Consider the following 72,089-nt stretch of genomic DNA (forward strand, 5'->3'; position numbering starts at 1 on the left):
AAACAGGGGGCTAGAGTGTTTAGCTACTTTCTAAATGCTTCAGATTCCTCTCCCTAAGGACTTATCTGTAAGCGATCATCCGGGACTTACAGTACAACTATGAGGGCTATATGGCTCTGGCTTTAGCTCAGTTTGAGGATCTTTTCTAGCTTGTTAGTGGTTACCTTTATAGCATAAGAGGGGCTTCGATGGGTATGATCTTGGCCTGCCAAGTGGGTGCACTTGTTAGTCACTCCTTGGAGGGGAGTTTATGCTTATTGATGGGGAAACCTTAGCGGCCCTAACTTGTTAGACGAACCTTTGAAATGCTTTATAGTGAACCCTACCGACCTTCCTTAGAAGTGGGTCAAGTGATTAGCTACCTCGGGCGAAAGGGTAAATCACGACTCACAGTGAAAGTGTACAACCTCTGCAGAGGGTAAAACTGTTATAACAGCCATGCTCACGAATATGAGCGGCCTTGGACCCTTATGGAATAGAGATGATCACTACTAGTTAATTGTACTAATAATTAATTGTTTATGATATTCATTATTCATATTTACCTGATCATGTCTTTATGGGAATGATAAATTCTTTGCCACTCAATTGCTTAAAAAGATGACATATTAAAGCTAATCGCAGTAAACCAGTGTTAGCCTTTTAAGCCTCATGAACCCCATGTTATGTTGCTGAGTACGAGATGTACTTACGCTTGCTTTACTTTTCTATACTTTGGATAAAAATCCTAGATGGTTACCAAATTGCTAGTCTAGAGGAGTTAGGCTTGTGGTCAACCAGTCAGTCGTCCCTGTGGATTTAGAGTCTTCGCCTGAAGCTCGGAGTTATCTTTCCGATGTCTATACTCTAAGGTTATGTTTCTTATATTGATACATTATGTAATAAGTATTGTCTTCTGATATTACCCTTATTTTGTAGCTATATGTGAGATTTGACTTTCTAGGCTCGCATATAGTGTGTATCTGGTTTTATCTTTAAAATCAGGTGCTATAAAGTGGTATCAGAGCAATGCTGACTGTAGGACGCAAGCTTAGTTAGAACTAGATGTCTTAGCATGCTTCCATCTTTGCTTAGTTATTGCTTTCTCTCTAACCTTGTTATTTTGTGAAAAGTTATGCTCACTTCTGCCTTTTTCTGTTATGAAAACCTTGTCTCTATTCTAAATCTTCTCTCTTGGTCTATTAGATGGAACGTAACGAGATAACGGCCAACACCAGAGAATAGGAGGACCAAGCTATGCCACCCTTGATTGCATTTGATAAGGAAAAGCTATTCACTATGCAACAACAAGTACTTGAAGGAATGACTGTGGGGGACATGACCCTGGATACCCATGGTAGACCACATGGGCTACACCCAGAGGGGTGGCCCAGCCCACAAGATGAAGCCTTGTGGGGCACGACTCTGCTCGGTGCCTCCCACAAGATATCTGGAAGATATCCTAAAGATACTACGAGATCTGTTAGGATATGTATGATTCTAAGATTCCTGTAATCAATTATTACTTTCTAGTTATCTCTCAGATCTAACTAACTTGTAACCTTGCTCCCCGGACTATATAAGGCAGGCAGGGACCCCCTCCAAACTCACGCAATATCATACGATAGCTAATACAAACCAACAGACCACAGGAGTAGGGTATTACGTCATACTGACGGCCTGAGCCTATCTAACTCGTGTGTCTCTGTTGCCTCCTTGTTCTTGATCTCACACTCCTCTGCCGATTAACCTACCTTCATGAAATACCCCTTGGAGGACTACCAATGATATTCTGTCGACAATGACTCAACATGGGAGTTCTCAATGGTGCTTATCCTAAGGTCAAACAAACATACCAAAGGGACTAGTGAAGTGACAAGTGACAAAAGCTTGGAAGAAGATGAAGTTCAAGGAGGGTGTTCAAAGCAAGACTCTTGGAAGTCAGGATCCATGTTAGTGTTATAAACATTATGGTTTTCCCTGTCTTCAGGACAAGTCTAATAAGAGGGAAGTTAAGGTGAACCCGAGTTGTGAAGCTAATGTGGATAAGAAGAGAAAGGAGGTCTCAACAGAGCAAGTATTGGGAAGCAATCAACATTTGGATTTGTCACATCTAGCTCTGATCCCTAGTCAGATGAATCTAAACTATAAAGAGTTAGAAGCTTCTCAAGCTAAAACTACTTCACATGAGGTATGCATAGATGGGTGGACTATCACCTACAAGGAGTTTCAACCTCGAAAGACCAAGCAAGCTAGAAACAAATCAGTCAAACCAAGATGAATCTTCAGAGTCAGAAAGCTGACAAAACACCAAGTAACAATTCCATAGAGTATGACATTACAAAAGACCCAGCTAAGAGAAGGTGTCATCATTGCTAGCAGGAAGGACATTATGTTAAATCTTGCCCACAAAAGAATCAACAAGTACACCACGAAAGTAGCCAGAATTAGATCACTACCGGACTGCCACCAGGAAGTGTTAGTGATACCCAACCCAAAAGAAGCATTTGGTGAAATTGATGAATGAAGAAGTCATGCTAGACTACCCAAGATCCTTAGTTAAGGAATAGGAGTTTGTGCCCCTTATGATCACAAGTTGAGTCAATGATTGAACTGTGCATCTTTATTGCTTATTAAATTGTCATTATGCTTATGATTGTTTTGAATCTTTGTAATGATTGCGATGATCTTGCTGGGAGTTCCCACAATTTCATTTAGTTTATAGGTCTAAGGTATAAGGATTAATGAAATAAATAGTTGGGATTTGGTTTCTTCTGTTCTCCCTATCCTATCTTTTTGGAGCAGTCTGTACTCTTCGACTTATATCTCTGATTTTGGATGATCATAAATCATGAGAAAATTTTGGACAACAATAGACTTCAATACCCTTCTACGACCGCAAGAATCGCTCTCATATCTATTTTGGTTATAAAGTTAAAAAAAATCACAAGACAATGCAAGCTATACGTTGGTGTCCCCTACTTTACCTTATCTTAAGGGGGGTAGCCAAGTTGAAGGGTTTACAAGATGAAGTTTTCTTGCATTCTAGTCTTTCATGTGGAAGAATTGGATATCTCGATGGTTGGGGTTTTCTTTAGTCTTTCATACTATCAATCCTATCTTATCATCTCTTGAAACTATAGTAAAAAAATGCTATGAATGACTCAATCCTAATGCATAAATGTTGGAAATAGATGGCCTCTACCAGGAGAAGTGCTTCACAAGATGTTGGACGGAATGTTCCCACTTCTAACCCATCGCCGTCAAGATCCCCAACAATAGAGCAAGCTTTGATGATGCAGACTCAGTTGATGGAAGAGAAGAAGAGAAAACGTGATCTTCAATGCCAGCTAAGGAACACTCATCCTCGGTTCGCTGCGCAACCAGAATATCAGTCACATCCTATGAATCTACTTGTGAATAAAGATCAGAATCAGTATTAGCAACCCAATGATGAAGTGCAATAGGCCAGCTCTCAAGAGCCATGTTTGTCATCTCCTACTATAACCTACATGAAGATAAATACACGTATTAGTAAGAAATATTATGATTGTGATGAGAACAATTATCTTGAGAAGTTTGTTGAAAACAATCAAGGCCAGAATCAACCGTAATAAGAACCAGAATAGAATGTCCATAAGAAGCAAGTGCATGGAAATAAGTTAAAGCAAAATTACATCCTTGGAAGTTTGAATAGTGTGGATATGATTACCACTCATGGAGCTAAGGAGGTCGTTTATGGATTGATTGCAGTAGGCCCAGCCACTGCTATGGTGATGTTTGACCCTAGTGCGTCACATTCATTTATCTTTAGTGCATACATAAAAGATCATAAGATAACTATACTTCCAATGAGGAAACTAGTGATAGTTAAGTCCCTAGGAGGAGAAATGAAGGCAAACCGCATATGCCCAAGAGTTAGTCTTGACATAAAGGGGGTAAAATTTGAAGCAGACCTTATTGTATTAGAGTTAGTGGAAATTGATGTTATTCTTGGGATGGGATGGATGTCTACATGTAAAGGAGTGATCAAGTATGCCCAGCATTCGGTGCTTCTAACCACACCGTCCGGAGAAAGAATTGAGTATGAGGGTATTCAATCTACACCTAAGGAATATGAGAATAGGAATGATCTAATAGAAGGTGTGAACACTGAGGATAGTAAAGTGGACTGTGAGTTTCTAGATGATGGTGTAGAGGAACAAACACCCTTAGAGGAGCTCCATCCGATAGATGATGATTATCTAGTTAGGATCTTAGAAAGAGCCTTGGGAACTCTTAAGGGAAGAGTGCTTAATGTGTGTAAAGTTCAATGGAATAACCAATCAGAGGAAGATGCAACTTGGGAAATGAGAATCAAATGAAGATAGATTTTCCTCATCTCTTTGAGGTGTAACACAATTAAGTCAGAAGTCAAGATGGGGTTGTCATATGAAGTTGGTTATGCCCTTGAGTCTAAGGTTTCTCTATTCAAGACAGTTGTATCCCTCAACTTAAGGGGGTAGTCCATGCAGCCAAATCTTTTTGTTCTTAAGCTTTGCATATGAGATAGATGTAACTTGTTAAGTTGGTTTACAATGCAAGTTGAAATGTTGGAATGTTTATCTGAGTTCTATTCCTAGTTCTGTCTCCCTTCCTTTTCCCTAGCCTTTTTTGAATCTTGGGACAAGATTCATCTTAAGGGGGGTAGAATTGAACACCCTAAAAATTGTCTCTTCTGAAATAGAGTTAAAATGATTTAAATTGGAATTTTTATGCACATGAAATATAGGAAAATAAATTTTTTTCATTAAATTAAAATTCATCATAAGGTAGCAACATGTTTGAGCATCCATGCCATTGCATCTGATTTATTCGGTTGAGTGGATTTGAGTGAAAATTCAAATTGGTTAAAATTACTTTTGCAAATGAAATTAAAAATGGCTTTGAAATAAAAGGAATTAGAAAATGAAAGAACTTAAAAAGTTACTTTCAAAAAACTTACCCAAAATTGGTTCATTTATGTTTGAATTAAAAAGTGTATTTTAAATCATATTTATACTTGATTCGGTTCATATTTGAATTTGTTTTGAATTAAGAAAAGAAAAAGAATTTGGAAATAGAAAAGGATTTTGAAAAACTCTCTTTCTTCATTTTCAGCCCAACCCTAGGAACCAGCCCGACCTTTCACTTCCTTTCCCTCCTCGGCTCTGGCCTGCTGGCGGCCCAGCAACCTTTCTCCCCTTTCTTCCTTCCTCCCACGCGCGGCCGATCCCGCGCTGGCTCGCTCCGTGCGGCCTGCTCTCGGCCCGCTTGGCCTTCACCGCGCGTTGCTCGGCCATTTCACATGCACCTGCCCACAAGTCGCTTCTCCCTCACTGTGCCGTGGGTCCCACCCATCAATGTTGTGCCCCCTTCCCTTTCCTTTCTTCCTTGCGTGCCTTCCTTTTTTGCCGCCTGGTAATGGCGCTGCCTAGTTGGTAAGCCGCCGCTGTCAAGCTTGTAGGGAAGGTGACCCAAATCACCATGCCCCGCTTCCCTACCATCTACGCAGCGCCGCCCAGCCTTTAAAGCCCAAGCCAAAACCCCCCTTCTTCTCCCTTTTCTCCGTCCGTGCTCAAGCACTCACCACTGCCGCTCGTAGCCCCGCTACTCCGGTGCCTAATCGTCGTCGCCTACGTATCCCGGAGCTCCGTCATGACCCGTCGGTGCCATAGGTACCTTTAATTCCTCGATTTGACCTTCAATTGCCCGGATTCATCTTCACCTGCCCCCTCTTTCTCTCTCTAGCCACCGCCATCGTCTGTAACACCTCTGGTGTTTTAAACCCTAAAACAGGCCATGTCATCATATGCATTGCACATCATTTTGGTGTTAGCAAAAACTTTGATAGGCATTCACTAAAACAAGTTTACTTTTATGTTATATGTGTTGACTTGTGTGGATGAATCAATTTCAAAACCCTTGTTTTGAATTGGAATTCCGAAAACCCTAATTTCCAGCATTTAAATTTTACCCTAGAAATCTACTTCAAAATCTAAACACATTTTGGGGTTGAGCTTAAAAGCAAAAGTGTAGAGCTTGTCAAGTTGTACAAAATTTGTTTTTGGAGTTTTCAAAGTTGTTATATAAAATTTCAAGTAATTTGAAAAGGCGATATGTTCTTAAAGTGTCCCCTTTTGATTTAAAACTTGCATTTCAAAATGTAGACATAATTTGGGTATGGTTATTAAAGTAAAGTTGTAGAACTTTGAATTTGGAACAACTTTTATTTTTGGAGATTTTTTAGTTACCATACAAATTTGGGAGTAATTTACGTTTTAAATCAAGTGGCAATTCGGTAATTACCTAGAACAGTGCCCGTAGGCGACACCTCACCGTCGGTGAGCTTTCGACGTCTTCTAGGCCTGCCTGTGGCCATCTCCAGCTTCGCGCTGGTAGAGGAAGGCTGTTGCGTGGCTTCTTCTTGCTTCTGAGCCGTGCTATAAGGCCTACGTCATCGCCGTTCTTCTCCGTTTTCTTCCTCTGCTTTTCTTGTCGAGCCGTCGTTGCTCTGTCGAGCTTGTGCCGTCGCCGTAGCGCCTTTCCAGTCGCAGCAAAGCCTGTCATAGCCTCGCCTGCTCCTTACGCACCTAGCTGACCAGTCCTTGAAGCCTGACTCCACCGAGAAACACTGCGCATTGCCTTTCTTACTCACGGCTAGCAGCATCGCCGTCGAGTGCGCGTCACCGTGGCCAGCATTCTACGGTGCGTCTTTGCTCTTGCTCTGTGTAGTTCTAGCTTTGCCATGTTGCTGTGATGCTTTGTGCCTTGTTGATTGATCCTTTCATCCACCGCAGCCACCGAAACACCATCATCGATGCAGCTTGCTCCGCTGTGTTTGCTCTGATTGCCGACCCGCTTCTCCGTTGCTCCTCCGGTTCAGCCATCAGCTTAAGCAAGTTTGGGGTGAGCCACTGTGTCTTTTCAAGCCTTTTGTTTGACCATTAACAGCTTTCCTTCACCAGCATAGTGCAGTTGCACCGTCGTGTCCGCCATGGCCGGCGTCGAGCTCGGGTTGTGTAGTAATTGGTGCAATTAGTGCCACCACTAGGTGCGCCTTATCGTAGGGATCACAATGGTGCCTTCGCCATCGCCGGAGACCTCACCGTCGGCGAGAAATCGCCGGTCAGCAAGCCTCGCCGCCGTGGTCAGTGCGGGAACACTGTGCCGACATGTGGGGTTACTCTGTCAGTGACTGTGTATTCAAAAATGAATTTTTCTTTTTGTAGAATTGATTAAATAGTGCTGTGTTTTGTTATTTTTGTGTAGAAATAAATAGAGCTCAAAAAATTATGAAAAGTTTTGTGTGACCTCTCTGAGATGTAAACTATTTAGGAAAAATATTAAATGTTATTTTTCAGTACATTTTGAATGTGATAAAAATTGCTCAAATTAATTAATAAATGGGTTTCCATGATTTTTCTAGGCTTAAATAATTATCCAAAAATTATGAAAATTGTTTTGCCACTTAGTTATCATATGATGAGTCTACGCAAAAATTTTGAGCTCATTTGGAAGAAGTTGATTTATTTCATAATTTTGAATTAAATAATTAATTCATAAAAGCAAACAGTAAACCTCAATGACTTAGGTTTTGTTTGAATTTTGGATTGAGTGATGGCCTTGGGTCATTAGTATAAAATAATTCTTGGTACATATAGTAAGTGTTTGAGTTTATGAAAATGTTTAGTTAGTTGTTGGTTTGCAATTGTACCGCAAAGGAAAGTTGTATTCCAGTTATTAACGTTTGCATCCATCGTCAAGCATCATGTTTTTATATCGCACATCATATTAAACATGTCATTGTTACTACATGTAGTGAACAAAAGTGAGAACGTGGTAGTTAACCATGTTGTTGAGGAAGTTAATCCACCTGTTGAGGTCGGGTTTGATATCTGTGGAACATCTCCGGAACCTGACATTTTCGTCAATCAAGGCAAGCCCCGGATGCATTTAAACCTACCTTGTGTTTTACAAATTTATATCGCTTTTGCTTTTCAATACTACATTAAGTGATTAGGAGTTGAGTGGAAACCTACTTGGTGCATTACTAACCTTGTTTTTCCATATCAACCTTGGTACCTGTTTCAATCCGAGAATGTCTAATTATGCTTAGCCATGCTTAGAATGATAAAAGTCAGGTGATTACCGGTCACCTACGAGATATAAATGGTTTCTTGGATACGATTGGTTATTTATGTTATCATGAGATATAAGCATGTGGAGTAATAAATCTAGACCGGGCGAACTCGGTATATGAGAGCCACAAGACATGGAGGTCTTGTGAGCGGGTTCTTTCCACCTGTGTCGATTAAGAACCGCTCATTGTTGAATTGCATGAGGTGAGACTTTGTAGTACTGATCACATACTCCAGTAAGCCTTAACTTAGCTATTCTATTACGAGAATGGCTACTCACGCACTAGGAGTGGAGAGATGGCGAGAGTAGCATGTACCCATGTGGCAATGGGCTGGATTGGTGGAGTACTGTATTCTCGGGTGGCGTGGACCCATTCTTGTTTTAGAGGATCTGAAGGTGGGTTGGTATATGTAGGTCAGGGACCTGCATATGTCGTGTGGTTGAGAATCCCTGGTTGGGTTTTAATCGGTTTGAATCGTCGTTGCTTCTCGGTTATGGAGACTCAACTCACTGTTCATCATCGTAGTTAATAAATGAAACTTGAGTTGGATTTGAGAAAGAGTCTGATATGAAGTTCATGATCTCATTACGGATCATGGCAGGTTCATATATGATCTTGATAAGGGTTACATGTGGAAAGAAAGAATCTTTTTAAACAGCTTTTACGCAAAAGAACCTTGTTTATTGCTAAAGCCTTACCTTGAATCCCTGAGCCTGCATTCCTGAGTCTTATCAGTTTTTATTTCGGTTAAGTCTTGTTGAGTACTTTTGTACTCAGGGTTCGTTAAACCCTTGTTGCAGGTGAGCCTCATGAGCAGGTCTATCTTGGACCGTGCAGCATGACTGTTGTTCAAATCGATGATGATAAGTAAATGTGTGACCCTTGGGCATGGTACTTTCTTTATGTGTTATGTTTATGTCACTAATGCCACTCCACTACTATGGTTTGTAATAATAATCATACTTAGTTTGTAAGGTATGAAACAACTGATTTGTAAACTAAGTTATTATAAGACTTCCGCTATTTCACTCTTATGTATATTTGAATAAATGTTGTAATACTGCAATGACTCTGTAATGGGATTCTGCTCGGAAAATCATGGATAATTTGGGGTTCCCCGAGGACACCCGACAGTCTTCTTAAGTTATCGGGAACATATGCATAGTCATCAGAGGTCATTGGATAGTGATAGGTGCATGTGGACCCTATAATTTAGGAGGTTCTGCCCCAGAATGGTATTAGAGCGACCATTACAAAGGTTTTTGCAGTATTGTTTTACAAAACTTCAAAATGATTTAGGACAAATAAATTTAACCTGTTAATTTGGTCCAAATTGCTTTCGACTTATCTTAATTCATTCTCGCCATGCCTTATTTGATTAAAAAGGCTGTTTGTGGTGGAGTAGTAATTTTATTATGCCCTTTTATAATAACAACTATTGTTTATGTACCATAGGAGCTTTGATGTTTAAGTTTCATATGGACGATTCATGCATCATGATTAATCCACTTGTTACTTACTTTCCCTCTTAGTTTGGGTTGAGTAGTGTAATCCATCCTTGCTGCTCTTTAGACTTTTGTCAGACCGTCTTACTGTTTTGAAATCTTGCTTTCTACAGTATGGCTTGTACCAAGATAACACCCCGTAAGTCTATTGGACCCAAAGGAGTTCCTCGTCACCAGCTTGCCCCTAGGAGTGATGGTGCTAGCAGTAGCAGCTTTAGGCCTGATCCCCAGGCTGAGATACAGAGGCTTTTAGTAGAATTAGCATAGGCTACTAGAGATAGGACCTTGGATGACATCTAGGTGGGCAAGTTAAAGGATCAATTGAGGTGTCTCACCACCACTCATAAGAACTGTGAGCGTATGTTAGTTCGTATGGTGGAAGGAAGAAATGAAGCTTGGCATAGAGAAGATGTAGCTAGAGCCCGAGCTCATGAGTTAGAGTTCTATGTAGAAGACTTAGAAGAATATTATACCAATCTGCATGAAGAAGTCCATAGGCTGAATAATCTCCTGAATCCAAATCATGAGCCTCAAGCTGATGCAATGGACCCAGGTGTCATCATAGCAGATGATGACGAACTAGAAGAGGAAGAAGAAGAAGATCCAGAAGAAGTAGTGATGGTCAACGAAAGTGATAATGAAGGTGGAAATGTTTCTGGAATGGATACCGATCATGAGGTTTGATGTGATCGAGGAGAAGAGTAGAGTTGTAATATAGCGAGTTCTAGTCTAGTTGGGTAGTCTTGCTTAAGTGCAGACTTATGTATAAATAAGTGAGCCCTATGTAATGTGTTTGTAGCAAGCTCTTTTAATAGTTCAATAAATGTTTGTGAGTAAAGTTTGGTTTGTCATGAATAGATGCGTCGTACTCAGGGTTTGACTGTTCCTGGTTCTTCACAAGATGAGGATGGTATTCCTAATCCACCACCAGTTCCACCAAATTTGGCTGATGCTATCACGGTGCTGGTCAATGTGACAGTAGATAATGCTCAGTTGCTTCGGGAGTTAGCTCAAAGCAATCAGAATATGATGCAAGGGAACCGTGGTCATAATTATCAAAGGCAAGAAGCTACATATGTTGACTTCATGGATACACAACCACCAGTATTTACCAAGGTTGATGAGCCACTTGAAGCTGATGATTAGCTTCGTACCATGGAGCAGAAGTTTGACCTCATTCCATGCACTGAGTTTCAAAAGCCTGTTTTTGTTGCCCAATAGCTTAGAGGTGCAGTAGGTGCTTGGTGGGTAAACCTTGTGGCTATGCAACCAGCCGGTATTCAGTTAACTTGGGCTGAGTTCCACATTACTTTCCATGCCCATTATATTTCGGAGGGAGTTATGGCCATGAAGCTTGATGAGTTTCTTGCTTTAAAGCAAGGTGATCAAACAGTCACACAGTATGTGGGCAAGTTCAATCACCTTTCACTGTATGCACCTGAGCATGTTAACACAGATGCCAAGAAGAAGAAGTGGTTCATGCGTGGCCTTAATACCAAACTTTAGGCCATGATGACTACCTGCACCAATGTCACGTATCATGAGGTGGTTAACATTGCCATTGCTTCAGAGGAGAAATATCGACAACATAAGGAAATAAAGAAGAAGAAAAGTGTGCCATCTGGGTCTTTCAGTGGCAATCAAAAGAGACAGAAGATAATCTATGATCCAGTGAATCACTATCGTCCTCCTTATTGCCCACCGTAGTTCCAAGCCGGTCAACAACCAAATGTCCATCCTGCCATGACTTATCCAAACTCACAACAGTCAAATGTTCCTGGTGTTCATGCTCCAACACCCCAAGGGCACAATTACCCATGTTTCAATTGTGGGAGGTCAGGTCATTTCTCGAGGGAACGTCTATATCCTAAGCAGTATAATCCAAATTTCTAGAAGGCTCCTAAAAATCAACAACAGGGTCAAGCTCAGGACAAGAACAACAACCAAAATGCTTAGAAGGGCAAAAATGAAAAGAAGACAGGGCGGGTTTTCTATATTCAAGCTAGGGAGATTCCAGAAGGGGAACCCATGATGCTGGGTATGTTTCCTATCGCCGATCATCCTATAGTTATGCTTTTTTATTCTGGTGCATCTCATACATTCATCAATAGAACCTTTGTCATAAAGCATGAAATTCCAATTGGAGAAACAAAGGAAAGTTTCTATATACAGTCGCCCGGGGGACGTTTGTGTACTAAGGAAATCGTGTACCAGGTACCTATAAACTCGGGTGGGCACATTTTTCCCACCACTATGATTATTCTAAAGGATCTAGATATAGATGTGATCTTGGGAATGAATTAGATGTATCAGCATAAAGCTATTGTAGATACTTTGAATAGGACAATAAGGGTGAGTTTGCCAAATAGTAATTCTTAGCTTCTTATCCAACTTCCAATCTTAAAGAGATCAGTGGAAAAAGTTTGTGCAACTTCCGTCAAGGAGATTAGAGATATCCCTGTAGTTTGTGAATTTCCAGAGGTTTTTCCTGAAGATTTACCCGGTCTACCACCTGATAGGGATGTTTAGTTTAACATAGATCTAAAACCTAGAATAGCTCCAATCTCTAGGAGAGCTTATAGGATGCCTCCCAAGGAATTAGCTGAGTTGAAGACTCTATTGCAAGAGTTGATTGATAGAGGGTTTATCCAACCTAGTTCATCACCTTGGGGATGTCCTATAATTTTTGTGAAAAAGAAAGATAAGACCCTGAGACTATGTGTTGACTATTGTCCATTGAATGAAGTGACAATTAAAAATAAATATCCCTTACCTCGGATAGATTTACTTTTTGATCAATTGGCTGGCACTAAGGTTTTCTCCAAGATTGATTTGAGGTCAGGTTACCATCAAATAAAAATTAAGCCTAAAGATATTCCCAAAACGGCATTTACCACCAGATATGGATTATATGAATACCTGGTAATGTCTTTTGGTTTGACGAATGCCCCAGCTCATTTCATGTATCTGATGAATTTAGTATTCATGCCTGAGCTAGACAAGTTTGTAGTGGTGTTTATTGATGACATCTTAGTATATTCTAAGAACAAGAAAGAACATGCGGAACATCTCAGAATTGTTCTGACCCGCCTAAGAGAACATCAGTTATATGCCAAGTTCAGTAAGTGTGACTTTTGGCTAAAGGAAGTATAGTTTTTAGGACATGTCTTGTCAGCTAAAGGAGTTGCAGTAGATCCAAGCAAAGTTAAGGATATACTAGATTGGAAACCACCAACCACTGTTCATCAGGTTCGGAGTTTTCTGGGAATGGCGGGTTATTACCGTCGTTTTATTCTAGATTTCTCTAGAATATCCGAGTCCATCATGAGATTGTTGAAGAACCAAGCCAAGTTTGTCTGGTCATCTGAATGTGAAGAAGCTTTCCAGACTTTAAAGAGATTATTAACCACCGTTAGCACAACCAGATATCGAGAAGCCATTTGACGTTTATTGTGATGCTTCGGGTATTGATATTGGGTGTGTATTGATGCAAGAAGGCCGAGTCATTGCCTATGCTTCTAGACAACTTAAGCAACATGAAGAACATTATCCAACTCATGATCTGGAGTTAGCAGCAATTGTCCATGCTTTAAAGATTAGGCGGCATTACCTGCTTGGTAATACTTGCCATATTTATACAAATCATAAGAGTTTAAAGCATATCTTTACTCAATCAGAATTGAACATGTGGCAAAGAAGATGGTTAGAATTGATTAAAGATTATGACTTGGAGGTACATTACCATTCGGGTAAGGCAAATGTGGTTACAGATGCACTTAGTCGTAAGAGTCATTGCAATTGCCTGACAGTAAAAACAATGGATCTGACTTTATGTCAAGAGATGGAGAAGTTGAATGTGGAGATAATTCAACAAGGAAGTTTGACCAATATAACTATTGAATCAACTATTCGAGGCCAAATTATTGCCGCTCAGAAAGAAAACAAGGGTATAGCCCATATCAAAGAAAGAGTCAAAAAGGGAAAAGCAGCATGCTTCAGAATAGATGATGTAGGTGTGCTATGGTTCAAGAATCGTTTAGTGGTACCAAAAGTTCCTGAGTTGCGACAGTCAATTCTTGAAAAGGCACATACAACCAGGTTATCTATTTATCCGGGAAGTAATAAGATGTACCATGACTTGAAATAGAGATTCTGGTGATACTTGTCAAAGAGTGAAAGCTATACATTTGAGGTCCGCTGGAGAGTTACAGCCATTGCCTATTCCAGCTTGGAAGTGGGAGGATATTAGTATAAACTTTATTGTCGGTCTACCCAAGACATCTAAAGGCTTTGACTCAATATGGGTTATTGTAGATCTACTAACTAAGTTAGCACATTTTCTTCCAGTCAAGAGTATATATCCCACTATCCAATATGTCAGGATGTATTTAGCGAGAATCGTGAGCTTACATGGTATACCAAAGACCATTGTGTCGGATAGAGGTACACAGTTTGTCTCCAACTTTTCGAAATAATTGCATGCGTCGTTAGGTACTAAACTTCTGTATAGTATAGCTTATCATCCATAGACTGATGGTTAGACTGAAAGAGTAAATCAAGTACATGAAGATTTGTTAAGGTGTTGTGTCCTTAACTATTCCAATAAGTGGGATGAATGTTTGCCTTTGGCTGAGTTCTCATACAACAATAGTTATCAAGAGAGCATTAAGATGGCTCCGTTTGAAGCACTCTATGGTCGTAGATGCATAACATCACTAAATTGGCCTGAACTCAGAGAGAGATGGTTCTTTAGAGTTGACCTTGTGAAAGAAACAAAAGAGAAGGTTATGCAGATACAAAGTAATTTGAAGATAGCTTAGTCCTGACAAAAGAGTTATGCAGATAAACGGCGTAGACCATTGGTGTTTAACAAGGGAGATTTTGTATATCTGAAGGTATCACCAATGAAGGGAGTTACCCATTTCGGTGTTAAAGGCAAGTTGGCACCTCGTTATATTGGACCATTTCAAATTTTGGAGAGGTATGGAAAGGTGGCATATCGCTTGAAGTTACCATAACATCTCTCAGCTGTACACGATGTGTTCCATGTTTCCCAATTTAAGAAATGTCTTCGAGTGCCTGATCAGAATGTTGAGGTTGAAGAAGTTGAACTTGAACCTGATTTGACCTATTCTGAATATTCTATCCGAGTTCTAGATCAGAAAGACCATGTCACATGAAGGAGAACAATCAAGTTCTACAAGATACAATGGAATCAACATTTCGAGGAAGAAGCTACTTGGGAATCCGAAGATTTCTTACTAGAACAGTTTCCGGAGTTTCTTGCGTCAATATAGACTAATGTTAGTTGTGCTCTGTCGTTGCAAATCAAGTTTGTAAAGGGACCTTAGCTGTTTTATGGATAGGTTTTGAATGTTTTTGCTTGACACATTTCCTTTTCCATTACTTATCCTCGGACTTTAAATCTCGGGACGAGATTTCTTTTAGGGGGAAAGATTGTAACACCTCTGGCGTTTTAAACCCTAAAACATGTCGTGTCATCATATGCATTGCACATCATTTTGGTGTTAGCAAAAACTTTAATAGGCATTCACTAAAACAAGTTTACTTTTATGTTATATGTGTTGACTTGTGTGGATGAATCAATTTCAAAACCCTTGTTTTGAATTGGAATTCTGAAAACCCTAATTTCCAGCATTTAAATTCTACCTTGGAAACCTACTTCAAAATCTAAACACATTTTAGGGTTGAGCTTAAAAGCAAAAGTATAGAGCTTGTCAAGTTGTACAAAGTTTGTTTTTGGAGTTTTCAAAGTTGTTATATAAAATTTGAAGTAATTTAAAAAGGCGATATGTTCTCAAAGTGTCCCCTTTTGATTTTAAACTTGCATTTCAAAATGTAGACATAATTTGGGTATGGTTATTAAAGCAAAGTAGTAGAACTTTGAATTTGGAACAACTTTTATTTTTGGAGATTTTTGAGTTGCCATACAAATTTGGGAGTAATTTGTGTTTTAAATCGAGTGGCAATTCGATAATTACCTGGAACAGTACCCGCAGGCGACACCTCACCGTCGGTGAGATTCCGACGTCTTCCAGGCATGCCTGTGGCCATCTCTAGCTTTGCACTAGTAGAGCAAGGCTACTGTGTGGCTTCTTCTTGCTTCTGGGCCGCGCTATAAGGCCTACGTCGTTGCCATTCTTCTGCGTTTTCTTCCTCTGCTTTTCCCGTTGAGCCGCCGTTGCTCCATCGAGCTCGTGCCATTGCTGTAGCGCCTCTCCAATCACAGCAAAGCCTATCACAGCTCTGCCTGCTCCTTACGCACCCAGCCAACTAGTCCTTGAAGCCTGACTCCACCGAGAAACGCTGCGCGTTGCCTTTCTCCATCGCCGTCGAGTGCGCGACACCGTGGCCAGCACTCTACGGTGCGTCTTTGCTCTTGCTCAGCGTAGTTCTAGCTTTGCCATGTTGCTATGATGCTTTGTGCCTTGTTGATTGATCCTTTCGTCCACCGCAGCCACCGGAACACCGTCGTCGACGCAGCTTGCTCCGCTGTGTTTGCTCTGATCGCCGACCCGCTTCTCCGTTGCTCCTCCGGTTCAGCCATTAGCTTAAGCAAGTTTGGGGTGAGCCACTTTGTCTTCCCGAGCCTTTTGTTTGACCATTAATAGCTTTCCTTCACCAGCGTAGCATAGCCGCACCACCATGTTCGCCATGGCCGGCGTCGAGCTCGGGTTGTGTAGTAATTGGTGCAATTAGTGCCACCACTAGGTGCGCCTTGTCGTAGGGATCACAATGGTGCCTTCGTCGTCGCCGGAGAGCTCGTCGTCGGCGATAAATCACCGGTCAGCAAGCCTCGCCGCCGTGGTCAGCACAGAAACACTGTGCCGACATGTGGGGTCACTCTGTCAGTGACTGTGTATTCAAAAATGAATTTTTCTTTTTTGCAGAATTGTTTAAATAGTGCTATATTTTGTTATTTTTGTGTAGAATAAAATAGAGCTCCAAAAATTATGAAAATTTTTGTGTGACCTCTATGAGATGTAAACTATTTAGAAAAAATATTAAATGTTATTTTTCAGTATATTTTGAATGTGATAAAAATTGCTCAAATTAATTAATAAATGGGTTTCCATGATTTTTCTAGGCTTAAATAATTATACAAAAAATTATGAAAATTGTTTTGCCACTTAGTTATCATATGATGAGTCTTCACAAAACTTTTGAGCTCATTTGGGAGAAGTTGATTTATTTCATAATTTTGAATTAAATAATTAATTCATAAAAGCAAATAGTAAACCATAATGACTTAGGTTTTGTTTGAATTTTGGATTGACTGATGACCTTGGGTCATTAGTATAAAATAATTCTTGGTACGTATAGTAAGTGTTTGAGTTTATGAAAATGTTTAGTTAGTTGTTGGTTTACAACTGTAGCACGAAGGAAAGTTGTATTCTAGTTATTAACTTTTGCATCCATCGTCAAGCATCATGTTTTATATCGCGCATCATATTAAACATGGCATTGTTACTACGTGTAGTGAATGAAAGTGAGAACGTGGCAGTTAACAAAGTTGTTGAGGAAGTTAATCCACCTATTGAGATCGGGTTTGATATCTGTGGAACATCTCCGGAACCTGACATTTCCATCAATCAAGGCAAGCCCCAGATGCATTTAAACCTACATTGTGTTTTACAAATTTATATCGCTTTTGCTTTTCAATACTGCATTAAGTGATTAGGAGTTGAGTGGAAACCTACTTGGTGCATTACCAACCTTGTTTTTCATATCAACCTTGTTACCTATTTCAATCCGAGAATGTCTAATTATGCTTAGCCATGCTTAGAACGATAAAAGTCAGGTGATTACCGGTCACTTGTGAGATATAAATGGTTTCTTGGATACAATTGGTTATTTATGTTATCATGAGATATGAGCATGTGGAGTAATAAATTTAGACCGGGCGGACTCGGTGTATGAGAGCCACAAGACATGGAGGTCTTGTGAGCGGATTTTTTCCGCCTGTGTCGATTAAGAATCGTCCATTGTTGAATTGCATGAGGTGAGACTTTGTAGTACTGATCACATACTCTGGTAAGCCTTAACTTGGCTATTCTATTACGAGAATGGCTACTCATGCACTAGGAGTGGAGAGATGGTGAGAGTAGCATGTACCCACGTGGCAATGGGCTGGATTGGTAGAGTACTGTATTCTCGGGTGACGTAGACCCATTCTTATTTTAGAGGATCTGAGGGTGGGTTGGTATATGTAGGTCAGGGACCTGCATATGTCATGTGGTTGGGAATCCCTGACTGGGTTTTAATCGGTTTAAATCGTCGTTGCTCCTCGGTTATGAAGACTCAACTCACTGTTCATCATCGTAGTTAATAAATAAAACTTGAGTTGGATTTGAGAAAGAGTCTGATATGAAGTTCATAATCTCATTACGGATCATGGTAGGTTCATATGTGATCTTGATAAGGGTTACATGTGGAAAGAAAGAATCTTTTTAAACAGCTTTTACGCAAAAGAACCTTGTTTATTGCTAAAGTCTTACCTTGAATCCCTAAGCCTGCATTCCTGAGTCTTATCAGTTTTTATTTCGGTTAAGTCTTGTTGAGTACTTTTGTACTCAGGGTTCGTTAAACCCTTGTTGCAGGTGAGCCTCATGAGCAGGTCTGTCTTGGACCGTGCTGCATGACTGTTGTTCAAATCGATGATGATAAGTAAATATGTGACCCTTGGGCAGGGTACTTTCTTTGTGTGTTATGTTTATGTTATTAATGCCACTCCACTACTATGGTTTGTAATAATAATCGTACTTAGTTTGTAAGGTATGAAACAATTGGTTTGTAAATTAAGTTATTGTAAGACTTCCGCTATTTCACTCTGATGTATATTTGAATAAATGTTGTAATACTGCAATGACTCTGTAATGGGATCCTGCTCAGAAAATCATGGATGATTCGGGGTTCTCCGAGAACACTCAACAGTCTTCTTAAGTTACCTGGAACATATGCATAGTCATTAGAGGTCATTGGATAGTGACAGGTGCATGTGGACCATATAATTTAGGAGGTTCTACCACATCTTCGACCCGCCAGTCGAAGCTTCCCGAATGTCGTGACCATCGCTGCTAACCTCGCGGTGAGCTCCTTGTTCTCCCCGTGCCTCCATCTCGGTAGCTGACGCATTAGAGCACCATATAGGAAAGTTGCTGAGCCACAGGCCATGGCGCCACCATGGGGAATGCCACCTCGATGTGATCCCCATCCCCGTTAGGTACCCTAGTGAGTTCGTGAGGTTCCGCGCTTCATGTAGATGCATTTGGCTTGGTCTGGGGTGGACGGAGTCGCCATACCAGGCGTCCACCGCCATGCTACCTCATCGTCGGAAATGGAGAGCTTGCCGAAGCCGCTGTGCTGCCGGAGGTCGACCCGTCATGCTTGCACTATTAGATCCCTCTGGACGGTCAGGATTAGATGATACCGGTTGGATCATAACCGGTCCACCATAAGTCGTGGACTCGGCCCACGATGCCACGTCAGCACCCACGTCATTGGTCCATCGCGCACGCGTGGTGCACCGCACCAGTCCCCACGCGCCATGTGTCGGTCCAGTCCGCCGACACAGTCAACATGCAGCCAAGCCACGCGCGTTTTGTAGTTTAGTCCCTAGATTTTCAAGTAATTAACCCGCAGTCTAGATTAACTCAAAATAAATACAAATTAGTCCTATTTTTATTCGTTTAGGTCCCTGTGTTTTCTAAAAATAGTACACGCAATCCAATAAATGTGTAAATTCATATTTTTATTGTTTTAATTCAAAAATAACTTCAATTTATTTATAGAAATGCCATTGCACCTTATTTCATGCATAACTTTTATGTTAAATTTGATTTGACCCGTTCGAATTGCGTTAGGACCATATTTACGTTTTCTACATGTTTACACTACTGTTAGGCATGTTTTTAATATTTTAAATTCATGGGTAGATTTAATCTATTATTTAACTATAGAAAAACTTGTTTAAATTATAACTTATTCATTTTAACTCTAAAATAGTCCGTTCAAGTTGCGTTAGATTCGTAGCAATGAGATCTACGCATTAGTAATAGTGTTTACTATATTGTTATTTCTGAAATAACATGGTTTAAATCATAACTTGATTAATGATTATGCTACTGGATTTTATAAATAAAATATGATTTATTTTACTTTAGTTTTATAATTTAAACCTAAAATTGACTTAATTTAATCTATATTATTTGTAAAATATCTTATATATATGAATTTATATAGTTAAAATAAATAAAGCGTATAGTTTTTTTCCACGTATAAAGCAAATCTCTTGATAGTTGTATCGTTTCAATCGTAGCTCCGATTAGAGTGCTTCTCGCAACTGTGTTCGTAGCAATGCGTAGGATCATATTTCAATCTGTTTTACTTATTTTTCTATGATTGGTGTATTGTTCTGATATAAATGCAACTGTATACTAATAATTAGTTATTTATGCTATTTATTATTCATGCTTACCTGATCATGTGTTTATGGGAATGATAAATTCTTTGCCACTCAATTGCTTAAAAAGATGACCTATTAAAGCTAATCGTAGTAAACCAGTGTCAGCCTTTTGAGCCTCATGAACCCCATGTTATGTTGCTGAGTACGAGATGTACTTATGCTATCTTTACATTTCTATACTTTGGATAAAATCCTGGATGGGTACCAGATTGCTAGTCTGGAGGAGTTAGGCTTGTGGTCAACCAGTCCGTCGTCCCTGTGGATTTGGAGTCTTCGCCTGAAGCTCGAAGTTATCTTTCCATTGTCTATACTCTAAGGTTATGTTTCTTATGATGATACGTTATGTAATAAGTATTGTCATCTGATATTACCCTTATTTTGTAGCTATATGTGAGATTTGACTTTCTAGGCTCACATATAGTGTGTATCTGGTTTTGTCTTTAAAACTGGGTGCTACATTATGAAAAGATAATCTTGCTTAAACTAAACTACCCCTACATGTATAATTTGGATTAGTAAATTGATAGGATAACCTAAAAGAATGCTTAAATAAAAGCCTTATCGTTTCTCTAAGTCTCTGGTTCCTAATTAGAGGGTGGATCTTGATGGTTGGTTCGTATTGGTTTACAGATGAACCTGAGGTCTGGTCGTGGGAGCACCAGTGCCGGAGCGGGCCCTAGTCTTAGCGAGGGCCAAGGTGAAAGTGGCCAGGGCAATGGGAACAGCAATGGGGAGAGCCACGAGGCCCCACTTCTGGCTCCTCCTCTACCACAGCCGCCTCCGATGACTCATGCGGAGATGATGGCGGAGATGTTGACTACTCATCGTGAGTCAGCCCATGCCTTGGAGCTGTTAGCACAGGCTATCGGTGGCTTCACCCGTGGAGGCCACGGAGGCAATGGAGGGAATGGGGGTGGTGCCCATGGTCCTGAGGGACCCTGTTCATACCAGGATTTCTTGAAGACGCACCCACCCAAGTTCACTCCGATTGCTCAGCCTCTAGATGCAAAGCATTGGCTTCGTATTTTGGAGCAAAAGTTTCTACTACCCACCATAACTGAGGAGCAGAAAGTGTGCTTTGCAGTGCAACGGCTATTAGGATCTGCTAGTGCACAGTGGGATACATTTAATGTCATGCAGCCAGTGGATCACCGAGTGACCTGGCGAGAGTTTATTGTGACCTTTAGAGAGTATTACATTCCTGCTGGAGTTCTAAATAGGAAGTTGAGAGTTTCTAGACCTAAGGCAAGGGAGCATGTCTGTGATGGGCTATGTCAACAAGTTCACTCACTTGTCATAGTTTGATGGGACTCACATTGATATGGATGAGAAGAAGAGGGACCATTTCTATAGCGGCCTCTCTTGCAGTCTACAGAAGGAGCTATATACAGGAAACTATCAGATCTTTGGGGCGATGATAAATGCTGCTATTGCCATGGAGGGGTTGTAGCATGATTCTCAGGCAGAATGGAACTGCAAGCGGTGGCTACTAGGTCTTCTAGTCACCCCAGGCATAGAAGGTACAGGTTATCAGGTGAGTGCCCTATCCATCTTTGGGTGGGCAGTCATTTCGACAGCCTTAGCAGACCTTTTAGGCACCTTCCACTTAGTATCGTGCATCTACTTAGCAGGTGCAGCAACAGCAGCAGCCCTAGGGACAGCAGGTTCTACCTCATCAAGGATAGGGGAACAAGCCTGGCGCTTGTTTCAAGTGTGGCAAGGAAGGCCACTATGCCCAGGAGTGTCCGTAGAACCAGCCTACATAGTCTGCTCAGCCCTCAGCTAACTTCTGTCTAATCAAGCGGACAATTATCAAGAAGAAGGTGCCCATGAGCCGCTCTAGGCAACTTAACTTCACTGAGGCTGAGGAAATCTTACAGAATGAACCAGTGATGGCTGGTATGTTTACCATTGATTCCCATCTAGCTTATGTGTTGCTTGATTCTGGTGTATCACATTCATTCATAAGCATGGGGTTTGCACACAGGCACAATATACCTGTTATGGCTATACCTTTTGCCTCTAGAATCAGTACTCTAGGTGCGCAATTGTGCGTTAATACCTGGACAAGCACATTTGGGTTAGTGCTAGCCACTCACACTTACCGTCTCCAGTTCATGGTGCTGCCTGGGCAAGGCATTGATGCAATTCTGAGAATGAACTAGTTGCGGGTATATGGGGTAGTCCTGGATCTAAAGCAGAGAGTTGTTGAGTTACGGCTTCCTTCTTCTGAGGATAGAATGTCTCTTCTTATGCCCTCTAATCTTGCCTTACCTGTTGCTGCTCATGTTGAAGCTTCTCCTGATCTCGCCTCTATTCCTGTGGTCTGTGAGTTCCTGGACGTCTTTTCTGAAGATCTACCTGGCTTGCCAGTGGATAGAGATGTGGAGTTCTCCATTGAGTTAGAGCCTGGTACTGCTCCTATCTCTCGATGCCCATACCGCATGGCCCCAAAGCAATTGGCTGAAATGAAGAAGCAGATAGAGGAGTTATTGGGAAAGAGATTTATCCGTCCTAGCTCTTCACCATGGGGTTCTCCAGTCATTTTTGTGAAAAAGAAGGATGTCACTCTTTGGATGTGTGTGGATTACCGCCCTCTCAATACGATAACCATTAAGAACAAGTATCCCTTACCTCGTATTGATACTTTGTTCGATCAGTTGGCTGGTGCAAAGGTGTTCTTCAAGATTTATCTCCGTTTAGGCTATCGTCAAATTAAGATTAGACCCCAAGATATACCAAAGACAACTTTTTCTACTAGGTATGGGTTGTATGAATACCTAGTCATGTCTTTTGGTCTTACCAATGCTCCTACATTCTTCATGTATCTCATGAACTCAGTCTTTATGTTGGAGTTGGACAAGTTTGTAGTGGTGTTCATTGATGATATCTTGATATATTCTAAGAACAAGGAAGAGCATGCCCAACACCTTCGGATAGTACTGACTCAATTGAGAGAATACAAGCTGTATGCTAAGTTCAGCAAGTGTGAGTTTTGGTTAGATCGAGTGCAGTTTTTTGGACATGTTCTGACACCTAAAGGTATCTCGGTAGACCAAGCAAGGTGTAAGATGTGTTAAATTGGAAATCTCCCAAGTCAGTGCACTAGATTCGTTAGTTCCTTGGTCTTGCTGGATACTATCTGTGCTTCATTCCTGACTTCTCCAAGATAGCTCAACCGATGACCAAGCTGCTCTAGAAAGATGTCAAGTTTGTATGAAGCTCGGCTTGTGAAGAAGCATTCCAAACTTTAAAGAAATTTCTTACCACTGCTCCTATCCTGGCCCAACCAGATATTGATAGACCTTTTGATGTATATTGTGATGCCTCAAAGATAGGGTTGGGATGTGTGCTTATGTAGGAGGGGCACGCACAGGGTTGGCCGAGGACTGGTCGTGGTCAAGATGGGTTTTGCTAGATCACGTGGGCTTTCCCGTCATGGGCCATCGTCACGCGGCTGGGCCACGTCAGTCGGTAGCGTGGGCCGACCTAGTCCGACTAACCCACGTCGGTCAGCCGCATGGGCCGCATAGGTGGGTCACGCGTGCGCGCGCTACGTGAGAGTGGGCCGCGCCGCTCGCTCATGGGCCACGCATGTCAGAATCTATTTTCCATTTTATAAAGGATAGAATTAGCTTTATAATTTACATTCTAAGTTGAACTTTGGAAATTAATATCAATTCACATAAGTATCCAAAAATTGTGAAATAAATTATGTTAAGTTTCTAAAAATGTGATCTATCTGTTGGTGTAGTTGGTTTACAGTTATCGATGATAATTATTGACTCATTAATTCATTTAGGAAAGCTTAGTATTATTTAACTTAATGTTTATAGGAATTTTTGTGGCAAATTGGTAATAGCTTTGGCCATGAAATTTTTACAGTAGGTTCATTGTATTATTATGTGCTCACTATAATTTTTGTAGCCTTATAAGTGGCCGATAAATAGGGTAGCTAGTACTCCTTGTTTTATCATATATGTAGTAAATCGATGTTAAGAATAGGGATACCTTTAGTTGCTAAGATAATACATGCAATATTTTATATCTATTTAGTGTTAATAATAAGTAACTCAGCGTCTTAGTCGGTAGAACTAGCTTGATAGATGTATTCTTATTTTAAGAGTTGTTGTTGTAGTATTACTAAGGGTTGCATCATCATTTTATGCAAGTAGATAACAAGTTGGTAGAGTTCATGCCTGCGGGTGAGCAGGAGTACGAGGAGGTCATCGAGGAGTACGAGGAGGAGATTCTCGTATAGGAGGAAGCCCCGGAGCCATTAGTTGCTAACTTTGCTGACACCACGCCTGCCCAAGTCAAGCCTCGGTGCATAACCCTTATTTTGAATGATCACTAGATATATATATATATATATATGTGATGTGCATTTACATACATGCATTTTATGTAAACTACATGCATAAATATACCTACCTATGAGTCCTACTAGCATAGGTCAAGTAGCTGCTATGCTTAGGATTTTAGTAGCGTGAGTAACCTGTCGTTACTCACAATAGGTGATTATTATTATCACTCATGATAAAAATGGTGAAAGAAAAAATGGAGACCGGGTAGGGATAGGGTATGGCTACCGTGGGTGTAAGGGGTTGTGTCCTACGTCTAATAGGGCATAGCTTAGTTACACTATTTCCCTGTCTATGTCGGTTAAGGACTAGCTGTTGCATTGGGTTCTAAGCAAGTCACAGACTTATTATCCCGAGCACATACTTGTATATGGGCGCAGGGAAAACTTGTTACTCTCTTGTCATAGGTTTTGGCTCTTTCCAGACTGACTGTCAGGGTGGTTTTTGGGGTGGAGGTCCTTGCATCGCACTGTGTCCGAGACTCAGGGGCGGGGGCTTAGAGTCCTAGTTTGGATGGGGACATAGATCCCTTGACAGGAGTGGAATGGGTTGGTCTTGTCTGCCTAGGATGTGTTTTTGATTCCTAGGGTGTAGATGAGGCATGTGTTTTCGAGGTACCCAGCTGGGCACATTGATTTGCGAATCGCTACCATGTCGGTACAACTTGTCGATAGTCTAGCACCGTAGTAAAAACTGGAAGATGAAAGATGATATTGTTTGCTCAACTCTTGCTTGAAAGTAGAAAAAGTGCTTATCTAGAATGGCTAGATAATGAATTAATTATGACTACTAATAATAAACATACATAAGGGCTCACTTCTAGTAGTCCTTTCAGCAAAAGAAAACCCAGCAAGCCATAAAGCTTATCATATCCTTTGGAGTCGGGAAATTATTCCCACTAGTCGGGTAAGTCTTGCGAGTACATTATGTAATTAGGGTTTATTTACCCCTATTATAGGTGCAGCTTGAGGAGTAGCTATTGTGTGGAGGATTCTTCTGGTGGGCACAGATGGATCCTTATATATTATCGATAGATGTTTACTTTAATTCCGTTGTTTAATTTTTGCACTCTGAACTTGATACTATAATAATGTATTTCTAAGAACTCTAGTTGTATGAAATAGACTAAGTATTGTAAACTCATTCTCATTATTGGATCCTGGAGAAAAATGTGGATTATTCGAGTTCTCCCTTGGGGTGTGCTCGATGGAACCCACTCGATGTAGCTCGCTCTCGGGGTGCTTAGTGTCCGGTGGAAGACGAGCGCCTCCGAAGGTGTGCTATTTCGGGCAGTTCTGCCACAAAACAATCCATAATAATAGTCCATACAGTCCATAATAGTGCATAATGAAAGTCCACAAAGTCCACAGTAGTCCATAATAACAGCTACCATAGCCTCTACCACAGCCCTCACTGCCTCCTAGTCTTACCTTTACCCTTATGGCCAAGAGCATCGGTGCCTGGAGTGAAAGGGTCGGGTGGTCGGCGTCGCTTGGTCCCTAGCTGCTGCATAGGCTGAGTTGAGGGAACATCCTGTAGCTGAGACGGTCCAAGCTCCTCATGCCTCTGGTCTACCTCCTCATAGTCATTGTCCTCATCCTTGTAGGCACTGCCTCTAGACCCTATAGGTGCTTGGCTAAAAGAACCTATGCCTCCTTTGGCTGCAAAAGGCACGTGTACGTCCTGCGTCATGGTTGTCCTGCAACTACAATGAGCAGCCGCACGGCGTAGCTAACGTGTCAGTCTCTATAGCACAAAATCATGTTAACTGAAAGAATTCAATGTATTAGTACTATACTTGAAAGAATGGAGGAATCTTATGTCTAGGAAGCTATGCGTGTCGTCGTCCCTGACTCTTGGATGAAAGTGCTCAATTTCTTCGAACGACACTCTAAGGGTGTTGCCCTACAACCAAGTTCAAAGTCAGAATGTGTTGGTAGGCAACTCAGTATAGAAAACTAAGGCAAATGACATACCACTCTGTCTAAGATTAGTCTTGTCTCCACTTGCCTTCCTACACGAGTAGAGTGGTCGTACGCCGTGTCTTCGTCCTTGGACGACTCGATGTCGGTGTAGTCAGCTTGTGACCACTATAGCCTAAGCCTCGGACGTGTCGCTCCATGGTACCAAGCTTGGTACTGCCTATACTCATTGTTCGTGTGTGGCTCATCGTTGTCATCCATGTTGCTGTCGAAGAGCTCCCACTCTTCAATGTAGTTGTGGTGGTGTTGGTCCTAATAAAAAATCTTCATGTTCTTCTTATGATCCAACCGACAACTCTTGTGATCTTCCACTTTCTGGTGACCTTTTGCTTTCTTGCACAAACCCTCCATGGACAGCGTTCCTTGTCACACACAACCATGTAACGCCGCTCCGCATAGGAATGCAGGACCTTGTAAGGTCTCTTGCGTATCACTGCAAATGCCTACAACCACCTCTTTAATGTAGGGAGGTCATTGAAAACTCTCCCCTTCTCAATCTCCATGCTAGGACCAGCCTCTAGAGCTTCCTACAACTCATCATCACGTCCTTCTACAAATGCCTAATCCGAATGAGTAAGATCACTGAACTCATGAACACTAGGATCACGACAGCCGGAGAAGATACGCCTCAACATCTCAACGTCACTCTCCGCGAGTTCTCCAATAGGACGATCATCATTAGAATCAACAGCCCTAGTGATCTCATATGGCTCTGAATCATTCATAATTTCAACACTATTGGAGACACGGAATCTATCTCTACATTGCACTTGAGCATCAACAGGAGGAGCACCCACATTGTCGGGAATGTCTCCTGCAACATAAGCACAAATAGGAGGAAAGAATGAGATAAATGGATGAAAAGAAGGGGGTAAGCTACAAATAACGTTGCATAATTGACACTTACTCTGATGATTCTGTATCAAGGGGATCTCCTAAGGAGGATCTGCCACATCAATGGGGGTAGATTGGACATCAGGAACCATAGGTGGAACCTCCGCGTCCATATTAGGTTCCGGGATGGAAGGGTCCAAGTATGCCTGCTCACCCATTGGCGGGGAAAACCCATCAGGGATGGGATCAACTAACACCCGATGCACAACCACGGCCAAACTTTGGAACTAGCTCTTCATAGCCGATCTGACATAGTTCTCCCATTGATCTACACACCCAATTGGGATCATCTTTCTTAGCATGTTGGGTGGGGAACCTAGGTGAAGTACACCCTCAACTACGATGTCATCATCTCCATGGCAATGTAGCTCCTCCCGAGCCCTTGCAACCAACTCACTAAATGATGGTTTCTCATTGAATAACACAGGCACGCTTTGCATGTCAATAAACTCAACATATCCATAGCGATCTTGTTCCATAGTGCCTCCATGATATATGCTCACGAGGTTGTCCATCTAGTTCATAAACATAACGAAGCACATTTCCTTTAGTCCAATATAAATGAAACATACTAAGTACAAGGTCTCTAATACGTAAAAAGTAACTACTATGTCTACTAACTACCAAGTACTCCTAACTAATAACTACTGCTAACTGCTAAGTACTACTAAATAACTATGTCAAGTAACTATCTAACTATGTAACTAACTATATAACTATTTTACTAACTAACTTCTACATATCTAAATCACTAATACACTAACTAATTAAACTAATTAAGTTCTCATAACTAACTAAATATATAGCTAAATAACTAAGTAAATTGGGTAACTAGGTTATAACTAATCTCTGGATCAACAACTAATTACATCGTATACATAGAAAAATTACCTGTCAAACGACAGTCGGCCGGGGACGACGGGGACGACGCGGAGGTGTACGGGTGCTTGGGATAGGCGGGGCGCATCGGCCGGGGCTGGGCGCGTCGGCCACGCTTGGCCGGCTGCTCGGGGCAGGGAAGACGGGGTGGGGGAGTCGTGCCTTGATGGGTGACCACGCCAGGACGGACACACGATCGAGGCAGGCTAGCCGAGGAGGGGACGATGGCTGGGGCGGCCGAGCGGCGACGCGGGTGCGGCGCTGCATGGGCACGGGTGGGTGGGCGGGTTGTCGGCGTGGCAAGCCGAGGAGGAGGCGCGACAGCGGCAGCGCTCGGGCGAAGTGAGGAAGGGTGAGGAAGGAGGAAAATAAGTCGGGCCCATGGTGCCATGCTTGGCGCTAAGATCTATGGCGCCAAGACCCCTGCCACGTCAACTCCACGCGGAAGGGTCTTGGCGCCAACTTCTCTCGCGTCATGCCGTGTGACCTTGGCGCCAATACCGATGGCGCCAAGATGAGGATCTATTTTTTGAAAGCATTCCGCCAGGGTCATATTTGAGAGAATATTTTGAAAAAGGGCTAAAAACAAAAAAGACAGGTGGGCTTGTGACCTCCGTGGCCCGTGGACCTAGCAAGTGGGCCATCGTCAGATCAGGATGTTTGTCCATTGCTGTCCCAATTTGAACCGGGTCAGATCCAAGTGTAGTATCAACTATCAACCGGGTCCGTTCACCCTAAAAGCGTGGAATGGAAGGTAAGAAATTATATCCTAGGTGAATACCTCGCGTTGCCACAGAAATCGCAGATGATTTGGAATAAAATTATTTATACAAAAGGATTAACAATTATAAGTTAATGTTAGTAAACGACGTGCCACGCGGATGTGAATAACTATATACTCAATCGATCACAAATTATAAGACGTTTGACTTTTTGACATCAAGTTTGACCACTCGTCTTATTCTAAAATTTATGCAAAATATCACTTATTTTGTCGTGGCTTAGTTTATTATTAAAAGTTCTTCAAGAATGAGTTAAATTTGACTATGTTTGTATAAATTTTTAAAATAAGACGAGTGGTCAAACTTGGGGTTAAAAAGTCAAACGTCTTACAATTTGAAATGGAGTGAGTACATGTTAGTGAATGACGTGTCGTGCTGACATGTAGATCCTAATTGCAAATGCTATCATAAATGCATCCGAGAGTGGACTGATTAGGTGGACGGCCGGCATGTTTAGAGAAATAGTCGTTTTTAAAATTAGAGAATGTAGTTGAACCCAAATTTCAGTTAAAAGAAAATTTGAAATTTGATTTTATGGTGCTTAATTAGTTTTTTTAAAGGCAATGACATCAAATCGAATCTCGGCAACTGCTAACTGCTAGTAGAGTATGGAGGTGGAAGGTTTCCACTAGATTAATGCTAACCCATGCATATAATCAACCAGGTGCGTGTGTTGCCGTGAAAATTATTGATAATTTAGATTAAAATTACTTATACAAATGGATTAATAATTATAAGTTAATGTTAGTGGATGACGTGGCATGTTGATGTGGACAAGTACATGCATGTTAGTGGATGACGTATCTTACTGACATGTAGATCATAATTGTAAATGCTAGTTGGTTATAAATGCATCTAATAGTGGACTAATTAGCAGCCTGTTTGGTTGGCTGGTTCGTATCGTTGCTGGTTCGTGAAGAGGTACTGCTGGCTGATTTGTGTGAGAGAAAAATAATGTTCTGACTGGAAATTTACGATCGTTTACGATAAGCCACAGCCAAACGAACAGGCTGTAGGTGGACAACTTGCATGTTTAGAGAAATGGCCAGTGGGGTTTAGCTTTATATAGTTTATAGATTCAACACTTGGACAAAATCAACATCTACTTGTGAGTAATTGTATTTGAGTCGTACAGAGGAGAATTTATCTGGGAGTACATTTTCATCATGTCATAAAAGATATATACTCCGCATCGTGGTCGTTGGGTTCGTACATGATTGAATTATTAAAAAACAAAATCCGTCTCTCTCACTCACTCGTAATATATATTAAAGCATTCTTGAGTTTCAAAAGAAAAAAAGCTTAGGCATGTGATTGACATTTTTTATCTAATGTGAGGTCAAGAAGAGAGGCGGGAGGAAACGAAAATCTTTGGTCCTGACTGGTGTTGCAATGCAAGTTCTTTTTTGTTGGCGCCACATCACCGCCTGATTTACCACGACAAGTTTCTTCAGGGGTGTTTGCTAAGCTACGAAAAGCTATATATATTAGTTGAGCTATTATACATGCTCGATGAAAACGGACGGAATCGAACGGAGAACTCCTCAACCGTTTTCTACTTTTACATTTGAATACGAAAACGAAAACGAAAGCGGACAAACCGAACACGAAAACGAACACGAACTTACGGAATATCGAGAATTTCAAAAACGAAACAATTCGAGCGGAATTATATCGAACACGGTCGGTATACGAAAACTCAATACGGAATACCGACCCATAGACCAAGTGCATGACTAAGTGCATACATGATCAAGTTCAAGTGCATATAATAATTAACAAGTGCATATTATAGAAACATGAACTCGAACTGAGTCAGAATAATTTTATTAATCTTTTTAGAATAGATGTAGTATTTTATTTTAAAGATTTATTCAGATTTTTCTTTTGAGTAACAAAGATTTATTCGGCTGATGCAAAAACTATCAAATGATTGACTTTGCAGGTGGGGGTTAAACCGATGAGCTTGATGGGCTATGGCCTAGGTGGGCTTTCGTGTAGATGCTGCTGGTTTCCTGACATTTAGCACCATCTCATGAGGTGAAGAGAGACGAGGCTGAGTGCCGTCTATAAGAGAGGGCAGCTGGCCACCAGTAGAAAGAACACAGCTGCGTGGTGAACAACCTGTAATTGGGCTGTATGACCTGTGCAGTTGGCCAAATTCGGTTTAAACCGAATTTTCAATTCGGAATATTTCAAATTAAAAGTAGAAAAGTAGAAAACGGACGGAAAAATGTCTAAACCGTTTTCTACTTTTACATTTGAAATACGAAACATCTAAAATGCGAAAGCGAAAACGGTAAAGTCGGACAAGAAAATGCGGATTCGATCGGATTAAATATAAAAAAACGATGCGGTTCGGTTCGGGATATTTCCGTTCCGTTTTCATCCTTATCTCTAGCTAATGCAGTTAGTTGTATTTAGTCGCCTAAACCTGCTAACAAATTTTTATTATCTGATTAGTTCATTTCCAACCAATTAGTTGGGTTACTAGAGGTAGTATATAGATCCACTAGAGCTAATTTTAATAACTAACTGTTAGCTGCCCCAGATCTAGTCTCGCTCTTCGTAGCCCCAAATCCCCTTTCAAAGTAGCTATAGTGTAACAATTGGTATCTAGATCCACCAAAGTTTTTTAAATTTGTTTTCTCTATTCATGATGCGAGTTCAGTGCTGACGCTCGTGCAAGCCGATAAAGTCGGTGGATGAACTCGCGAAGCAATTTGAAGGGTTCCAAGTGATGATGCAATAGACACTTGACAAATAATTGAGGTGTACTCTGATTGCGAAAAATTGAAGACAGGGTTTGCAACTATCAATTTAGTGGTCTCCATGGCAACTTGGTTGCAGACAATTGAAGACGTATCCTGGGCCATGTTTAGTTGAGGCCGGATTCGGCGCCGCCGGATATCCTAGATACTATAGCTACACTGTAGCATTTTGTTTTTATTGGATAATAATTGTCCAATCGTTGATTAATTAAGCTCAAAACGTTCGTCTCGTAAAGTACAACCAAACTGTGTAATTAGTTTTTGATTTCGTCAACATTTAGTACTCCATACATGTACCGCAAGTTTGATGTGACAGGAAATCTTCTTTTTGTATAGTGTCAAATTCGGGAAATCTGGCGAACTAAACATGGCCGTGAGTTACAACATGTTTGGGCGACAAAGGTGTTTGTGAGATCTGACAAAGATCAGTACCAAATGCTGGAAGCAGCTCGGTGCCCTGAAACAAGGCCACGTTTACTGTAGTTCTTTTTATATAGTGTCAAAGTTTGGAATTGGGGGTAACTAAACATGGCCCAAATGAGAAGACAATCTGAGCCATGGCATTCTTTTATAGTACAACACCGCTTGTGATGACGTGTATTTTGTGACTCGATGCGTGCATGGCAGTCTTGAGACAAGAAATTTGATCTACTGCTGCATTGCAGAGGCCAAAGTATGTCGACACTGCTAGCGCTTTTAGCACTACTCCATGAAGAGGATTTTGAAAAGAAATAGATTGTGTTTTTCCGATGTGGTGAATATTAAGGCCTCCGTTCTATCTAACCTATACTCTTATTCCTATATACCAGCCCCTTACTCACAGACTACTGTTCCCAGAACAGTAGCCCAGCCAACACATGCCGGATTACCGACACACCACCACACCGCCTCCTGCAGCCTGTTCGGCTGGTACTGATACGATCGTATATGATCGTGGATTATTACTGCTGGCTGGTTTGGTGTGAGAAAAATACTGTTCTGACTGGAAATTTACGATCGTTTATGACCAAGCGAACATGCTGTTGCTTCCTCCCCTCAAACCTTATCCTATCCCCATCTCCCACCTAAGGCACGAGAAAATCCTCGACGCTCTGGAACTGCGGCCTGCGTATACAGGCTCCGTTCGCTGGTCTGAAACTTGGCTGAAACTGGTTGAATTGTTGTGAGAGAAAAACACCGTTCCGGCTGAAAAAACAAGTCGAACAAGCCGAATATGAAGTAAGCCGAACGGAGCCATACTTTGAAAAAAAAACAACTTCATTTTTTTTTTCTGATCTTCTTGCATCTTACTCCACGATTACGACAACAATTATCATATATCACCAATTGCTATTCTCACCTCTGCCCGCGCAATGCGCGGGGGGACTCACTAGTATCCTAAAATTCCCACCATTGTGAGCTTTTTTCCCCCTTTCTTCACAAGGATTAGAGCGTTCTTTGATCATTAAGGGCATGTTTGGTTGGCAATTTTTTTTGCGAAATGCTACTGTAGCATTTCGTTGTTATTTGGCAATTAGTGTCTAATCATAGTCTAATTATGCTTCAAAGATTCGTCTCGTGGATTTCGTCTAAACTGTGTAATTAATTTTATTTTTTATTTATATTTAATGCTTCATGCATGGGTCCAAAGATTCGATGTGACGAAAAATCTTGAAAAATTTAGCAAAATAAAGTGGAACTAAACTGGCTCTAAGTGAAGAGAAAAAAAAATCCCAAGCAAAAGGTCCCAGGCTAAAGGTAGGACCAGGGCGGACCGGCGGCAGTGCAGTGCAAGCTCATGCCTCTTGCCAGGTTCCAAAAAAAAAAGGCTCATGGCCCACCTGGGATCCTTCCACCCCCGCGCATGTCTTGCAACTGCCGCCGGCGCCGTGGCCGTGGGTCGGTCGGCGACTCGGCGTCCCGCGTACGCATGCTTTACAGCAGGTGCGCCGTGCGCCCGTTTGGTCGGCCCTATGCGATGGGCCCCGCATCCTCCAAACCGCAGGTTCCCCAACTGACACGACACGACACGACACGACACGACACAGGGGGACACGGAACTCGCACTGGCATGTGGACCCAAACGTGTGGGGACCCACACCACATAGGCGACGCCGGAAGCCACCGCCAAATAGTCGTCCGGGCCCGCGCCCTCTGCAGCAGCAGCACGCGGCTGCCTGCTAGGGACAACGCGGCAAGGCATTCCTCCCTCGCGGAAATGACACCCTTAGCCCCCCTCGCGAACTTCAGCTTGCCTGGACCAAGCCCACGCGCCGTGGTCTAGTGTGGCGTCGGCCCGGCCTCCCGCGAAGTCCTGCGCCCGTAGAGCCACTGGCTCATGCGCCGAGCCCACCCAAGCTCCCCCCGTCGGCCGTCCACATCACCCCGGGATTCCCACCGCACTCCCTGCACCCTCCTCTGTGGACCGGGACCTCCCGAGGCCGGCTCCAGCCGTCCGTCCGCCCGCCTAGGGATGCGTGTCCCGGCTGGCCCGCCATCCGTGGACCGGGACCACGCGGCGGCGCCGACCGGCTCCCCGCTTCCTCCCTCTTTCTACTCCTCACACGTACTATGCCACGCCCACCCGCACCAACCCGACCCCCGCACCCCACGCTCACACACACAGCACGGGCAGTCCCACTCTCTCTCCCTCTCCCCACGCGAGCGAGACCAGACCACGCGCCGCACCGCCGCAAAGCCCGCCGCCGCGACCCGCGAGAGGGTACGAGCTAGCTCTAGCCTAGCTGCCGGCGCCGGCTGAGATGGACCCGCGCTTCGCGCTGCCGGCCGCGCCGGCGCCGTCCACGGGGGGCGGCTTCGCGCGGGGGCACCACCGGCGGGCGCTCTCGGAGACGTTCCTCCGGTTCCCCGACGCGGACCTGCTCCTGGACCCGGACGGCGACTTCTCCTTCTCCGACCTCGACTTCCCCTCGCTCTCCGACGACTCCCCGGCCGCCTCCGACCCCACCCCTCCGCCCCCGCCGCTGCCGCAGCGACAGCAACAGCAGCAGCAGCAGGCGGCCCCGGCCCCGGCGCCCCGCCCGCCCGGCGGCGGGGCCCACACGCGGAGCCTCTCCCTCGACGCCGCCTTCTTCGAGGGCCTCTCGTTCCAGGGACCCAGCGGGAGCGGGAGCGCCTCGGGTGGGCCTGGGCACAAGAGGAGCGGCTCCATGGATGGGGCCACCTCGCCGTTCGAGGGCGAGTCGGCGCTCTCCGGCGGCCTGCCGGACTACGCCAAGAAGGCCATGCCCGCCGAGAGGATCGCCGAGCTCGCGCTCATCGACCCCAAGCGCGCAAAGAGGTGGGGAATATTTCTGGCATTCGATGCTTCCTAGATAGATCCGGAGGGAGAATCCTTATCCAGCACAGTAATTTAGCGTGCCGAGCAAGGGTACTGAGAATTTAGTACTGATTGCTTCTAATGTTAGTACTGTGCTATCTGTTATGGCATCTGAGCTATCTGCCTCGTTTTAATGACAATGATTGCGCGATTTTTGGGTTCCTGTGGTGCCTCCGAGCTATCGCCTATCCAGGGCTTGTTGATTTGTGCTAAGTTTTCCATGGTCTGTCGTGTAGGATTCTGGCGAACAGGCAGTCTGCAGCGAGGTCAAAGGAGAGAAAGATCAAGTACACTAGTGAACTGGAGAGGAAGGTCCAGACTCTGCAGACGGAGGCCACTACGCTGTCAGCGCAGCTCACCCTGCTCCAGGTATGGGGTTATATTTTGTTTCAAATTCATTTAAGTTCAACGAGAATTGGTGTAGAATTACACCAAAGCAGCTTCATCTTTCTGATAGGCTTTTGGTTGTGTGCTTGTGAAGAAACACACCGATTTCTTCTCTGCGTGTGTGTATGTGCGCCCCCCGCCACCACCCCCCCCCCCCCCCCCCCCCCCCCCCAAGGGGGGGGGGGGGTGCTGTTTTGAGTGAATTAGTTGGTTTGTTTGAAAATTATTCTCATCGAACAATCACTTTGAAGTAGCTTTATTATTTCCACTTTTGCCAGAGCACAGCAGTTTATAAGGAATGTAGCATGCCATGTAACATGAATCGATACTGGGAACTGGGATTGGGCTTTGGTACTTTTGTGACAACTTAGTCATTTCAGTTTGCATTTGTAAGCACTAGCTGCAGAACATGGTTGTTTAGGATTGAAGCAAGTGCAATGAAAAGTACTATATACCTAATTACTGACCATATCTAAATGAATGCACGTGCCAGAAAAGGATGCAGATGTAAGTATGCAACCTATGTCTGAAAAGAAAATATCTCGATATTGCAAACAGCCTATTTTATGTATGGTCATTTATACTTGTGCACAGTGTTTGAATGTATCATATTGTTAGGCGATGTTTGTGTATGGAGAATAAATCGTGACTCAAGTGTGCACTACAATTTGATCTGTTAATGGCAAGTTAGAAAGGCATGGTAAATTGGTTTGCTATTAAGATTCTCAAATCTTTTCAGGAATTTTTATGCAAATTTGCATGGTGTTTACATTTGGGTGCATGGAGGCCATATTTGTATACATTGATATTTAAGATGTAATTAGAGCTTAAGCATTTATTTCCTTTGTGTGCATTTCTGCCTATGGAATTATAGTTGTCGTGGCAAATGGAGTTGGGTAGGATTCAATATTTCAATGTGCCTATTAGTCTTTAGAAGTAAAAGCGGATGTTTGGGGACCGATAGGTCACTACTCACCACGAAAGGGCCATTGATGCTCCATTTCAGAGTATGATTTTGTTTGGGGACCGATAGATCACTACTTTTGTTTAATAGTATACTTTTGCAGGTTTAACATTCCCACTTTAGTAATTTCTGTTTGTGCAGTATTGGAGTAATGTTTCCAATAGTCGTGCACTCTTACTTTATTGATATTTTCATGTTGCTGTTGCATAACCTCCCTTTTGTATGTCTGAGAATATTTGGTAGGGTATTGTTATTGAAGACTGCCAACCAACGACTTATATACCCTTTTCCTATTTCTGGATATGTTTTAACATTTTATGATGCAACCTTTTATTTGTTCTCCGCATATATAACATTGTCATGTCTGACATACTGCGTTTTACTTCAAACCCAGAGGGATACAACTGGTTTAACTACTGAAAACAGAGAGCTCAAGCTTCGGTTGCAGTCCATGGAAGAGCAAGCTAAACTGCGAGATGGTATGTTCTGTTCTTTCTTCGAAACATTTTTAGTTCTCCTGGTTGTCATCATTGATTGCTCTTAAAACACAAAATTCACTGCCAAGATCTTTGGTTATACTGACAAGTTTATTTATCTGTCACTAATGAAATAGAACAGTTCTAATTTCCTAGTTATTTAGGGAATCAGCTCACTGAAATATTTCACTTGCTACCTCACACAGCTTTGAATGAAGCCCTGCGAGAAGAAGTCGAGCGACTTAAGATAGCTGCAGGACAAGTCGGGAACATGTATGGGAACCCCTTCAATGGTGGACTCCAGCAGCAGATTCCATCCTATTTCGCGCAGCAGCAACAGCAGCAGCAGCAGCAGCAGATGTCGTACTTTGGTGGCCACCAGGCTCAGCATCACAATCAAAACCATCGTCACCAGAGTCCATCAAATGGGGGGCAGTCGCTCAGTGGTCAGTCCCTAAACGACTCCATGGATTTCATTTGAGGACAATATCAGGGCCAATATTACGCCATATACCAACTGCAGTTCAGCACTGTAAAGATAGCTAATGTACAATGTATGCATATGCCTCATTGGTAGTGTGGTTAGCTCTTCTTTGTATCATCATTAATCTGAAAGTGGCTCCTGTATGTCAAAATGCTGTTTGTTTTCTTCTTTGTTGATTTCTGGAGTAACGTGTTAGACTGAACTAACTACCTTTAACAATTTATGTAAATGTTTAGCTTTTTTTTCATGGTGGATGGCTGTTGTTACCTTTCATTGTTGTGCTACACTGTGCCCCTTCACTGTCTCGGGTTTCTGCGTTCTATAGCTACTATGTAGCGTAGCATGGGATTCAGTTAGTTTGCAAGGCGATAACGTGAAATTAGCGGTAGCATGTCAAGCCTTGATCAAGTAATAGTGGCAAGAGACACGATGACTGGAATATGATGGCCCATATAGGTCACCAATGATTGCTCCCTCGAATCACAAAAGAAAAGTGTTTTGCATATTATTACACTGTAGGTAAAACCGAATCACAAAAGAAAAGTGTTTTGCATATTATTACACTGTATGTAAAACCACATGTTACCCGTTTGCTTCGCTAAGAAGTCATGTTGTAAGTACTGTTCGTTGATTTATTGTGAGAGAAAAATATTGTTCGTTTGCTAAAAAAGTACGACTCATAAGCTTCAGCTTGTTTGGTTGACTGGTTCATATCGTTGCTGGTTCGTGAAGAAGTACTGTTGGCTAGTTTGTGTGAGAGAAAAATACTGTTTCAGCTGAAAATTTATGATCGTTTACGACAAGCCACAGCCAAACGAACAGGCTGAAGATAAGCGAACTTGGTGGAGTTTAAAAGATTTGACCATTCTTAAACACCAGCGAGTGATAAGAAAAACGGTTTTACCTAAGGCAGTAGCATACTAGCTCAAAGGCAAGATATACTACTTTGCCCCGACCTCACCGTTCAGGTAGGTTGGTGGCTTGTCTCTCTCAGTCATTTGACAAATCAGAAACAGCATCCTGGACCTGGAGGTCGATGGGTTGTGAATATGACAATGCTCCTTCTCACATCTCACCTTTCTTTCTCGTTTGACACTCCTCACATCTCACCTTTCTGTAACGATAGTAGACCTTTAACCTTGAATTTGGACAAAACTATCTATTTTCACAAAATGAGTGAACAATTGCACTTTTATATATATATATATATATATATATATATATATATATATATATATATATATATATATATATATATATATATATATATATATATAGGGAGAGGCTATTCAGTAGCCGGCTACAAAATAAGTTATTCTGTAGCCACCTCCATTTACTATAATTTTATATACTAATTTACCATAATATAAATACATATTTACGATAGTTGGGTTACTATAACACATGGGGATATTTACCATAACGTTATATTAAACCACTTAGTAAGGAGTTACTATAATCTCGTAAAATAACATAGTAATTATCGTAACTCAAAGTGGCTACAGAATAAGTTATTCTGTAGCCAGCTACAGGATAGTAGTTCTATTATATATATATATATATATATATATATATATATATATATATATATATATATATATATATATATATATATATATATATATATATAGGGAGAGGCTATTCAGTAGCCGGCTACAAAATAAGTTATTCTGTAGCCACCTCTATTTACTATAATTTTATATACTAATTTACCATAATATAAATACATATTTACGATAGTTGGGTTACTATAACACATGGGGATATTTACCATAACGTTATATTAAACCACTTAGTAAGGAGTTACTATAATCTCGTAAAATAACATAGTAATTATCGTAACTCAAAGTGGCTACAGAATAAGTTATTCTGTAGCCAGCTACAGGATAGTAGTTCTATATATAGGGAGAGGCATGCTCAAAGGGGGCACTTCTGTTTGTTCTTCGGTTGCTATCGGTAACCACATTCTTTTGTCTCATGTTACTTTATAAGTTGTATTTATTACAAAACAAAACCATAGTGGTGTCTCGAATGAGGTTTTTATGCAATGAATTTTTGGATATAGGATTACCACCCCCATATAAGAGCAGCTGATGCCTGCTAGTTTTTAGGTGAAAAGTATCATTGCCATTTGCCAATGCTGGATGATTTTTCGCTTAAAGGTTTCTTAGTAAAAGTTTCATAAGGGAAGTGTGGAACATGTTACTTGTGCTAATTAACCTAGAAACTGACTAACAGCTTTAGTAGGTTCAATATAGCACCAGCACTAACAGGAATTCCTGAATTTCCCCCTGTGTTAGTATCGGCCATGACACAGTAACCAATATCATAGCGTGATCTGAAATTTCACCATACGTATGTGCTTTTGAGGAACAGCACTACAACAGGCTCCTTTTTCTATTAGGGCGTGTTTAGTTCGCGAAATAAAAATTTTTGGATGTCATGTCAGATGTTTCGGGGATGTCGGAAGGGGTTTTCAGATACTAATAAAAAAACTAATTACATAGCTCACCTGGAAACTGCGAGACGAATTTATTAAGCATAATTAATCCATCATTAGCGCATGCTGGTTACTGTAGCACTTATGGCTAATCACGGCCTAATTAGGCTTAAAACATTCGTCTCGCGATTTTCAACCAAACTGTGCAATTAGTTTTTTTTCGTCTATATTTAATACTCCATACATGTGCCGCAAGATTCGATGTGATATTTTGGAGTGAAAATTTTTGGAAACTAAACAGGGCCTTAGTAATGTGATTTCACTATCACACTGGATGGCACACCATTAAGGAGGGCACTTGTTTTTGAAGTGCAGGTGGAGAAATCAAAGGCAATATAGTAAACAAAAGTCCATGCTTTCTCTAATAATATCTTTTCATTGCATTAGCTGTTCAGAATGAGTGCACTGACCCTCATCATGTTGGCGCAGGATCACAGGTTAGGATGGCAAAGCAGTACGAAGCAAAGGCCATGTTGTATTTATGGCAAACATGTCACTACAGCATTTTTCTATTTTCTTTTGCAGCTTCCAAAGCCTTATTTCCTACTCATGCATTGAATTTGTTAGGATGATCAAATCGATCATCTAGCTTTTTTTTTATCGAGCTATGCTGGAAATCTGTGTGCCATTTCATTAAGAATCGATTGTATAGCTTGCTAGATCATTGAAAAGAATCATCTAGCTTACTAAGTATTATTAGCTTCTTGTAAGTTCCATTGCTGCAATTTAGCCTTCTTGTTTCGTGCAATCTTAATGAATTCGCTTTCTGAATCTAGTGGCTGTAAGGAGTGATTGAAACTGTCTTTCACTTTCAGAGCTCATTAAGTCATTATACTCCTGCTGTTTTCTATGTCAACTTGCCTGCTGCTCAATACTTTGCATCTTTAAGTGCCTGTCCTTCAGATTAATGGTACAGATATCATACGGTGCCAGATTGCTGTATTACGCATTTATGCTTCAGGTATTCTTTTTGGGCTTTCTTCTTTTGAAAATTAATTGGAAGTGTGGTACCCATTCCAAAAGGTGAGGGGACTGAGCTGGACCTAGGACTCAAATCCAGCTACGTTGACAGAAGCTCTAGCACTCCTACAAGGAGATGAGCACCATAGCTATGAAATAGATGGCAACAGGTTATTGTGCCGTCACATTTTCCTTCGTACATGGCGCATCCTGCATTTCCCCTCAAGAACTCTATGCTCTCCACTAAAATTTTTCTGCCAGTCACATTTTGACAAGTGTTCGAAGAACCATATCAAGTCATGTTTTTTTTTTAATATGGAAATCTCTACTAAATTCTTCTAATTATTTGTTCCTGTGATCATCATGGTGGCGCCTGCCCTGGGAGAACCAGACAACTAGGTTTGTATATATCATATAAAATTGTTTCAATATGATGATTCCATGACTTTCAATCAGAATCATTGGTCTGGTGGAATCATTGGTCCAGGTTTGCATTTATGATTTTTTGGGTTCACTAAAATAATGTTTCGCTTCTTTCTCTGGTACCATTAGAATGGAACCAAGGTCTCCATCAGCCGGCCTTGACTCATTTGATGTCATGGTAGAGTATTTCATAAGCATGGTAAACAGTCAAAACTATACTACATGGAGTCTGCAGTCATAAATTTCTTTTCTCGGTTTCAAGATAATTACTGCCATGCTCTATAAATAATGGTATCATGAAAGTCTTTGTTATGGATATTACTTTTTCTTCCGAATTTACTGGTCTATAAACTTGTATCATGGATTTGTTAGATAATATACTGTTACCTTGTGTGAACACAAGGGAAGGCGGTGCCGAAAGGCCCCCTACTGTGATACTGTAGCCGCTGCAGGTGCAGGCACTGCATGGCTCACCTACAGCACTGTAGCCACATGCAGAGGCAGGCGCAGAGTCAGCCATGTATGTTATCTAGTCACTGTTGCAGCAGGGCAGCTGTACTGGGACTAGATGGATAGAGTTGTATAAATAGACTACCACGGCAACTCAGTAAAGAGAGTTTATATTTGTCATCTTCCATACAGGGCTTCGGTCAACGCTGGTGTCTTGTACTGTGTGTGTATGCTCTGTTCTCCCTTCTTCTTCAAGCTCTAGCCATAGTGCGTGGGGACGGACAACGCTTATTCGTGGTCGGCACGGCTAGTGGGTGCTCGGCAACACTAGCGGGTGCTCGGCAAGACTGGTGAGTGGTTCACTCACCTGAGCCGGTGATCCTGTGGGCCAACAAGTGGTATCAGAGCCGTACAAATGCCGCCGCTAGACTAACCGCTGGCGATGACAGGCGGTTCGGAGATGGGCGACAGCAGTGGCACTGCTATGGCTGCCCAGCCACGACCGGAGGTCATTGTTCGCACGGTGCGGAAGGTCAGCGGCACCAGTTGGCCGACGCTGACTCGCACCAACTATGGAGAGTGGTCGGTGACCATGAAGGTCAAGCTCAGAGCCCAGCGGCTCTGGAATATTGTTGACAAGGGCACCGACAATCAGGAGGATGACATATCAGCATTGGAGGCTATCCTCGCTGCTGTACCGGCGGAGTATAGGGAGCCATTGGGGGTGAAGAGCTCGGCTAAGGAGGCGTGACAGGCTATTGCGGCGATGCGCGTCGGTTCCGACCGCACAAAGAAGGCGATGACCCAGCTTCTAAAGCAGGAGTACGCCAACCTCAAGTTTAAGGATGGTGAAACAGTGGAGGACTTCTCCCTCCGCCGGTAGACGCTCATCAGCAAGCTGAAGAGCCACAACGTCACCATCGACGAAGAGGAGGTAGTCTCCAAGTACCTCCACTCTATGCCGGCAAAGTACATCCAGATCGCTCTCTCCATAGAGACGATGCTGGACTTGTCCATCCTCACCATTGAGGATGTGACAGGCCGTCTGTGGGTGGTGGACAAGTGCTTGGAGCAGGTGACAGCAACAAAGGACAGCGGAAAACTCCTACTGACGGAAGAGGAGTGGGCTGCTTGGAGAAACTCCGAGAAGGCAGCCTCCTCCAGCTGCGGTGGCGATGACAAGCACCGCGGTAAGGCTTCTTCAGAGAAGAAGAAGCAGGTCGACCCCAACTCCTGTCGGTGCTGCGGAAAGATGGGCCATTGGGCACAGGAGTGCCCAAATCGCAAGCAGGAGAAGAAGGCTAAAGCTCATCTGGCGCAAGCTGATGATGAGGATGAGGCCACTATCCTGATGGCGATGTTTTGTGCACTGCATGACGTCGAGGCCGAGGAGAAGGAAGAGGCGACGACGGTGGAAGGACCTAGGAAGGCCCTGAAGACTGTCAACCTCGACGAACCACACACCTAAGTCCATCTCGGACGTGTGGGCGTCGACCAGGAGCAGTTGTGGTATCTGGACTTCGGTGCCAACAACCACATGACGGGCTCCAAGGCATCCTTCTCCGAGCTCGACGATGATGTTACCGGTATGGTGAAGTGTGGTGACGGCTCAATGGTGGCTATCCAAGGGCGCGACACCATCATCTTCAGGTGCCAGAATGAGGAGCACCACATGCTAACGGATGTATATTACATTCTACAGCTACATTCGAGCATCATCAGCATTGGTCAGCTAGATGAGCGCGGTAGTGAGGTACTAATCAAGGACGGAGTCCTTAGGATTAGGGACCGGGAGCAGCGACTTCTCGCCAAGGTGAAGAGGTCCCTGAACTAGTTGTACCTGCTTGACCTAAAGGTAGACCAGCCGGTGTGCCTAGCGGCAAGGCACTCTGAGGAACCGTGGATGTGGCATGCCCGGTTTGGACATCTCAGCTTTGATGTGCTAGGTCGGCTAGAGAAGATGGTCGAGGGCTACCCCACATCAAGCACGAAGGTGAGCTATGTGACAGCTGCCTGGTCAGCAAGCAGAGGAGGCTACCTTTCCCAAGGCAGCCAAGTATCGCATGAAGGACGCTCTTGAGCTCGTCCACGGTGACCTCTACGGGCCGATCACGCCTGATACAAATGGTGGTCGATGGTACTTCCTCCTACTCGTAGATGATTGCAGTTGCTACATGTGGCTACAACTCTTGACGAGCAAGGACGAAGCGGCGGCGGCGATCAAGAAGTTCAAGACGCGCGCGGAGGCCAAGAGCGGCAAGAAGCTCCACGTGCTGAGGACTAATCGCGGCGGTGAATTCACTTCGATGGAGTTCACTGCGTACTGCGCGGATCAGGATGTGGGGCAACACCACACCGCGCCGTACTCGCCACAACAGAATGGTGTGGTGGAACGACGGAATTAGACGGTGGTCGGCATGGCCCGATCCATGATGAAGGCCAAGGGCATGCCGGTAAGGTTCTGGGAGGAGGCGGTGACCACGGAGGTGTTCATCCTCAACCACGCTCCGACCAAAGCCCTAACAGGCAAGATGCCGTTCGAAGCTTGGTATGGGCACAAGCCGAGCGTGTCCTTCGTCCGGACATTCGGCTGCATCACCCACATCAGGAAGACAAAGCCAAACCTCACCAAGCTGGAAGACAGGAGCACACCGATGGTGTTCCTAGGCTACACAAAGGGTACCAAGGTGTATCGGCTCTATGACCCACGTGAAGACAAGGTGCTTGTCTCATGCGACGTCATGTTCGATGAAGAGGCAGCTTGGGACTGGACCAGTCCGAGCATGGGGGAAGCTAGCGGCTTCACCAACACCTTCGTCATCGAGTACTTGGTCATCCATGGTGGTGGAGATGCTGGGGAAGAGGTGCCGAGCACTCTGGGAGGAGCTCCGAGCACTCCAGCGGTAGAGCCGAGCACTCCTGGGGCAGTGCCAAGCACTTCGGGAGGGATGCCGAGCACTCAGAGAAGAGTGCCGAGCACTCCTGGAGGGATGCCGAGCATGCCAGGAGTGGTGTCGGGAGGTTCTGCAGTGGTGGCGACCACTTTAGGACAGATGCCGAGCACTCCCATGATGGAGCCAAGACGTCTTGCAATGGTGCCAACCACTCCAAGACTGAGGCTATGCACTCCTACAGTGTGGCCAAACACTACAGGAGTAATGACGAGCTGTCCAGAAGTACTACTGAGCACTGCAACTAGGGTGCCGAGCACTCAAGGTGCTATGCCGAGCACTCTAGCGGAACAGGGAACTCTGTCAACACTGATTGAGTTCGCCTCACCTCCAAGTGACATCACTGAGTTTGTGGATGCCTTCCACGAAGGTGAGGAGGTGCGGTTCCGTAGGCCAGACAACATCGTCGGTGACATAGGACCCTCAGGACTAGCTGGTCGGCTGCTCAATGACGCAGAGCTGCTGCTGGTTAGTGTAGAGGAACCACCCATGTTCACGCTGGCCGATCGGGACGAAAACTGACGACGGGCGATGCTGGAGGAGATGAAGGCGATCGAGGAAAACGAGACATGGCAGCTCGTCGATCCACCTCCAGGATACCGTCCGATCAGTCTGAAGTGGGTGTACAAGGTCAAACGGGAGGAGCTCGGCACCATTGTCAAGCACAAGGCGCGTCTCGTCGCCCGAGGCTTTGTACAGCGCGAGGGCATAGACTTCGAGGGGGTCTTTGCACTAGTAGCGCGCATGGAGTCGGTCCATTTGCTACTAACCTTGGCAGCAGTAAAGGACTAGCGTGTCCATCATTTGGACGTTAAATCGGCCTTTCTCCATGGCGAACTGGTGGAGACGGTCTTCGTCAGGCAACCTCTAGGTTTCACCGTCAAGGGAGAGGACCACAGGGTGCTCCGACTGCGCAAGGCGCTATACGGGCTGTGGCAGGCCCCTCGAGCATGGAACGCCAAGCTTGACGCCACACTGGGCGAGCTTGGGTTTCAAAGGTGCGCAATCGAGCACGCGCTCTACACGCGGCGACGGGGGAAGGAGGAGATCGTCGTCGGCATGTATGTGGATGACTTGATCATCACCGGCGTGCGCACGGAGGACATCAATAGCTTCAAGCACGAGATGGCGGCTCGTTTTCAAATGAGCGATCTCGGCGCACTCTCCTACTACCTCGGCATCGAGGTGAGACAGGAGAAGGAGGAACTCACGCTTGGTCAGAGCGCGTATGCCTCCAAGCTGTTGGAGAGAAGCGGCATGGCTGAGTGCAAGCCATGCGTGACTCTAATGGAGGAGCAACTGAAACTGATGAAGGCCACCACCGCGGCGAAGATGGATGCAACACTCTACCGGAGCATCATCGGCGGTCTGCGCTATCTAGTCCACACGAGGCCGGACATTGCGTTCGCCATGGGCTACGTCAGTCGCTTCATGGAGGATCCTAGAGAGGATCATTGGGCTATGGTGAAGCGGCTACTGCGCTACGTCAAGGGGATGGTGGATCATGGGATCATCTTCCCAAAGACTGATGGGAGTGGGCAGCAGCTCACTGTGTTCAGCAATGCAGATATGGTGGGGGACATCGACGGACGACAGAGCACCTCTGGCGTGCTCGTCTTCCTCGGGTCGGCCCCAATTTTATGGTTGTCGCTGAAACAGAAGGTGGTGGCGCTATCTACGTGCGAGGCAGAGTACGTAGCGGTGGCCACAGCGGCGTGCCAAGTTGTGTGGCTGCGCCGGCTGCTGGGTGAGCTGATCGGTGTGGAAGCTCACCCACCCGCACTGATGGTGGACAACCAGCCCGCCATCGTCCTCGCGAAGAATCCGATTCTACACGACCGAAGTAAACACATCGACGTGAAGTTCCACTTCCTCAGGGACTATGCCGATGGAGGGCAGATCATCATCGAGTTCGTCGAAACTAGTCGGCAACTCGCGGACGTCCTCACCAAGCCGCTCGGACGTCTTCGACTCGCGGAGTTGAAGGAGATGATCGGCATGGAGGGGGTATAAGGGTTAGCAGTAGGATTAGGGAAAGATTGTTAGATAATCTACTGCTACCTTTTGTGAACACAATAAGGGAAGGTGGCGCCGAAAGGCCCCCTGCTATGATACTGTAGCGCTGTAGGTGCAGGCGCCGCATGGCTCACCTGCAGCACTGTAGCCACATGCAGAGGCCGACGCAGAGTCAGCCCTGTATGTTATCTAGTTACTGTTGCAGCAGGACAGCTGTACTGGGACTAGATGGATAGAGTTGTATAAATAGACTACCACGACAATTCAGTAAAGAGAGTTCAGATTTGCCATCTCCCATACAGGGCTTCGGCCAACGCTGGTGTCTTGTACTGTGTGTATGCTCTGTTCTCCCTTCTTCTTCAAGCTCTAGCCATAGTGCGTGGGGACGGACAACGCTTATTCGTGGTCGGCACGGCTAGTGGGTGCTCGGCAACACTAGCGGGTGCTCGGCAAGACTGGTGAGTGGTTCACTCACCTGAGCCGGTGATCCTGTGGGCCAACAGGATTTCCTCCTGGTTTGGTTAATGGCTGTGGCAACTGCAGTAAGATTCTTCCCTTCTTCACTGACAAAACAAATTATGAAATTCATGTGCATAACTTGCATATGTTCTAAGCTGCCAAGAATGTTTTGTTATAAAAGAATAAATACTTCCCTTTCCAACTGTTCATGTTTGTTTTATTGTACTTTGATATCCCTATTGTTCTGGTTAATCATGACAACAAAGCTAATACATGGTGATAAACAATGCATGGGAGTACTGACACAGGGCTAATCACAAGGTACCCCTTGTTGACGTCTTGGATGATGACATCTCAGCTTGTCCTCTAATGGCATCCATTTCTGTGCCGCTCGTTAAGTAAGCAAGAAACTGTTTCTTTTATTGTTCCAGTTTACAATCATCACTAACGTCGTTTGTGGTTTTTACATCTGGGCCTCTTTATTCGATCTTACCTCGGTATACTGCTCACAATAATCTCAGCATGTAAATTATATTGCAGATTTTCAGTCATCACTAACGTTTGGAGCTAACTGTAATTGAAAATTACCAGGGAGAAGAGTTCCAGTGCAGATTGATGTGAAAAACGAGAGGTAGCTAGCTTGGAACCAAGAATATCTCAGTGGCCCACATTTGTTCTGCGTGAGTTCCCTTTCTGCATCAACTCTACCCCTGCAGACAAACAGCATTGTTCCCTTCCAGTTACATTCTATTGGCTACCTCTCCTGCATCTCTCTTAAAAATTGATGTGGTGTTAGAATCAATGCTGTACCAACTACATTATGTAACTGCAAAGAGTTTAATATTAATTTGCAACATCAGTACTGTATGGCTGGTGACACTTGCACATAAAAGAATTGGGCATGGAAGCCGGTTCGTGTCTTTCGCTTATTGGCCAATCAGTATAAACTGGACACAGCCAGAGGCATAAGAAAGTAAATGTGCTTGGCGTGATCGTAAGTATTTTCTCCATAAAAATCTAGCCTTGAGTAAATTTGCTGTCTTCTAGACTAGAACATTAATTCTGGAGCTGACTGAAGAATATCTACTTAGTCAGTGCAGTTCTCCAAAACCCCAGACTCCATATCAGACTGGTAAAATCTGCAATGGCATGTGTGGAGTTTAACTAGATGTCTAGATCACAAGTCTCTTCTTATGGTTGCTGGTTTGCTTTGGATAATTATCAACATTACCACTTGTCATGGCTGTTGCAAGATGCATGGAATACATCCTGCATATGATTCAGAACCTTATCACATGGAATACATCCTGCATATGATGCAGGAAGCATTCCACGAACTTATTTCTGTTTCACTCTGATTGAACAGGAAAATGACACAGTAGTGACACATCATCCATCATCTGAAGTCGCTACAGAGTTGTACAAAAACCACACATCTTGTGTAGATCAATGCCCCAATTTGGGGGGTTCCAAGGTGAGACAAATTAGCTTACACAATCCATGAAGGTCCACATATAAAATTCCATCCTCTTGAGAAATGGTCCTAACCCTCTTCTGTCCTCATTGTGTACATAAGCTGTATGAAACCACAGGAGTTCTTCCTGAGGACAGCAACCAGATGGAGACCATGTCATACTCATACCTTTGCTCACCTCTCATCCCCTTCCCCACACATCATGAGGAGAGCAGCTACCTCCTGTGGTCTCCTCAGGTACTGATCCCCCTTGAGAATGGCAACATGTGCAATACCGATGCCGATCCTTCCCCTGATCATCATCATCAGCAAGATCATGAGCTAATGAACATGCTGATCCAAGAAGCCAATGTCTTGCTGCTTCAAGATGAGTTCTCCAATGGTGATCCATCATTGGACGGTTCCGATCAGAGGTTGGGACGGCAAGAAAATGGCAGCTTGCTGTTGGGAGTCCAGGAGGAGTTCATGGAGGAGAGCAGTTTAGGCGACCTTCTCGTCGCCGGGGCCAGGGCAGTCGAGTCCAGGGACTCGATCAGCGCCTCGGCCATCTTGTCGAGGATCGATGCAGCACCGGTCAGCTCATCTGACCATCTGGCTTGCTACTTCGCCCGGGGCCTGCGGTCCCGGATCTCCATCGAATGCCGGCCGACTCTTGATGCACCAGCGCCGGGGAACCGGATGCCGGCGTACCGGATGCTGCAGGAGCTGTCGCCGTTCATCAAGTTCGCCCACTTCACCGCCAACCAGGCCATCCTGGAAGCCACCGCGGACGACCCGGCCGTCCACGTGGTGGACCTCAACGTCGGCGAGGGCGTCCAGTGGGCGTCGCTCATGTCGGACCTCGCCGGCCACGGCTGCCGCAAGCCGTTCCGCCTCACGGAAGCTTTCGTCACGGCCGACGCCGGCGCCGGCGCGCACCGCATGGCGGCCACCGCACGGCGGCTCTCGGAGTTCGCCACGTCGCTCGGCGTCCCCTTCCAGTACAGCTCCCTCCACGTACTCAGCGACGAGGACCTGCACGGCTTCGCGACGAGCTGCTGCAACGGTGGCTCCTCGTCCTCAGTGATCGTCTCGTGCGACACGACGGATCAGCCTTACAGCTCGCTGACCAGGCTGCAGCTGCTGCTCGCCGGCAGCGTCGCCAGGATCCTCCGGCCAAAGCTGGTGATCACGACAGAGGAGGAGCTCTTCAGGATGGGCCGAAACCCCGCCTCCTTCACGGAGTTCTTCCGGGAGGCGCTGCTCCACTTTGGCGCGGTGCTGGAGTCCCTGGCGAGCTGCTTCCGCGACGGCGGCTACGGCGCGTGCCTGGCGCTCGTGGAGAAGGAGGAGCTGGGGCCGAGGATCCAGGACGCCGTGGGGCAGTACCTGTGCGGGCCTGTGACAGGTGGGGCCTGCAGCGTGGAGCTGGCGGGGTTTAGGGCTTGCGAGATGAGCAGCTTCAGCGTCGCGCAGGGCAGGATGCTGGCTGGGCTCTTCAGCAGAGGGTTTGGGGTTGTCCATGGCGAGGGCAGGCTTGCGTTGTGCTGGAAATCTTGGCCTTTGACCTCGGTGTCTGTCTGGAGTCCTGTGTGAAAAAAAGCATAAAGATACTACTATATGAATGGTCAGCGTGTCTTTATTTTGTTCTCGAATGCAAACAAAAATCTATTAAAGTCTGCAGTGGGAAATACTAAATCTAGCCATTTTTTAAACTAAAGTTCTAGACATTTTGATGTGGCCATCCACACCTAATCTCCTATGTATAGCTGACTCGAATAAAAAACAAGGCCCCGTTCGGCTTACTGAATCTTGACTGAAATTGACTAAAATACATTGTTCTGGCTGAATTATTGTGAGAGAAAAATACTGTTCTGATTGAAAATACAAGCTAAACAAGCCGGTTTCTGGGTAAGCCGAATGGAGCCGAAGTTTTTAATTGACTGGAGACGGGGTTTTTAATTGCTCTAGGCACACCCGAAAAATAAAACCGCGCGCTCTCATCCATTGTCAACATGAGCCAGGAGTGCATCCACTAGAACAGCTCGAGGGTTTAAGCCCCTCCCCCTCCCACTACACTATGACACACGTTTGCCTACAGCTGGTAAAAGGTGAGTTTCAACTACACAGACATATCACTTCACACACACACACAGACTATAGCCCAATGGGAAGAAGAAAATAGAGGGAGGAAAATATATGGAAGCTGGCCATGCTTGGCCTTGGTTTGCGGCCAACACTGCTAGTGTGGGCTTTGTTAAGACTACCTCTTTCATTCATTTTTCTGCACTCATGGCCAAATCTTGAAGGGAACCTTCCTTAGAAACCTCGCACCCAAGTTGTTATTACTAGTTAAGTACAGCGTTCAGTAATATAAAATATAAAGAAATGTAAGTATGTATTTAGCAAAACCTAAATTTTAATAAATGTGTTCCAATACGATAGGCAATCAAGTTTAGATTAAACAAAATATTTTATTCTAATGTGTTTTGGAGATTTTATTATTTGTATTTTTCTTGATATAAATATAGATATTAAATTATATATTAAGTAGAAAATTATGTTTATTTATTGGATATATTATGGGTTTGGCCCGTATAATATTTAATAAATCAAATAAAACTCTATGGTACGTAACATTAAGCGTTGTATGGTTTAATACCGTATGAGATTTTGACTGAATGTTTACTCAACTTATATGGTTAGAAATTATCCATCTTAATTGAGAAGCTGAGAAAAGGACAAAGGGGTGACACACGCGCGCGCCGCCGCCGCCGGGGCCGAGGCGAGCGTGGCCAGTCTTTTGCCCACTTAAATCCACTTTCTGCTTTCCGTCTCCTGAGATTCTCCGCTGCCTTTCTCCCTTCCCGTCGCAGCCATATATTCGTAGTCCTCTGTCAGTCCTTCCCTAATCCGCAACCGCTCTCGAGAGATACCACATCTCAGCAGCCCTCTAGCTTTCCCGTCCCGTACCTCTGCGCGCACGGAGTAGCAGGAGAGCAGGTGCCTCTGGAACCCTCGTTCGCCTGAGAACCTTGCACGGGGTGAGCGGCGATTAGGTTTTTGGGGAGCAATCCGCAACTGCTCGTCCACGTATGTGTTCTTCCTGGTGGTGATCGCTCTCAGAACCCGTCCTCTTCCCGGTGATTGCTTGCGGAACAGCAAAGCGTCTTCTTCCTGGTGACTGTTCGTGAGACTGCACTGTGAACATCTTCCTGCATCGACTACGGTCCACGACTTCGAGCAACGCACTATGTCGACTAGTGCGAATGGAGCCTCCGATGCCTTCGGCATAGGACCCTCCGCTGGGTACAATCTAATCTCTGTGATTATTGTACTTTGCGTTCTTACTGTATCGATCTGTATGTTATGTCTGCATATTGTAGCGTTCATTAGAGATATACACATGCACATATATGACGTCATGAACTTGCTGATGTTATATTTTTGGATTAAATTAACCATGAAAATGCTTAAATTTCTAACAATCAAAAAACCTAATTTTAGGCAATTTTCTATTGGTGGTTTTGCTGCTGCTTTGAAGCCAAATAATTTTGATGGCAAGAATTTCATGATATGGCGTGCCAAGATGGTATTATGGTTGACTGCGATGAACTGCTATCACGCTGTACAGGGAAAGCCTGAACAGTTTACTCCTGAGGAGCAAAAGTTCTTGGCTGCCAATAACCTGTTTCGAGGTGCCGTGATTAGTGCACTTCATCCTAAATATGAGAAAAACTACATATCTTGCACATCAGGCAAAGAGTTATGGGATGCTCTTGAGGCAAAGTTTAGAGTTTCTGATGCTGGTAGTGAGCTGTACCTTATGGAGCAGCTGTATGACTATAAAAGGGTTGAAAACTGTTCTGTAGTCGAACAGGCTCATGAGATACATGTGCTAGCAAAGGAACTAGAACGTTTTCCATGTTTGTTGCCCGGCAAGTTTGTAGCTGGCGGTATAATCGCTAAGCTGCCACCTTCTTGGAGGAATTTTGCTACTTCTCTAAAACACAAGAGACAAAAGTTCAGCGTGGCTGAACTTATTGGATCTCTTGATGTTGAGAAGAGGGTGAGAGCAAAAGACAACGGTGGAAAAAGAGTTGAGTCTTTCGCTGCCAATATGGTGCAGAAGAAAACTTATTTGCATCTCGTAATAAAAATAAGAAGAACATACAAGAGAACAACAATGCAAAGCCTAAGCAAACTGCACAGTTTAAGAAGAAAAACAACAAGAAAGGTGGAGGTTGCTTTGTTCGCGGGAGTGATGAGCATTGGGCAAGTGAGTGCCTAGACCGCAAATATAAGCAAGAAAAGAAATCAACAAACGTGGTGATTAGCGAGACTGAAGGAGGAACATCTGGGCTGGTAGGACTGGAGCCTTGCTGATGGGAAATGGTTCGCATGCGCATGTTTTTTGTGCTGGTATGGTCATTCTGAAGTTTACTTCAGGAAAGATGGTGCTATTAAAAAACATGCAACATGTCCCCTCTATCAAGAAGAATCTTGTTAGTTGTTCTCAGATGTGTCATGATGGCTTTAAAATTGTGCTTGAGTCCAATAAATGTGTTATGTCGAGACATGGAATATTTATTGGAAAATGTTATGATTGTGGAGGCTTGTTCCGCTTATCTTTGCTTGATGATGTGTGTAATAAAGTGGTGAACAATGTTAATGTTTCAGATGAGTCAAATACATGGCATTCATGACTTTGTCACATTAATTTTGGCTGTCTCACGCGGCTTGTAAATCCGAATTTAATTCTAAAATTTAACTTAGTCAAAGATTCCAAGTGCCAAGTGTGTTTGTAATCGAAGCAACCGCGCAAGCCTCACAAGGCTGTTGAGGCGAGGAACTTGGCACCATTAGAACTCGTTCATTTTGATTTATGCGAAATGAATGCGAATTAACTAAAGGCGGTAGACGATACTTCATGACATTTATAGATGATTATACTAGATCTTGCTACGTGTATTTATTGAAAACTAAAGATGAAGCGTTGTATTATTTTAAAGTCTATAAAGCTGAGGTAGAAAATCAACTTGAGAAGAAAATCAAGCGTTTGTGGTCTGATCGCAGGAGAGAATATTTCTCAAATGAATTTTCTGAGTTTTGCGCGGTGCATGAAATTATTCATGAGAGGACGCCACCATACTCACCACAGTCCAATGGGATTGCAGAGAGAAAGAACCGCACTCTAACTAATTTGGTTAATGCCATGTTAGAGACTACAGGACTATCTAAGGAATGGTGGGGTGAGGCTATATTGATAGCATGCCATGTCTTGAATAGAGTGCCCACAAAAAACAAAAAAATTACACCATTCGAGGAATGGGAGAAGAAGAGATTAAATCTCTCTTACCTGCAAACTTGGGGTTGTTTGGTAAAGGTGAATGTGCCAATAAACCAAAAGAGAAAGCTTGGACCAAAGACTGTTGATTGTGTTTTTCTTGGTTATGCTATTCACAGCGTGGGTTATAGATTTTTAATTATAAATTCTAGTGTTCTTGAGATGGCCGTTGATACAATCATGGAATCTAGAGACGCTATATTTTTTGAGAATGAGTTTCTCATGAAAAATGCACCTAGCACGACTAGTCATGAATTTATAATTTCCCATGAGCATGGAAATTTTACTCCGATAGAACAAATTGAGGAATCCTATATGCAAAATCCTGAGGAGGATGACACTATAGTCACTAGAAATAGTAAGAGACAGAGGACTGCAAAGTCTTTTGGTGATGACTATATTATGTACCTTGTGGATGATACACCAATGATCTTTGAAGAGGCATATTCCTCTTCTGATGCTGACTTATGGAATGAAGTAGTACGGAGTGAGATGGATTCTGTTATGTCTAATGGAACTTGGAAAATAGCTGATCGTCCCTATGGGTGTAAGCCTATATGGTGCAAATGGGTGTTCAAGAAAAAGCTTAGGCCTGATGGTACTATCGAGAGGTACAAGGCAAGGCTTGTGGCCAAGGGTTATACTCAAAAGGAAGATGAGAATTTCTTTGATACTTATTCACCGGTTTCTCGATTGACCACAATTCGAGTTTTGCTTTTCCTGGCAGCCTCTTATGGTCTCATCGTTCATCAAATGGACGTTAAGACAGCTTTCCTAAATGGAGAGTTAGAGGAGGAGATCTATATGGATCAGCTGGATGGATTTGTAGCAAATGGTCAAGAAGACAAGGTGTGTAAATTATTAAAGTCATTATATGGCCTGAAACAAGCTCCTAAGTAGTGGCATGAGAAGTTCGACAGAACTTTAACATATGCTACCTGTGTTTTGAATGGAGCTGACAAATGTGTGTACTATCTATATGGTAGGGGTGATGGAGTTATTTTGTGCTTATATGTTGATGACATACTAATCTTTGGATCCAGCCTCAAAGTGATCGAGGAGGTGAAGGAATTTTTATCTAAAAATTTTGAGATGAAAGATTTGGGAGAGGCTGATGTTATTCTTAATATCAAGCTTCTGAGAGAAGGTGATGGTGGGGTAACTCTATTATAATCCCACTATGTGGAAAAGGTGCTGAGTCGCTTTGAGTTTAGTGACTATGCACCTACTCCTATAACTTATGACCCTAGTGTGCTATTGAGGAAAAATCGGAGAATAGCAAGGGATCAGTTGAGATATTCTCAGATCATTGGTTCATTCATGTATCTTGCTAGTGCAACAAGGCCTATTATCTCATTTGCTGTGTGCAAGCTGAGCTAGTTTGTATCAAACCCGGGAGATGATATCTTACGTGCTCTTAAGAGAGTGATGCGCTATCTAAAGGGCACTATGAGCTACAATATTTGTTATACCGGACACCCAAAGGTGTTGGAAGGCTATTGTGATGCCAACTGGGTCTCTGATGCTGATGAGCTTTATGCCACAAGTGGATATGTGTTTTCGCTTAGAGGTGGCACTGTTTCCTAGAAGTCTTGCAAGCAGACTATCTTAACGAAGTCTACAATGGAAACATAACTCATAGCATTAGACACCGCTGGCTCTGAGACCGAGTGGCTTCGTGATCTCCTTATGGATTTGCCGGTTGTTGAAAAACCTATACCGGCTATTTCTATGAACTGTGATAACCAGACTATGATTAGGAAGGTTAACAGTTTTAAGGATAACATGAAGTCCACAAGGCATGTTAAGAGACGACTAAAGTCTATTAGAAAATTGAGAAACTCCAGAGTAATAGCGTTGGACTATGTTCATACGTCTAACAATTTAATAGATCAATTCACTAAGGGTCTGTCACGCAATGTGATAGAAAGTGCATCGAGAGAGATGGGTTTGAGACCCACTTAAAATTTACTATAGTGGTAACCTGTTCTATTTGATCGGAGATCCCGTGAAATAGGATAGTGAAACAAGCTAGTAGCAAATTATGAGAAAAGATCCTTAGTAAGACTCATTTCTGATGCATATATCTCCTTTCTATAAGGCATGTTGGTTTTTACCTTAATGTGTTTCAAGTGGCTTGTTAAAGCAAAGATGTCCTATAGAACATTTTTTGAGGAGCACACCTATATGAGTCAGATTGCTGGTCACAGCCTATGAGATTTGGGTGATCTCTAAATACTCATGAAAGGCACTGGAGTATAACTTATATGCTTCAAATAGAGATAATGTCTTTTGTAGCCAAGTATCAGCTAAGGACTTTAGTGACATTCACCTCACATAAAACTGTCAATTCAAGGCTTAGTTCATTGTTCAGTTGTGACTAAATGAAACTATTGCTCTAGATGTATGTTCAACTTAACAGTCTTCATCAAAACACTGGTATATAAAAGAAATGTGGTTCTGAGACTACTTTGTTAAAACCCTAGAGTTTAGTGGGGATTGTTGGATATATTATGGGCATGGCCCATATAATATTTAATAAATCAAACAAAACTCTATGGTACGTAACATTAAGCGTTGTATGGTTTAATACTGAATGGGATTTTGACTGAACGTTCACTCAGCTTATATGGATAGAAATTATTCATCTTAATTGAGAAGCTGAGAAAAGGACAAAGGCGTGCCACGCGCGCGCGCGCCGCCGTCGGCCGGGCCGGGCCGTGGCCTTGGCCGTGGGCGTGGGCGTGGGCGCGGGCCAAGGCCGAGGCCAAGGCCGTGGCGAGGCAGGCGGGCGGCGAGCGAGCGGGCGGGCATGACCAGTCTTTTGCCACTTAAATTCACATAATCACGAGAGTTTCTCTCCTTGATGGTGGAGACGAATTGATTGCGCTAGTTACCGTCCCTTCTGCTTTCCGTCTCCTGGGATTCTCCGCTATCTTTCTTCCTTCCCGTCGCAACCATATATCTGCAGTCCTCCGTTAGTCCTTCCCTAATCCGCAACCGCTCCCGAGAGAGACCACATCTTAGCAGCCCTCTGGTTTCCCGTCCTGTACCTCTGGCGCACGGAGTAGCGGGAGAGCAGGTGCCTCCGGAACCCTTGTCCGCCTGAGAACCTTGCATGGGGTGAGCGGCGATTAGGTTTTTTGGGAGTGATCCGCGACTGCTCGTCCACGTATGTCTTCTTCCTGGTGGTGATCGCTTTCGGAACCCGTCCTCTTCCCGGTGATTGCTTGCGGAACAGCAAAGCGTCTTCTTCCTAGTGACCGTTCGTGGGACTGCACTGCGAACATCTTACTGCATCGACTGCGGTCCACGACTTCGAGCAACGCACTATGTCGACTAGTGCGAATGGAGCCTTCAATGCCCTCGGCATGTGACCCTCCGCTAGGTACAATCTAATCTCTGTGATTACTGTAATTTGCGTGTATCGATCTATATGTCATGTCTGCATGCTGTAGCGTTCATTAAAAATATACACATGCACATATATGCCATCACAAACCTGCTGATGTTATATTTCTAGATTAAATTAACCATAAAAATATCTAAATTTCTAACAATTTATGGGAGGGGGCCATATGACCCCTATGCTCCACCCGTGACTGCAGCTACCTCAGCCTCAGTCTCAGGCATCCTACCTCCCAAAGAATGCTATTCCACGTCACATGAACATGGAGCAGCTGACATTTCTTGTTCTTTGTAAAAAGAACAATAAAAAGAAAAGCAGGATCGTGCCGTAACAGATGCTTAGATGTACGGACTAGTAGTGAAACTAAGGCCGTGTTTAGATGAAAAAAATTGGACGAAATGCTACTGTAGCGGTTTTTGTTGTTATTTGGCAAATAATATCCAATCATAGTCTAATTAGGCTTAAAAGATAGATTTCGTCTAAACTGTGTAATTAATTTTATTTTTTATTTATATTTAATGCTTCATGCATGCGTCCAAAGATTCAATGTGACGGGGAATTTTGAAAAATTTTGCAAAATTTTTTGCAACTAAACTGGACCTAAATTTGTTTTGCGAAATTCTTCGTGTGTCATTAAAAAAGATCGTAATATCCTATGTGCCTCTAGAAAAGTTCAGCAGTCTTCAGCGCCACTGCTCCAACTTTTTTGTGCCCTTCATACCACTGCCATCAGTTTGAGCTCTAACACCGTCAAACTGAAGGTGTAAAAAGTCAAAAATACCCTTAAGTCTAAATATGTCATTAATTTTTTTGAGCATCTTAACGACTTCAAATGAAAAAACTCAAAACTAGAAAGTTGTAGATCTCGTCGAGATCTATAATTTTCATATAAAAATTATCTTCATTTAATTTCGCAAAAAAATAATATGATTTTTCTAAGATATATTAATCATATCAAATCATTTTTTGCAGAATTAAATGAAGATAATTTTTATATAAAAATTATAGATCTCGACGAGATCTACAACTTTCTAGTTTTGAGTTTTTTTTATTTGAAGCCGTTAAGATGCTAAAAAATTAATGACATATTTCGACTTAAGGGTATTTTTGACTTTTCACACCTGCAGTTTGACGGCGTTAGAGCCCAAACTGACGGTAGCGGCATGGAGGGCACAAAAAAGTTGGAGCAGTAGTGCAAGACTGCTGAACTTTTCCAGGAATACATGGCATCATGACCTTTTTTTAATGGCACACAGGGAATTCCCCCAATTTATTTCCCTATCCGCCCTATCCTCAATGAGTGGGCATCCGTTGTAACTTTCTTCAGGTGTCAATTTCTCCGGAGAAAGTTTCTTCCTGCATGGAAGGCACTAATAGACTGGATCAACCATCAGCTGCCGGCTGATCATATGGGCGAGGTAAATGATTAGAGGATGGTTTTGGTTTTACAGGCTTACAGCAGCACTCGTGGAGATTTATCTCGGTGTCTCTTCTCCTAATTGGAGCCACGTGTCGTGCTGCCATGGATTCTCCTCCGGTTGATGCATGCAGCAGAAGTTTCTTGAAACCAAGCTATATTATGGTTTTTTTGTCAGGTGAGATCGTGATGTTCAGGTGGAACGAATTAAAAGGCTACGGGAGCGAAGGAAGCGACATGGATGGTGATGTATCATGTATGTATATACCGAAAAGGCAATGCAGACCTTTCTTGGCACTTGGCTGCTGCCAATCTGGCACTGCATGTATATAGCTGCTAAATCAGTAATGGAATTGTTCTGCTGCTGGCGGCCTGATTACATTAATAATGCATTACATTAAATTACGCTCAGTATAATCTGCATAACTGTCAATGGATGCGCTGACCACTTCTCGTGTGTCGTGGTGGTGCCATGCATGCATCCATGCGCATGCAGGTCTCTGACAAGAGAAAAATGAGAAGGTCATGATGGCATGCGGTGCGTCATGAGTAATCTGTTTACGAGTTATGACTCTTGCGTCGTCGTCTCGTCGATGCAATTGAAATAGCTGTATCGTTTCTTGTTTACAAAAACATTGTCACCTTTTGCATGACTTGTTTGATTGGAAAAGAAAGATACATTGCAATTGCATAGTGATGCGGGGGGGAATATGATATACTACTCCAGATTACGTACTAGCGTCCAGACGTAGCTCCCACCGTACGACGTCCCCCGTGTCCCATCCTAAGCCTATGCCCACCTTCCATTCCGTGCCAGCGCCCCGCGTCCCAATCCCACGCCTGCGTTCGGACACAGCACCCTACCTCCACCCCAACGCCAACGCCAACGATGCAGGGATGACCAACGACCGGCACTGGAAACAGCACGGAACACACGACGGCGAAGCCACTGGGGAGAGGAGGACGGGCTGCACACCTCGCTAGAAGTGGAGGACCATGCCGACCGCGCGGGCGCCGTGGACGCGTCCAACACCGATAGCAGGCCGCAGGCCATGGCGGAGTTGGAGGTCGCGGCTAGATCCAAGCGCTCCAGGCTCCCGTCTTATCTCATCTCCTCTGCAACATCGCTCCCATCGTTGCAATATATGCAATATACGTTTGAAATGTTCAGATCTACTTTTGCAACATAATAGTATAGTTCTTGCAACATTCATATCAACTTTTGCAACATTCAGACGAAACACTTGTAACATTTGGATGAAACAATTGCAATATGCGACAGCTGAAACATCCAGATAAACATAATTACAACATACATCTAAAAATAACTGAAATATTTGGAACATACGCTTGCAACATACGTGTACCAGGATATCCCCTGAGTAAGTCTGGTCTGGAACAAATACTACGATGAAAAGGTGCCACACGCCACCAGAGAAGTGGGATCCTTCTGGTGGAAGGATGTACAAAGATTGAACAGTGTCTTCAGAGGCATAGCCCGCTGCACCATTGGAGATGGCACCATAGTTACCTTTTGGGAAGATCTCTGGACTGATGAAATACTTGCTCACCGTTTTCCCAGATTATACTCCTTTGCTCGGAACTCAAGCATAAGCGTTAACGAAGTGATGTCTGCTGAGGATCTGGATAGTCTGTTCATGATGCCACTATCACAAGAAGCATTTGATGAGCTGCAAATGCTAAGCAATGTCTTGCTGACCCAGACCTTTGATGAACAAACCAAAGACATCTAGATGTACCAATGGGGTAATGCCACATATTCATCAAGGAAATTATACAAGCTAGCTTTTCAGAATGTGCCAACACATCCAATCTTCACATAGCTTTGGAAATCCAAATGCACGTCGAGAGTTAAATTCTTTGCCTGGCTAGTTCTTGTGGATAGATTGAACACCAAGGTAATGCTAAGAAGGAGAAACTTGTTTGATGAGGTGGACGAGGTCCATTGTGTTCTTTGCACAGAAGGGATGGATGAAGACCTGGACCATCTCTTTTTTGAGTGCGCTTTCTTCAAGAGGTGTTGGGAGAAAATTTGTGTTCAGTGGAACAATAATCTCAGCTTATATCAAAGGGTAGCACATGCAAGGCAGCAACACAACATCCCATTCTTCATGGAAGCAGTGGTCATCAGTGGCGGAGCCAAGATGAGCACCTCAGGGGGGGCTAATCAATAGAGATTTAGAACAAATGTCGAAATTAATGGTGAAATCATGTTTTTTCTACAGTAATAACAAGCCAAAATCACCCTCACGGGGGGGGGGGGGGGGGGGGGCGTGGATCCGCCAATGGTGGTCATTGCAGCCTGGGAGATCTGGAAGCTTCGGAATGATCGAGTCTTCAATAATGGTCCTGTTCACGTCAGCGGCGAATCTAGACTAAACTGCTGCCGGGGTCGCATAGATTTATGAACTCAATTTGATGGGGTCGTAGCTAGCCGGAATACGCGGAGTTCCACTGATTCGTACAAAGTTATCGGGGTCGCATGACCCCGACAACTTTGCACTGGCTTCGCCGCTGGTTCATGTAGACATCTGGTTCAGAAAGTTTAAAAACCAATGTCTACTTCAGTCGCTGCGTTTCACGGATGATCTTAGATCAGCCATTTGTTTCTGGCTAGACGCTTTCAGTTAATTTTGATGTAAGTCCTCCTTTACCCATAATTTTATAAAATGAAAATGAAGTGCTGTGGGGACCTCCCCCATAGTTTTTGCTTTCAAAAAAACATACGTGTACAACAATTGCAACATATGCAACATCACCGACCTACTTTTGCAATATCCATATGAAACCCTTGCAACATACCTTCAAAACATCTGAAACACTTAGAAATATACATATGCAACATAGGGGAGGCAAAGGCTGAAACTGGTCGATTCCGACCGTCAGGGCGTGGGAGCCATCTTTTTTGTTTTTAGCCCTTTTTTGAAAGATTCTCTCAAATATGCCCCTGGCGGAATGCTTTCAAAAAATAGACCCTCATCTTGACGCCGTTGGTACTGGTGCCAAGATTTAATGTCTCGACGCCGGTGTTATTAGCGCTAAGGCCGCGGGAGGTGGCGCGTAGTGGCGTCGTGGCGGTGATATGGTTGGTGCTTGGCGCCATAGATCTTGGCGCCAAGCAAGGTGCCGTAGATCTTGGCGCGATGCTTGACGCCAAGATCTGTGATGTCAAGCGTGGCCGACATACGGGCCCAGTCTTCTTTCTCTCCATTCCTCTCTGTTTCCCTCACATTAGTCTCGACCGCAAGCCCGCCCGACTACTGCCGTGGCCGCACCGCCCGGCCGCTCGCCAGCCCAGGCTAGCCGCGCCACCTCGCCCTCGCGCCCACCCCTGCCTGGACACCCATCCACAACACTCGAGCACCACAGACGCGGCACCGCCCGCCCACCCACCCGCCCATGCCGCCCGAGCACCGCACCGACGCCCTACCCGACCGCGCCGGGCCGACCGCACGCCGCCGGTGCCCCGCCCCTCCCTTCCGCATCACCTAGCCGTGCTGCCCCGCGCCGCCCCGTCCAACCTCACCGCCCGCCTAGGCCAGCCATGTCACCCCGCCCTCCCACCCACCGCCGCCTGGCCGCCCATCCGCGATACTCAAGCGCCGTAGGCACGGTACCGCCCGGCCACCTGCGTGCCCTGCCTAGCCGTGCCGGGCCGACCGCATGCCACTGGCGCCCCACCCCTCCCTTCCATCTAGGCTCACCGCTCGCCCTGCCAGCTGGTGCCGTGACATTGAGGCAGGGCTAGGGCATGGGGGCCAGGGCCAAGACAGAGGGCCTGGGGCACCGAGGCATGGGGCGCCCTGCCGCCCCGCGGCCGAGTTTGCTCCTGCAGTCGCTGCGAGTCCACTGCACCGGCGCCTTCTCCTTTTCACTCGATCAAGGTATGATTAGTTAGATAATTTTTTGTTAGTAATTATGAATATTTAGTTAAATGGTGTGTTAGTTCTTGATTTAGATAGTTAGATACATAGTTAGATAGGTAGATAGATGGATAATTAGGGGGATTGGTAAGTTAGTTAAATTAAATACCTTGTGTAGTTAGATATTTATGTAGTTAGATTAGATACATAGATAGTTAGTTACAAAGGTAGTTTGTAGTATGTAGTAAAAATCGATAGTTACTTGATAGTATCTATTTAGTTAGCAGCGGTTACAAGGACAATGAAGACGACGACAACAACAATGGTGCTGGTTCACAGGAGGCACTCTCCAATGATCCATATTGCACCTGCCCTAATCACAAGAACAATGAGCCTCCGTCGCCACCCTGCCACCTCCACCACAAACAATGGGAGGGTATTGTGGAGAAGGGGCAACACAATTTGCTATGTGTGCCACACTACTAGATAGAACAAATCTATCATATTCATATGCCACATACGTGTTAGGATTGTTGTTCGGTTTAATTACCTACGTGAAATGTCCTTGATAAGGCTAGAGGGGGGGGGGTGAATAGCCTAATTTAAAACTCAACAACAACAGTTAGACAAGGTAGTTAGTAATTTAAGCGATGAAGCGAATTTTGCGCTAGCACTACCCAGGTTGCAAGCCAACTATCCAAGCTAACTAGTTATGATCACTAAGTCACACATAGGCTATGTTGCTACTTACACCTAGGTGACAAGCTAACTAACAACTAGCTTACTCTACCACTACTTCTAGAAAGATGTCCACAAAGTAAATGCAGGAGAGAGTAGAGGAGTATACCCAATGTGGCAAGTGATCAACAATAGAATACCAAGGGATGATCAACACAATGATTTAATCCCGAGGTTCACTTGCTTGTCGGCAAGCTACGTCCTCGTTGTGGCGATACACTCACTTGGAGGTTCATGTGCTAATTGGCATCACACGCCAAACCCTCAATAGTGTGCCGCACAACCAACACAAGTTGAGGATCCACAAGCCACGAGCAATCCACTAGAGTACCTTTTGGCTCTCCGCCGGGGATAAGGTCAAGAACCCCTCACAATCACCACGATCGGAGCCAGAGACACTCACCTTCCTCTGCTCAATGATCCTCGCTGCATCAAGCCATCTAGGTGGCGGCAACCATCAAGAGTAACAAGAGAAATCCATAACAAAACATAATTACCAAGTGCCTCTAGATGTAATCACTCAAGCAATGCACTTGGATCACTTCCAATCTCACTCTAGAGATTAATCAATGATGTAGATGAGTGGGAGGGCTTTGGCTAAGCTCACTAGGATGTTATGTCAATGCAAATGGCCAAGAGAGTGAGCTAGAGCCGGCCACACGCCTTAAATAGACCTCCAAACAAATAGAGCCGTTGGCTCTTTGTCCTCAGTCACTATGGGGTGATCGGACATGTCGGTCACATTGACCGAATGCTCCGGCTAGCGTCCGGTGCTCCGATGAGCACCACGTGTCACCCTAGTATGAATACCACCTGTTAGATCCTAACGGCTAGTCGGTTTCATGCCATGGGTTAAGTTACGACCGGATGCACTGACACAACTGACCGGACTCTGCAACTCCTATGTCTGATCATGAACAGAAAGGCACCAGAGAGGATTTTTGTCGACTGGACATGTCCGGTGACCACCGACCGGACACACCCCTGTGTCCGGTGCTCTCTATACTTCAACACTCAACACTGACCGGACGTTGCACAGTTTAGAGAATGTGGACAAGTTTCATGAATCCCAAATGGTAGCAATTGCTCCCCCTACATATGTGCTAAGAGTTTGAATTGAAGCTTGCACATATGCTTAGATAGGCAATATAGGAGTCAATGTCTACCAAATGATGCTAAGGTATAAGAGATGGACCTTTAAAGCGTGATATCAATTAGAGTGCACCAATATACCTTCCTTAGCACCATTTTGTAACTACATACCACTTGGAAATGAACTCAAGCTAGATACCACTTGGAAACAAAGACTTGAGCTCAACGTTAGAAACCACTTGAAAATATTACAACAAATATCTAGTTACTTGACCTATGCATGCTAGTTCTCATTTCATCAATTAATCCTATGACTAGCATCCACCACACAAGCATGAATATTAAAATTTAAACTTGTGCTACGCAAGCAAACATATGAAATGCACATTCCAATATATCATACAAGTTCATGAGCTTGCTCCCCCTACTTGTGTGCTCAATTTAATTTATCCCTTCCCTTTGTCATAACTCTCCCCCTATATCAATAATTCCCCCTTAGTAGATATTTTATCATTTCATTATCTTTGTGCATTTTCTCCCCCTTTGTCAACAATGACCACAAAGGTTCAAATTGTGACTACAAGGATGCTACTTTAGGAAAGGTGAGATTATCAATGTCAATCAATTAGGTGAGGATCATATTTCCGAATTTGGTTCAAGCTAGAACACTTGCCTAAGATATTTAACTCGGTTTGATCCAAGGACAAGCTTCTTCACACCTCCAAATAAGGGTTATCTTGTACTATTTTGAGTTAAACACTTATAGCTCATCTTCTTAGATTAAACACTAGGTTTACAAGCTCACAAATATGTTATATGCTACCACTAGTTCAATTCAAGCATAGAAGCAATAATGGTACCATATACGCATCAAATTCATTTTACTTTCATGAATGAGCCTAATTTAAGAGAGTCCTAAAGAAAGGTTCTTAATGCATGAGAGGAATGACTAAATGCACTAAATATGTCCTTAGCAAGGATGTATGCCATGCCAATCAACTTTTACCTTGGATTGCTCGAAGGAGAGGCATGCCATATAAGTGGGGGTGCATCAACACATATTTGAGAAATCCTGTATATTCAACTCATTCCTTCGCTTGCAAAATCTCTTTTCATCTAATGGCTTGGTGAATATATCGGCAAGTTGATCTTCGGTGCCTACACTCTCAATACAAATGTTCTCCTTTTGTTGGTGATCTCTTATGAAGTGATGGCGAACATCAATGTACTTTGTTCTTGCATGTTGGATTGGGTTGTTTGTCAACTTGATTGCACTCTCATTGTCACATAGCAATGGCACTTTCTTGAATTTGATTCCAAAATCACTCAAAGTAGCCTTCATCCAAAGTATTTGTGCACAACAACTACCGGCGGAAATGTATTCGGCTTTGGCTGTTGATAGTGCAACACTATTTTGCTTCTTTGATGACGATGAGACTAGTGATCTTCCCAATAATTGATAAGTACCCGAGGTGCTCTTTCTTTCAACCTTGTATCCCGCATAATCCGAGTTGGAGTAACCAATTAGCTCAAACTTTACTTCTTTGGGATACCACAAGCCAATATTTTGTGTATGCTTCAAATACCTTAATATTCTCTTTGTTGCCTTCAAATGACTTTCTCTTGGTGAGGCTTGAAATATTGCACACATGCATACACTAAACATGACATCCAGCCTTGATGTGGTCATATAGAGTAGGCTTCCAATCATAGACCGATATAGCTTTTGATCCACTATGTTGCCGCTAGCATCACTATCCAAATTTTCATTTATCCCCATAGGTGTACTAATGGACTTGCTATCATTCATGCCAAACTTCTTGAGCATGTCCTTGATGTACTTGCCTTGACTCACAAATGTACCATTCTTCAATTGCTTAATTTAAAGTCCAAGGAAGTAACTCGACTCTCCAATCCTAGACATCTCAAACTCATTAGCCATCATCTTTCCAAACTCTTGTCAACCTTGCCCATTATGAATCCCTTAGAGAGTAGGAAGTCCCTCAATCTCTCATACTATGCTCTAGGTGCTTGTTTCAATCCATACAATGCCTTCTTCAACTTATACACATGGTTGGGCTTCTTGTCATCTTCAAAATCGGGAGGTTGCTCAACATAAACTTCTTCATTGATGTAGCCATTAAGAAATGCACTCTTGACATCCATTTGATATAGCTTGATATTGTGGGCATAAACATAGGCTAGCAAGACCTTCAACTTAATTGCTTCCAATCTAGCAACCGGGGCATATGTTTCTCTAAAGTTAAGACCTTCAACTTGAGTGTATTCTTGTGCTACCAATCTTGCTTTGTTCCTTACTACTATCCCATCTTGATCTTGCTTGTTTCTAAAGACCCATTTAGTTCTAATCACATTGTGTCCTTTTGGTCTCTCCACTAACTCCCATACTTGATTTCTTGTGAAGTTATTTAATTCTTCGTGCATGGCATTCACCCAATCAACATAATTTATTGCTTCATATATCTTCTTTGGTTCAATAGATGACACAAATGAGAAATGCTCATAAAATGAAGCCAATCTTGATCTTGTTTGCACATCTCTAGAAATATCTCCAATTATGGTGTCTAATGGATGATCTCTTGCAATATGAGTAGGTTGGAGTGTGGGAACTTGATTGCTTGCACTTGCTTGATCATTGGGTAGAGATGGTGTACTAGCCACTTGATCTTCATCATTGTCATGAGAACCAATTGTACTAGCTTGATTTGTATCATTTTGCGCATTTGAATTGGAGAGCATTTGCATTTGATCATCTTCATCATCATTCACTTGCCTGGGCCTCAAATCACCAATATCCATATTCTTTATGGCATTTGAAAGTTGAATGCCTCTCACATCATCCAAATTCTCATTCTCATCTTGTGAACCCTTGGTTTCATCAAATTCAACATCATGTACCTCCTCAAGAGTATCACTAGCCAAATTCCAAACTCTATAAGCTTTGCTTGTAGTTGAATATCCAAGTAGGAATCCTTCATCACATTTCTTGTCAAACTTGCCCAATCTTGTGCCTTTCTTCAAGATATAGCATTTACAACCAAAGACTCGAAAATATGCAATGTTGGGCTTTCTACCATTCAAGAGCTCATAAGCTGTCTTCTCTTTCAGTCATTGACAATATAAGCGGTTGCTACAATAGCAAGCCATGTTGATAGCTTTGGCCCAAAAGGATTGACTCACATTGTACTCAATAAGCATAGACCTTGTCATATCAATGAGTGTTCTATTCTTCCTCTCAACAAGACCATTTGATTGTGGAGTGTACTTGGCCAAGAATTGATGTCTAATTCTAAATTCATCACATAACTTATCAATTCTTGTGTTCTTGAACTCACTACCATTGTCACTTCTAACTCTCTTGATGGTTGTTTTAAACTCATCGTGAATACCCTTGACAAATGATTTAAAGGTTGTATATACATCACTCTCGTCCACTAGAAATAATACCCAAGCATATCTTGTATAGTCATCAACTATCACAAAGCCATATTTGTTTCCACCAATGCTAGTGTATTGAGTTGGGCCAAATAGATCCATATGCAATAACTCAAATGCTTTACTTGTACTTATCATACTCTTCTTAGGATGGGTGTTTCCAACTTGTTTACTAGCTTGACAAACACTACATAGTTTGTCCTTCTCAAATACCATATCCTTCAAGCCTCTAACTAGATCATGCTTAATCAATCTATTCAATTGCTTCATCCCAACATGACCAAGCCTTCTATGCCATAACCAACCCATGCTTGACTTAGTGAATAGACATATTGACAATTGTGATTCACTTGCATTGAAATCAACTAAGTATAGATTCTCATATCTAAATCCTTTGAATATCAAATTTGATCTATGTACACTTATGATTTCTACATCATCAACTCCAAAGATGCACTTAAATCCAAGATCACAAAATTATGCTATGGATAACAAATTGAAGTTCAAGCTTTCTACTAGCAAGACATTTGATATGCTCAGGTCATTTGATATTGCAATCTTACCAAGCCCCTTGACCTTGCCTTTGCCATTATCACCAAATGTAATACTATCATAGCCATCATTTCCATTAGTGTTGATTGAGTTAAACATTCTTGCATCACCGGTCATGTGTTGAGTTCACCCACTATCAAGTACCCAATGCCTTCCTCCGGCTTTGTAATTGACCTACAAAAGAAAATTAATTCTTCTTAGGTACCCAAACTTGCTTGGGTCCTTGGAGATTAGTGACCAAGCTCTTTGGCACCCAAATGACTTTCTTCTTTGAGCCCATCCATGGTGTACCAATGAACTTAGCTTTTACACCATTTGTACCCTTAACAAGCATGTAGGAAGTATTAAGCTTAATTAAGGATACATTAGCATTCTTGGTTTTGATCTTGCACTCATGCTCTAAGTGACCAACTTGCTTGCAACTTTTGCAAAATCGACAATTGTTCTTCACAAAATAAGTCTTGTGAGGAGCAAAGGCCACCTTGCCTTTCTTAGGGGTATAGCCCAATCCCTCTTTATAGAGAGAAGCTCTTTGGCTACCCAAACACATAAGAAAGCGGTCCTCACCACCATAGGCCTTGGCCAAAGTGTGAGTGAGCTTAGTGACCTCCTTCTTGAGAGTCTCATTCTCAACTATTAGTAAGGCATCACAAGTAATAACATCACTACTAGATGAGGTGGAAGTAGATGTGCTACAAGAAGGGTTAGAGATAGCAACAACATTAGGCTCATGTATAGATTCATCAATTAAGTCACAAGTTAAGCCTATGTTGCAAGTCTCAACATGTTTCTTCTCATTTTGCTCATTAAGCAAAGTGGAATGAGCTTCTTCAAGCTTTTTGTGAGCCTTGCCAAGCTTCTCATGGGCTTCCTCTAGCCTCTCATAAGATGCATTGAGCTCATCAAAGGCTTGCTTAAGGGTTTTTAGTTCCTTTCGCAAGTTTTGGCATTCCTTTCTCTTAATGTCAAAATGCTCTTTAGCATCCTCTAGCATGTCAATTAGTTCATCTTTAGTGGGTTCATCATCATCACTATCACTATCACTTTCATTTTCATGTTCATGATCACTACCATCATCATAAGATTGTACCTTGGTGGTCTTAGCCATGAAGCATGATGGAGTGTCGAAGAGAGAAGGCTTCTCATGAATAGCAATGCTTGCAAGTGCCTTTTTCTTGGTGGTCTTGTCATCATCACTATCATCATCATCACTTGAAGAAGCATCACTATCCCAAGTGACCACATATGAACCACCCTTCTTCTTCTTTTTGAAGGTCATCTTGTCCTTCTTCTTGTTCTTCTAGTTGTCATCACTATTTTCACTATTGTATGGGAATTGAGCAACAAGATGATCCTTGCTTTCACAATTGAAGCACCTTCTTGACTCTTCCTTGTTCTTGGATGAAGATCTCTTTCTTCTTGCACGGTAGCCCTTCTTCATCATGAACTTGCCAAATCTCTTTACAAAGAGAGCCATCTTCTCATCATCATCATCATCCTATGAATGATCATCTTCACTTGATCTTTCTTGCTTTGCCTTTCCCTTGGATGATGTAGTGGCTTTGAATGCCACACTCTTCTTCTTCTCATCCTTCTCCTCATCTTTCTTCTCCCTCTTTTCTTCCTTCTCATCATCATCTCTATAAGTGTCATCGGTCATGATCTCTCCCAACACTTGGTTTGGTGTTATGGTGTCCAAACCACTCCTCACTAGAATAGTGACCAATGTGCCAAATCGAGAGGGTAAGCATCTCAAGAACTTGTGTGAGAAGTTCTTGTCCTCCACCTTATTTCCATGTGCTTTGAGATCATTGACAAGCACTTGAAGCCTATGGAACATCTTCGACACACTCTTATCTTCCTTCATCTTGAAGCTAGTAAACTTCTCCTTGAGGATATATGCCTTGGCCCCCTTTACGGCTTGTGTGCCCTCAAATGACTCCTCTAATTTCTTCCATGCCTCATAAGCCATTTCAATGTTCTTGATTTGCTCAAATGTTCTCTCATCAATAGCATCATGAATGGCACTAAGAGCAATATCATTGTTTTGGAGTACCAGTTCTTCGACGGCGGTGGGGTTCTCTGGATTTGATACCTCAATCTTGGTCTCAACCACCTTCCACACCTTCCTATTGATTGACTTGATATATGTTGTCATCTTTGCCTTCCAATAGGGATAATTTGAGCTATCAAATTAGGTTGGCTTCTTGGTATTGTTGATTTGAGCCATTTTGACATCGAAGGTTGTTAAGCCTCAAATCACGGTGACCTTGGCTCTGATACCACTTGAAAGGTCCTTGATAAGGCTAGAGGGGGGTGAAGAGCCTAATTTAAAACTCAACAACAACACTTAGACAAGGTAGTTAGTAATTTAAGCGGCGAAGCAAATTTTGCACTAGCACTACCTGGGTTGCAAGCCAACTATCCAAGCTCACTAGTTATGATCACTAAGTCACACACAAGGCTAAGTTGCTACTTGCACCTAGGTGACAAGCTAACTAACAACTAACTTACACTACCACTACTTCTAGAAAGATGTCCACAAAGTAAATACAAGACAGAGTGGAGGAGTATACCCAACGTGGCAAGTGATCAACAATAGAATACAAAGGGATGATCGACACAATGATTTAATCCTGAGGTTCACTTGCTTGCCAGCAAGCTACGTCCTCGTTGTGGCAATACACTCACTTGGAGGTTCATGTGCTAATTGGTATCACACGCCAAACCCTCAATAGGGTGCCGCACAACCAACACAAGTTGAGGATCCACAAGCCACAAGCAATCCACTAGAGTGCCTTTTGGCTCTCCGCCGAGGATAAGGTCAAGAACCCCTCACAATCACCACGATCGGAGCCGAAGACAATCACCTTCCTCCAATTGACGATCCTCACTGCACCAAGCCATCTAGGTGGCAGCAACCACCAAGAGTAATAATAGAAATTCATAGCGAAACACAATCACCAAGTGCCTCTAGATGCAATCACTCAAGCAATGCACTTGGATCACTCCCAATCTTACTCTAGAGATGAATCAATGATGTAGATGAGTGGGAGAGCTTTGGCTAAGCTCACTAGGATGCTATGTCAATGCAAATGGCTAAGAGAGTGAGCTAGAGCTGGCCACACACCTTAAATAGACCCCTAAACAAATAGAGCTGTTGGCTCTCTGTCCTCAGTCATTGTAGGGTGATCGGATGCGCCGGTCACATTGATCGGATGCTCCGGCCAACATCCGATGCTCTGATGAGCACCATGTGTCACCCTAGTATGAATACCACCCGTTAGATCCTAACGGCTAGTTGGTTTCACACCACAGGTTAAGTTGCGACCGGACACACCGACACAACTGGCTGGACTCTACAACTCCTGCATTCGATCACAAACAGAAAGGCACTAGAGAGGAATTTTGTCGACTAGACGTGTCCGGTGACCACCGACCGGACACACCCCTATGTCCGGTGCTCTCTATACTTCAACACTCAACACTGACCGGATGCTACACAGTAAACAGCCGGCGTCCGGTGCTCAACCCTAGTTGAGTCCGGTC

At 43.6% G+C, this 72,089-nt stretch overlaps 3 protein-coding genes across 5 annotated transcripts; all 3 read left to right on the forward strand.

Moving 5' to 3' along the window:
* Nucleotides 1–34,353: 34,353 nt before the first annotated feature.
* LOC136505119 (transcription factor VIP1-like) lies at nucleotides 34,354–37,701 on the forward strand. Of its 3 annotated transcripts, none has more exons than XM_066500216.1 (4): nucleotides 34,354–35,083; nucleotides 35,359–35,491; nucleotides 36,868–36,952; nucleotides 37,087–37,296. In XM_066500216.1, the coding sequence occupies exons 1-4, from the start codon at nucleotides 34,545–34,547 to the stop codon at nucleotides 37,095–37,097; spliced, it is 768 nt and encodes a 255-aa protein (XP_066356313.1). In that variant the 5' UTR covers nucleotides 34,354–34,544; the 3' UTR covers nucleotides 37,098–37,296. The 3 variants fall into 3 exon arrangements, with proteins under 3 accessions (XP_066356313.1, XP_066356312.1, XP_066356311.1); XM_066500215.1 differs by having other exon boundaries at nucleotides 37,092–37,296; XM_066500214.1 differs by having other exon boundaries at nucleotides 34,355–35,083; nucleotides 37,156–37,701.
* An 8,273-nt stretch (nucleotides 37,702–45,974) lies between these two features.
* Nucleotides 45,975–47,808, forward strand: LOC136503176 (uncharacterized mitochondrial protein AtMg00810-like). Its single transcript, XM_066498335.1, has 2 exons — nucleotides 45,975–46,360; nucleotides 47,784–47,808. Exons 1-2 carry the CDS (start codon nucleotides 45,975–45,977, stop codon nucleotides 47,806–47,808), a joined length of 411 nt encoding a protein of 136 aa, XP_066354432.1.
* A 1,002-nt stretch (nucleotides 47,809–48,810) lies between these two features.
* Nucleotides 48,811–50,241, forward strand: LOC136504800 (protein NODULATION SIGNALING PATHWAY 2-like). Its single transcript, XM_066499806.1, has one exon. It carries the CDS (start codon nucleotides 48,811–48,813, stop codon nucleotides 50,239–50,241), a length of 1,431 nt encoding a protein of 476 aa, XP_066355903.1.
* The last annotated feature ends 21,848 nt before the right edge of the window (nucleotides 50,242–72,089 follow it).

Source organism: Miscanthus floridulus, chromosome 14, assembly GCF_019320115.1.
Source record: "Miscanthus floridulus cultivar M001 chromosome 14, ASM1932011v1, whole genome shotgun sequence".
Taxonomy (NCBI): Eukaryota; Viridiplantae; Streptophyta; class Magnoliopsida; order Poales; family Poaceae; genus Miscanthus; species Miscanthus floridulus.

What these genes read in the sequence shown, in the direction of transcription:
- LOC136504800 (XM_066499806.1), top strand. Translation starts at nt 48,811, where the DNA reads ATGGAGACCATGTCATACTCATACCTTTGCTCACCTCTCATCCCCTTC.
- LOC136505119 (XM_066500214.1), top strand. Translation starts at nt 34,545, where the DNA reads ATGGACCCGCGCTTCGCGCTGCCGGCCGCGCCGGCGCCGTCCACGGGG. An exon ending in CGCAGCTCACCCTGCTCCAG is followed by an intron (nt 35,492 to 36,867) that starts GTATGGGGTTAT and finishes CTTCAAACCCAG; the next exon opens with AGGGATACAACTGGTTTAAC. An exon ending in GCAAGCTAAACTGCGAGATG is followed by an intron (nt 36,953 to 37,155) that starts GTATGTTCTGTT and finishes TACCTCACACAG; the next exon opens with CTTTGAATGAAGCCCTGCGA.
- LOC136503176 (XM_066498335.1), top strand. Translation starts at nt 45,975, where the DNA reads ATGGCTGAGTGCAAGCCATGCGTGACTCTAATGGAGGAGCAACTGAAA. An exon ending in GGGTCGGCCCCAATTTTATG is followed by an intron (nt 46,361 to 47,783) that starts GTTGTCGCTGAA and finishes GAAAATTACCAG; the next exon opens with GGAGAAGAGTTCCAGTGCAG.